This window comes from Lactuca saligna, chromosome 8, assembly GCF_052625555.1.
Source record: "Lactuca saligna cultivar CGN05327 chromosome 8, ASM5262555v1, whole genome shotgun sequence".
NCBI classification, from domain to species: Eukaryota; Viridiplantae; Streptophyta; class Magnoliopsida; order Asterales; family Asteraceae; genus Lactuca; species Lactuca saligna.
The window spans coordinates 75,429,310-75,501,398 of NC_136424.1; the positions used below are offsets into that span (position 1 = coordinate 75,429,310).

The 72,089-nt window shown below is 36.6% G+C and overlaps 1 protein-coding gene across 1 annotated transcript; it reads left to right on the top strand.

Moving 5' to 3' along the window:
* The first annotated feature begins 25,699 nt into the window (after positions 1–25,699).
* On the top strand, positions 25,700–27,828 carry LOC145008100 (protein IQ-domain 26-like). Its single transcript, XM_078966722.1, has 3 exons — positions 25,700–26,143; positions 26,246–26,422; positions 27,035–27,828. Exons 1-3 carry the CDS (start codon positions 25,802–25,804, stop codon positions 27,632–27,634), a joined length of 1,119 nt encoding a protein of 372 aa, XP_078822848.1. The 5' UTR covers positions 25,700–25,801; the 3' UTR covers positions 27,635–27,828.
* Positions 27,829–72,089: the final 44,261 nt, after the last annotated feature.

Below are 72,089 nucleotides of genomic sequence, written 5' to 3' on the forward strand. Positions count from 1 at the left end.
TTAACCTTTCAAAATTTCAGTCCAAAGCTGACGAGGGGATATTCTTGGGATATTCACATAACTCAGTTGCATATCGGTTGTTGAATAAGCGAACAAGGAAGATTAAAGAAAGTTTCAATTTAATTTTTGACGATCATTATGTAAAACGTGTCAATAAGAATTCTGAAAAGAAGCCTATCATTACATAAACAAATGATGAGTCAACAATTACTAATTCTTTTAATTTTTATTATGACTCAATTTTTGGTGTTCCTGACAGGGCAATAGATGCAAAAGTTTATGTTGATGATAATCAAATTCCTAAAGTATCGAAACATTATGATGGTTCGACAGTAACTCGGGAAGATGATGATTTACATTCTACCTCAACCTCTCTAATACATTTCAAAAGACAACCAGAGTTGCAAGGTGATCAAACGGAGGGGGATAACTTGAATTTGATATCAACAAATCATTTTAATGATTCTAATGTTGAGGAGGAGCATAGACATTTGAATGTTGGTGTCGAGGGGGAACATGGACATTCAAAGGCTAATGTCGAGGGGGAAAATTATAATCTAAATCCAATTGTCGATGGGTAGCAAAATGGATTCATACCTAATAATTCAAATGCACAAACTGATGTTTTTCTTGATGTGTCTGATAATGTGTCCAATACAAGTGAAGGTTCTGAAACGGATGAAATGTTCAAAGATGCACCTTTGGATTTCGATCTTGCATATCCACCATTGGACAGATGGAGAACAAATCACCCTAAATAACAAGTTTTGGGTGATCCTCAAGCTGGAGTTTTGACAAGAGCTCATCTTCGTGCTAAAAATGAGGTACTAAATGTGCATGAAGAATATTGCATGTTTAACATTTTTATTTCGATAATAGAACCGAAATCAGTAAAGGATGCTTTGGAAGATCCTGATTGGATTGTTTCCATGCAATCTGAACTTGCTGACTTCGAAAGAAACAAGGTTTGGAGACTAGTTGCAAAACTTGATGATGTCTCAGTCATAGGCTTAAAATGGATTTTTAAAAATAAAACTAACAAATAAGGAAATTTGTTTTGAAACAAAGGAATGGCGGTTGTTAAGGGATATTCACAACAATAACATATTGACTATGATGAAACCTTTTCCTTTGTCACGAGACTTGAGAGTGTTCGAATATTTCTTGCTTATACAACACACAAAGACTTTGATGTTTATAAGATGGATGTCAAGTGCACTTTTCTGAATGGGGTATTAGAAGACGCTGGGTATGTTGAACAACCACCATGTTTTGGAAATGCTCAATACCCTGATTATTGCTATATTCTCGATAAAGTTGTTTATGGCTTACAACAAGCACCTCAAGCCTGATATGCAACTCTTACAATTTCTTGAAACTCTCGAAATTTAAACAATGATTTATTGATCCCAGTCTATTTCGAAAGACAGTTGGGGATCATTTGATGTTCTTTCAAATTTACGTAGATGATATTATTTTTGGTCCGACTGACCCTTCCTTGTTTAGTTAATTTGAGCAAATGATGAAAAGACAATTCGAGATGAGTATGATGGGTAAGATCAATAATTTTTGGGATTGAATATTCATCAGAGCATAAATGGGATTTTCATCAATCAAGATAAATATTCTCGTAACTTGATTGAGAAATTTTGCATGACGAATTGTTCAAAATTGAAAGTACCAATGGCTGTTGGCACACACTTCGGACCTTCGTTGGACAAGCCTGATGTCGATATTACATTGTACAAGAGTATGATCGGTTCGTTACTCTACTTAACTGCTAGTAGACCTAATATTATGTTTTTTGTTTTCAATTGTGCTAGGTATAAATTGAATCCTAGAGAACCTCATTTAACAGCTGTGAAGAATATCTTTCGATATCTCAAAGGAACTGTGTCATTGGGATTGTGGTACCGTTCAAAGATCGGTTTCTTTGTTCAGACTTTTTAAGATGCAGACCTTTGTGGGTGTCAACTTGATAGAAAAGTACTACGGGTGGATGACAACTATTGGATGGGAAACTTGTTAGATGGAAATCGAAAAAACAAACTTATGTTTCGATTTCCATACCAGTAGCAAAATTTGTTACTGCTGCAGCTTGCACTTCTCAGGTCATATGGATACAAAGTCAACTTCGTGATTATGCAATCAACATGAAAAAGATTCCCTCATATTGAAATTCACAAAGTACAATACGCATCTGCGATAGTCCGGTGCAACATTCGAAGACCAAGCATATCACACTTCGCTATCATTTCATCAAGGATCATGCAGAGGATGGAAATATAGAGGTTCACTTTATGAAGACAACATATCAACTTGCTGACATTTTTGATGGGTTTTGGTCATAAGAACATCCTATGTGCTCATACAAACCCTAATGCTTGGATCTAGGTTTCTCTATTATACATGCAATTTATCCAAGACTATAAACCCTAATTCTAGCAAATGGTAATCGATATTAACATAATAATGGGTTTAAGATATTACCTTGATTGTTATGTAGCAATAACAATCACAATTCCTCCTTGTAATGACTTTAGAAAGCTTAGAGTCACAAATGTCACTCCTCTAATGGTTCACAAACACCAAGGCCAAGAGGATGAAGAGGAGAAGAGAAGGAGGCTGCCCAAAATCGTCCAAAACCCTAGAGAACCAGTTCACCACGTTTTTGGGGCTTAATGGTGCTATTTATACATGTAGGCTATTAGGGATTTAAACTAAGAAACCCTAATCTGACTGCTTAAGCCCTAAGCAGCCCATGGATTCCTTTCTTAAAGGCCTTGGACGATTTCCAATGGGTTTCCCCATGGAATTCGTCCAACCTTATAATATAAGGCAATCCATAGCCCAATTGCAATTATCTTATAATTACAATTCCAGTCCCTTGAGTTTAATTAATCTCTTTTAGCCACAAAATTAATTATATATTAATTCTTGACTAATATTAATTAAACAATATGATTTCTCCTTTAATATATTATTCCCATAATATATTAATAAATCATATTTAATCATTTCTCTCCATAATTCATCCTATCAAGTTGCTTTGGTGAAGGCAACCCAAAAGGACCATGCACCATCGGGTCAAGTTCATACCAAAATAGTTATGGACTTAAACACTAATCCAACAGTCTCCCACTTGGATAAGTCTAATAACTATTCTGCGTATGACTTCAGATCCTGATCTGCAATCGTAGCTTTCTAAAGCCGCTGTCAACTCTGATCCTATCAGATACGCGTGTCCTTTAGATAAGGGATCATATATTCCTCCATTCTAGATATCGTATAAGACATGATTTCTAGTCATTCTCTCTGTACCATTTCTCGACTTGCGATTTATAACGACTGACTAATTGAACAAATCAAATTAGCCCTAGCCCGGCCGAGCATTTACGTTTGTCATCACTAAATCATCGAGGCGCCCAAAGATATCGCTTTTATCCTTCTTTGGATAAATTAACGGATAAACTTTGATTCAATGCTCACTTGCACTCACTTATCGAATAACACACAACAATATGTTTTATGATACCAAGTTAGTGGTGCGTTTACATATTATCAATGTGCAACCGATTTGCAAGATATAACTCACACATCTTGGTTTCAAGAATATGAACGACTGTGGCCCGTTCGAATAATTTTACTGTTCTAAACCAATAAAATTGTTCGGGAAGTCAAAACATGCAAAGTGAAACACAAGAATAATACTAATCTTATATGGCCTCAATCCTTTGAGTGTAAGTAAGACACCTTTTATTTATCACCATATCGATTACTCATTATTTGTTGTTTCGGGTAATCAACTTCCTACTTGAATTACAACACTTGTCCCATGCTCTCAGCATGCACACAATGTTTACCTATGGTTCTTACTTTTGTGAAATAGATCAAATGAACACATTTCCAATCATACTCATTTCACAAGTCCTAATCCTTTCCACAAGTGATAGAATATCAAATTCTTGCCACTTATAGAATATGTTAGATACTAACATTTTATGCAATGATCCTTTCGTAATGTCATTGCACTAAAGTCACAATGACTATTGCCAATGAAATTACATATTCCTCTATCAGGGATTGTTTCAAGACAATTCCATATATGTGATTTCTCTCACTCAAAGTACTTTTCTTTGAACTTCCTTTTGCATAAAGTTTCTAATCTAGACATAGATTCTCAATATCTAACTCCTAATATGGAAACCTTTCCATACTTACCATATGACAACTTATTCTTAATAGAATCTTATCTATTCATAATAATGTCGATATACTCCATCCAATACTAGACTTCCAACTAGTCACAAGCGACCAACCCTCGTCGAACTTTGGATTGTCCTTTGATAGTTGTTTAATTATCTTAGTCAAAACCGATTCTTGTCCTTTTTCCCTCAAAATGCGCTAGACATTTGAAAAATTTTAGAATGGTCAAATATTATAGTATTTGCAATCAATCCTATACCTGAAGTGTATGGGACACGATTCATAATGTCTTACAAAAAGATTTGATACTTTATCAATCTTCTGCCATAATATTCTATGTACCATGTTCTCACAATTCGAATTATGAAGAGGAATCCCGTAATCATAATCGAAATTTAAGAACACACTATGTATCCTTGACTAAATTTATTAACATTCCACAACCGAAGCCTTTAGTTTTGAAATGAAGCATAATATTCTCTCCCTTAATTATAGCAAAACAACTATTCAACCCTTACAACTTTGCAAGGTATGACTCTTGTTTTCTATAATTAACATCGCTAACTTGCAATACTTGCCTTAATAATCATACAATCATAACATTTATGCTCCCACTAGCTTTGACATGTATTCAGAAACAGCTTAACTTTCAGAAAAACAATACCTATTGAATTTCTTAAGCTCATGTTTCTAATACTTAATGCTTTGATTATCTTTTATCTAAGCTTCTTAATCTCATACACCTTTATCCAAGACAACTCATATGTGTGTCTTAAACAGTTCAGACTAATTGCTAAATTTCACAATTCGAACCATGGAAAGGGATACCGTAACCATAATCGAATTCGAGAATACAATTTTACAATTGCTGTCTTCTTAAAATCTCTCTTAGTGAAAGCATTTCCTCACAGTCATTTTCATGAAGGAGGGAATCTTATGACACTTAGATTTAATGGTGTATGTGTGTGTTCCTATCCATGTGAATTTGTCAAAACCAAAGTTTGCGACAAATCCAAACTCATATGGACCGAACATTCTCAATCTTGATTTCTTACCTTATGGTAACACGGCTGCCCACCATGTCTTCCAAGCAGTTAAGCAGCTCACCCTTTCATGTCAATGTACTTTTCATTGATCAAGGTCCTTGCCTTTTATGCATTTAAATGAGAATTCGTATGGCTCATATGCATAGTTAACTCAACTGGAACGACACAGAAACAAGATAGTGTCAACACGATAGGTTTGTAAATCTCAAGTCGTGTGCTAGTGATGATCGATAAGGTTTATTTTGATTTGTTCTTGAAATATTTCAAGACCATTGAGACTCCCACTGACTCCTTGACATATAAGACTCTCTTGTCAATAAATCATTTCTTGACAAATATTCAAGAGTTAGTGTAGTTTTTATCAAAACACTTGATAAATAGGTCTTAGTTGGTCTTTGTCTTATCCAAGACGTCACAACTTGCCTCATTTGATGAATGTTATAAACCTTCTTTTTACTCAATGTCACAATCTTAACTCTAAGACTTGTTTTGGAAACGAAGTATGATTGACTTCTTGATTTAACCATTTCTTCAATTCTTGATACCTCTTCTTAGACATACAATTGTACTAAGACTTACTTAGAGGATCAATTGAGATATGGTTCTTAATCATTAATACTTATCATAAAACATAATAAAAAGTACTCTCCCTTCTTCTTAGAATAGAGAAACTTTTATCTTTCTGCCTACTTGATTCTTCTTATTCGTTCTACTCATTGATTTAAACTTTTACAATCAATTCAGAATTACACTTAATCTTATAAGTGTAATCATATTTGCTACACTTTTAGTAAATCATGACGAATATCTTTGTTACTCTTGTGGTGGACTTGATCAACACATAACCTTGTGTACTCGATCTCCTAGTCCTTCACTTGACACTTTGTCAACGAATTAGTCTAATTTCCAAATGTGAAAGTTTATTCATTCATCATACAATTCTTGTTGTACAATTCCATATCTCTATCCAATAGAAACTTGGGCGATGAGAAACTTTCCCTATTTGGTAAATTCTCGATATTTCCACAAACAACATAATCAAGAATCACATCCATTTGTTGTAAATATACGAACATCAATTGTTCATACCGATTTCATTGCAAGGAAATAAATAAATAAACACGTTAAACAAAATTTATTTTATTTATAAAAGCAGCGGAAAACATTTGTCCTTACAATGCAAAATCAACTGAAAAACTATGTAATAAATATTTCTAACAACTCTATCTAAGCTCAAAATCTAATCTTCGAATCCATGTCTTCGTGATTAGATTCATCTTTCTATTTCATCAAGCTTCCTCTCTTTTCATCGTTCCTGAAAAACATTCAAATGCAATCTTATCACATTATGTATTAAGAATCAACGAATAGGAACATAATCGAGTTAGATATTGGATTTTGCCTGAAGTACAACCATACTCTTTGACTCTCCCATCTTCTAGACTCTTCAGGCTCTTAGGGCAGAATTGTATCCAACGCCCTTTCTCTTGGCAGAAAACGCAGGTCGGTTCTCCTAGAACGTCCTCAGAAGCATGGTTGGTTGACTTTCCCAACAAATACGCTACATTGCTTTGCCAAATCATTTCTGATTCCGCAGCAATGAGCATGTAAGTTAGGTCAATGAGGCTTTCGTCATGATCCATCATATAATATTTTCTTTTGAACTCATTATATGATTCGAGAAGTGACTGCAGAACCCAGTTCACAACCAACTTATCCGGGAATGACACACCCAACATTCTCAACCTATCAATGTGTGATTTCATTCCTAGAACGTGGGCACACACGGGTTTACCATCTTCATGTTTCATTTCCAATAGGGCTTTAGTGACATTTAACCTTTCAATTCTTCGATCTTGTGGGTTAGGGAGAACAATGGGAGGAGGAGGAGGAAGTGAAGCATGATTTCTTGTTCCTCGATCGAATCGTGGAATATCATCTTCATGTGGAAAGCTTGTTCCACGGGATTTGGGAAGACCATAGTTGTCGAACTTTGACATCTACAAAACGGGAGAAAACATAAATTCAACTTAGTTGATAGATTGAGTCCTTTATAAATCACCCAAATGAGATATTAAGGTTAGGACCCAACACAATACGCTACAACCTAGAAAAGGGATGCCGTAATCTAGTTGCAGAATATTTGAAGGTAAGTGAATGACGATTCACTAATTTTCCACCATGAAAAACGAAAAAGAAATTGAAGTTTTAAATCTATGAAAAGTCCTAGATCCTTTGAGATTCATTGAACATTTCAATGGCATGTTTAAATCTCGATGTGCCCCTCTTGTTTGTGACTGGGATGCCGAGGATCACAAAGCGGGTGTGAATAACCATGCAAACTTACATGGTGCCCTCACATGTTACAGTTACCTATTCGATGTGCCGGTAAACCACACACGCTCCAACAAACTATGACAAACATTGAGTCACCCTTTTCTACCTTTGCTTAGAACCATTTAGTGTGCCGGTAAACCACACACGCTCCACTAACATCTTCGCAAGGGCAGAAAGTGTAATTTCATGGAATTTCATCAATTCACTTTTGCCTAAGTAACTAAGATTGGGAATTTGTAAAACATTTAGTTACTTTTGTACTTCATTATACTTATAATGGAAGGTTTTGTCCTATCCTACCCGTTCGACTAACGACCCTCCACTATTCAAGAGTGCGGTGGGTAATAGTAGATACCCATTCAATCGCCATTTTATAGGCAATTTCCTTAAACACCCCTTATAGACCAGCTTCGTGAATGAGGGTTACTAACGGTAAGACTGACTTTTACTCATACACACACACACACACACACACACACACACATATATATATATATATATATATATATATATATATATATATATATATATAAAATGTTAGACTTTTAATGTTATATATAGTATAGGGTGTATTTTACACTTTTAAAATACTAGGTGGTCAAATTTAACGATTATACTTTTAATTCAATTAAATGTAAACCAAAACTTTTATGGATTTATTAAACCTCTTTTAATTATACGCCTTAGTTAATTAATAAAACCATAAGGGTGTGATTTGAACTTTTCAAAACAATACTAGGGTTTTAGAATTTAACATTTCTAAATTAAACTTTTAATCAACTTTTAAATTCCAAAAACTTGAGGGCAAGTTTTGAAACATTTCAAAACATTAGGGTTTTAACTATTTAAATTTTAGAACCAAAACTTTTGAGTTCAAATTCAAATTATAAAACCTAAAGGGGAAAAATTGAAACTTTTGATTACACAAGGATCAAATAACAAATAATATAAATTAAACAATTATTTCATCATTATCTATATTTGATCTAATTTAAATTTCTTGCAAAATAAGTTACCCAATTAATACAAATAATCCAACCTTTATCATACAAGGAAGTTATTATCTAATCAATTGGTAATTATCTTGTGTTTTGGCAAGGATATTCTTTAGGAAACAATAAAATTCGTATTTTATAGGTTTAGAACGAATATGGTAATTATCCTTAAGCAAAACAACAACAAAATCTGAAATTTCCTCTGTCTGACGCTCCGACTCACCGAGTCACACTCTGGAACTCGCCGAGTAGGGCTGACTCGCCGAGTCTAAGTAGTGACTTGCCGAGTCAGGTGGAACAGTAAGCCAGATTTCGATTTTCAGCTACATAATGCATCAATACAATAGAAACCAATCAAGGCTCTGATATCACTGATGGGTTTTGGTCATAAGAACATCCTATGTGCTCATACAAACCCTAATGCTTGGATATAGGTTTCTGTATTATACATGCAATTTATCCAAGACTATAAACCCTAATTCTAGCATATGGTAATCGATATTAACATAATAATGGGTTTAAGATATTACCTTGATTGTTATGTAGCAATAACAATCACAATTTGTAACAGCCCGGAATTTCAGGTATTGCTTTAAAACTATTTTTGGGGCATTTTAGGAGGGGACTCGGCGAGTTGGTGCCTGACTCGCCGAGTAGGACCACAGGCTTGGTCGCGGGTTCGCGACTGGACTCGACGAGTCCAGATATGGACTCGGCGAGTCGACGCTGTTCAGCAGAAACCCTAGCCGTCTGGTTTGGATCGTATATAACGCCTCTTAGGCCGTCATTGTTCGTTTTTGCTTATTGAGAAGAACCCTAGAACGATTGTGTGCATCTGGAGCAAGGATTGAAGACCATTGTTGGGTTTGGAAGAGTTGTGTGCAAGGAAGAGGAAGGTTTAGCTAAAGGAACAGCAAGAGAATCACGTTCTGAGGATTTGGGGACACAGAAAGTGCATCAATCAGGTAATATCTCGGATTTCGTTCTTCTGTGATTGATGTGTATATGAAGTTAGGGTTTATAGAACCCATTTGATGATTAGATGGATTATTATGTTGTTACCCAAGTGTTTATACCCCAGTAATAGGATGTTTAGAGGTCCAGATAGTCCCATGAGTGTGTATTTCGGGACCATACATGTTTCAGGAAGCAGTTGATCGACTGCATGGCATGGACTCGCCGAGTCGGATGAGCAGACTCGGCGAGTAGCTTGAAGATTAACTGGGACTCGCCGAGTTGTTCTTCAGACTCGGCGAGTGGAGTTGGGGTGGCCCCGTGATTCTTCCACGAGGACCTCGTCGAGTCAAGAGGGATACTCGACGAGTAGAAAGGGGAACAACAGGGAAAATTGGGGAGGACGTCTAGACTCGCCGAGTCGCCTTTGCACTTGACGAGTCCGGTCAAGTTGACCGTTAACCAGAGTTGACCTGCATGTAAATTCTTAGGGTCAGTTGTCTTGAATGATAAGAGTATTAATAAGGGTATATGGTATTATAGAAAGTCTGCAGATCGGCGGATCGAGTGCGAGTAGTTTCAAGAGTTGATAGCTTACATTACCACGAGGTGAGTCTTCTCACTATACTGTACCCGGAAGGGTATCTATGTGTGACCGGAAGGTCGAATATGTTATGTGTTATATATATGCTATAATTGAAAAGGTAGTTGCTATGCATGCTATGTATGTTCTATGGGCCGGAAGGCAAAGTATTATGTGACAGAAAGGTCAGGTATGATATATGATATATGTGCTATATGTGTTTAAGTAATTGTACTATGTGTTGCATATGTTCATGGGCCGGAAGGCAATATGTTACGGGCCGGAAGGCAAAATATTATGGGCCGGAAGGCGATTATCTCATTGGCCGGAAGGCGTTGTACCGTGGACCGTAAGGTTCGGGCCTGGAAAGGCGTATATGTGTAGTGGTATACTGGGGAACTCACTAAGCATTTATGCTTACAAGTTGTTATGTATGTGTTTCAGGTACTAGCGAGGACCGTGGGAAGGCGCCGGCATGATGCATACACACTGCTGCTAATTGAGATCTTGGGGATTTTATATATGTATTTGATATGAAACATGAAATAAATACTATTGGTTGAATGAAATCACTTTGTTTTAAATGAAAATTTTATTTGAAAATTTGCGTTGTTACACAATTCCTCTTTGTAATGACTTTAAAAAGCTTAGAGTCACAAATGTCACTCCTCTAATGGTTCACAAACACCAAGAGCAAGAGGATGAAGAGGAGAAGAGAAGGAGGCTGCCCAAAATCATCCGAAACCCTAGAGAACCAGTTCAACACGTTTTTGGGGCTTAAGGGTGCTATTTATACATGTAGGCTATTAGGGATTTAAACTAGGAAACCCTAATCTGATTGCTTAAGCCCTAAGCAACCCATGAATTCCTTTCTTAAAGGCCTTGGACGATTTCCAATGGGTTTCCCCATGGAATTCGTCCAACCTTATAATATAAGGCAATCCATAGCTCAATTGCAATTATCTTATAATTACAATTCCAGTCCCTTGAGTTTAATTAATCTCTTTTAGCCACAAAATTAATTATCTATTAATTCTTGACTAATATTAATTAAACAATATGATTTCTGCTTTAATATATTATTCCCATAATATATTAATAAATCATATTTAATCCTTTCTCTCCATAATTCATCCTATCAAGTTGCTTTGGTGAAGGCAACCCAAAAGGACCATACACAATCGAGTCAAGTTCATACCAAAATAGTTATGGACTTAGACACTAATCCAACAATTTTTACAAAGCCTTTGGATGAGAAATCTTTTTTAAGGATCTTGTCTGGATTGGGAATGACCGATGCAAATGTTGTTCCAAGCTTGTGCTCATCGTGAACTTCGAAGAGTCGAAATATCGTTGAACGATTTCGAAGTTACTATTCACTATTCAGTGTTCAACCCCCTTCGCTTTCGAAATCTTTCGGAATGGTCCAGATCCTACTTTATTGTCTGAGAAGACTTGTTGTTTCAAAGTACCGTGTATGGACGTTGATACTTTTCACTTCGCATATCTGGTAACATTTTTTTTATAAACCAAAAATACCAAAAAGATTTTCTGATTTTTTGTCTTTTCCATTTCAAAAAAAAAAATCCATATATATATATATATATATATATATATATATATATATATATATATGTATATATAGTGTTGTTTTGTGTGTTTAATGATTTTCTTGTAGTTTTTAATCGACATATTATGGTGGATATTGCTTTGTGAATGGGTGCATGTATAATTTTGAATCTTTGCACTAGTTAGGTGTCCCTAAAAGCATGTTGTTGTATGTTAACCTAAGCCTCATATATTTAATGTGTTTCGAATCCTTAATGGATCACTCACTACGAGGGTTCCTTCCCAATAAGGATATATTCACATTAGTCAACAAGCTACCTTTCTTTTCTCATTTGGAGTTAAGAGATTTCTACTATGTCCATATCATTCGCAGAGGTACACTATGTTTCTTAACCAATATTTTTCACCAATGTAGTCCTTCACGATTCACAAACTTCACTTGCGTATCCTCGACATTTATGATACAAACCAATCAGAATGTAGATACTGCACAAGGCTGTGTTTATGATCTTGATTCATGAGTCTGTGATGAGGGTGAAACCTAACATTCCCAACTTATCAAGGGATTGACGGTGAATTTTATTTCATTATTTTCTCAAAACATTTGTTTCAGTACCTTCTTCGATATTCAAAATCGTATTCCTTTTGCTATGCATGGTCTTGATAAAATGTTCTTTACCTAAGACATTTTTGCCCAACAAGATCTAGTACTTATTTTTTTGGAATATGATTTCCATCTAAATATCAATTCGTATCTTTGTCACATTACAACTTTATCTCACCTTCACTTGTCCCTTATTAGCTATACAGGTCATTTTGATCATTTAACTCACACTTATGTTAAGTTGTGGTTATGACCAAAATTTAGCCTACCTTCGAAGCCTAAGTAAAAGAATCCATTCGATACTCATTTACAAGTAGTTGACTGTAATTCACAGGATACCACACAAGCAATTCAATATCTCTCTTGATATTGAATGAAGTGATCTTTGCATAGGATCCATCTGCTTTTACATTGAATGCTTATTTGATGTCACTATTCGCACATTTTTTTTTAATCTTGGTTCCCGATATATATTTGGCACACATTTGCACATAAATCCTTGAGTTCTTGGGTAATACCAACTTAAACCTAGATTTCACAAGTCTGGCTATTATTTTGCTTCTCATCCCAAAAGCGAATGAGCCCTACCTTGAAACGAAAGTCAAGTGTCGGTTCATATCCTCTTAGGGCAAACAAATAGTTTGATGGATGTGATGGTTTTTTGCTTCATGGTTTTCCAGGAAAAAGTGCTCATTACTTTTCAGACATGGCGACTTTTATGGCGACGGGTCCACTATCCAAGACTCTACGTGACATATTCTCATTGGTGACCGTTTCAAATTCAAAAAGCTACATTGAGTATAAAAGGCATTTGGTGAACTGAAATTCAACCTTTAACCAATTTGGTTTAATTTTTCCCCGTATCTTCTTTTCATCTACTTATTACTTCAAAGCAGTTCTCCCAAACCCTAACAATGGTGGCACAACTTGGTCATGTTGATCAATCTAACACAATAGAAGACGTAACATCGCAATCGATTTTGAAGATTTCAAATTCAAATTATCAGGTTCAGCTAATGTTTTGAGATACCCAGAAGAATTGAAGATGTTGATTGTTGCCCTCAATCATTCCATTCTCTTAACTGTTATGTCTACTTCTTTCTCCGTGCCCATGACATGGTTGTCCTTGGCAGGTTCTACAGTGGTGTTCAACAAGTCATCCAAAGTGGTAACGTTTCAACTTACCAATGACAAGAAGTATAAACTCATGAAGAAGCAGTTTTCTCAAATCCTAAAGGTTCCCAATACTAGTCCATTTTACAAGATTACAAATGAACAGGTGGTTCATATGTTCAATGAGATGGGTCATCAACCCCCACTCACCGACATCATTCAGTTCAAGAAGTCTTCATTACCGTATATATGGAACTTCATGTTTGGGATATTTTTTCGCTGTTTAACAGGTCGCGGTGTTGGTCTTGATAAATAAAAATTAGATATATATGCCATGATTACTGGGCGATATTATGATCTGAATGTTGATTATGCTACTCAATTATAGGAGGAGTTCGGAGAAAGTATCTCACACACCAACGTTGAGAATGGTGTTTCTTATGCCAGATATTGGAGTTTAATTCTCCAAGATGTATATGAGAAGGAAGGTATCATGGTACCAACAGATGATGCGAAAGCGGAGTTCTCTGTCTATCAATATCCTAAAACTATTGAAGATGATCCTAAGTTGTCTCCAATGGTGGCACGAATTCCTGATGCCATGCTTTGGAAGGTGGATCCAATTAATCTTGTTCTTGTTGCTTATATATCTTCAATCACACCTGATGCATAAATAGGGGTTTTGTTGCCCAAAGGAATCAAAGGTACTTTGAAACGTGGTAAAGGTTCCAAGAAATCTGCGAAGGCTGCATACCCTAAGTTTGTTCCTATGATAGTTGAAAAAGAGGTTTTGAAGTAAGTTCAAGATCCTGTTTCTAAAGATGTTCAAAAAGAAGTGGATCCTTCGAAAACAAGTGTTCTTAAATGAACAAATAAGCCTGCACACAGACCTCGTCATTCCCCTGAGCATTCCCTAGGAGCCTCTATCTTCACCAAATGAGGGTTCTGTTTCCAAAATTAAGAAGATTCGCAAATCACGATTCAATGGAAGGGGTGTGAACATTCGCGAAATTCCTGCTCATGTTTCTCCTACTTTAAAGAAATGAAGAGCACATGCCATGGTAAAGAAGATTACGAAGAAGAAGCAATTAGAAGATACTCTTAAAGAAGTTGTTTAGGAAATTGATTTCGAAGAAGGTAGTAATCAATATCCTATTCGAACTACAAATATTGGCTTCGAATCACCTCAAAGGGACTCTCCAGTCAAGTTGACTGGCAGTCTTGGTGGCTCTATGAAAGTATCTAATACACACACAACCACTAATTTGGGTAATTTAGGTTAATTGTTTGGTATGGAATATACATTTAAAGAATTTAAATTATAATATTGTGGGTTGAAAACCCTATGTACTCACCTGGTTTCCCATCCTGACACACTTAGTTTCATTGTATCACATGTAGCGATACAAATGCACTTAGATATTAGTGTAATGATTTGTTGAGGGATTAAAGGAGTATGCATGCCACTAGTGTAATTACTGTAAGGCCTGTCAATGCTTATGCTTATGTTTCTTTAACAATTATGCATCCCAAGTTTTATTAATCAATGAACAACATTTCTTCAGAAATACTTTTATGGTACAAATTTCGCACTAATATGTTTTTAAAATAAGCATAAATACAAGGTCTTTTCTGGCCATGAAAAATTAGGGATGTCACATGCATGCATGTAACAAGTAGGATGCCAAAATCTATTTTCGCAAAATTAGTGTTTTTAGATTTATACCAACCAAAATCATTTTTGAAGATATTATTTCATGAATGTTCTAATAATCCGCATATGGACAACAAGCAATCTAGTGTATGTTAGATAGTTTCAAAACACAAAACCAATAATAAGGGATGTCAATTCCTGGTAACTTGTAGTTAAAACCATTAGGGCATTTGTACCCATAATACCGAATAGTAAGTTTAGCCCCTATAATCGAAATTCATTTTCAAATGCATGTCCTGAGCTAAAAAGGATGTCCTTGAATAATAAATGATAACATCAACAAAAATAACATATTTTACACATTTCTTAATCTAGATAAATATACTTACTTATAATATCGCACAAAAAGGGAAACACATATAAGATACGTACTCATATTATAGGGCCAAGTGTTCCAAGGTAAGTGTACTCACCTTAAGTCATAAACTTGCAATACCAAACACATTATTCACTTAAACTATCTCACTTCAAGCTCCAAACTTCCCAAATCAATCATCAAATATCATTACAAGGTGTCAAATGACTAAAATACCCTTCTACGGGCCAACTTAACATTTTAAGCTCAAACTACTCAAGAAACAATCTAAGGTGAATTTATGATGCCAAAGGAGACCAAATGAGTCATCTAGGCTCAACACAAAATTTAAAAATATAAAAATGAACAAAGATGGAACGTGTCGTGGCCTCTCCTAGGCCGCATCGTTGCTACCGAACATGAAAAACATCATTTTGGATTTATTTCACATTTAGCCAACCAACTTTCAATAAAACTTCAAAACAACTACAATAATATAAAAACTTAAAATACATGTTTAAATACTTCCAATGGCAAAATAAAGGAACCCCAAGTGGTTCATATCCTTGAACTAACTTTGAAACGCATAGACTTTTTTATAAATATCATTTTAAAGGCCAAAGAACATCAAAACTTTAAAATTGAAGGAATCGCAAAAAAAGACAATTTATTTGATTTCACCCTTACAATAAACACTCCAAAACCATTTCATAAAAGAATAAGGATGTTATGAAAATTTAAAGCTTGAAACATTATCCAACACCAAATTCCAATATTCTTATAAATTTTAAAACCATTAATTCTCTATTATGACTTTAGATCTATACATTGTTATACAAATCATCAAGGTTGATAGAATGTAATATGGATACAAACTGAGATCAATGAATGAATAAAAACATGGACCATAGTTCCATAAGCACCAAGATTGATAATTCCAATTTCAACTAAGGCGTCGCATAAATATCATAATCTTACCATGAAACAAGGATTGTCGAATGGATTATAGATTAGAATGGAATTATATAATCAAAACATAAACTCAACCTCATGTCATTGCGTGGAACCATTAATGAAATCTATAAGCCTCAAGAGTTCAATTTCCCAAAAGATCACCATGGAAATCTAGATCCGAACCACACATCTAGTAATCTCACCATAAGTCACAAATTGACAAATAAATAATAGATTGAAGTTAAATACAATTATTAAGCATAAAACATGTTCATAAATAGACAAGGAACACCAAGTTTAGATTTCATCCTCTAGGGTTAAGAAAATCAACCAATTTAATTCCAATCTAAAAAAATCTCACAATTATTAACAAATTGGATCTTGTAGATGGATTAAGGAATGAAACTACAACATAAATCTCATATAAACAACACAAATGCAGTATAATTTTCGGATTTGGAGGTTTAGGGTTTGAAAAACCATCAAGCATCCCCAAATCCTACCAATCTCACATCTATTTACTAATTAGAACACATATAAGGATCAAGGGATGAAACCTTAACAATAATCTCATAAGAATGACACAATTGAAGTATGGGTTTTAGATATGAAGTTAAAAAAAAAAACCATAATGAATTTGGGAGAAAAGAAAGAAACATACCTCTAGTTGCAAGATGTTGAATGGATTTCTCTAAGGCTTCCATCTAGCATTCTAAACATCAAACACCATGGATTTTGTGGAGAAAGTTCGTTCTTGAGTAGGGAAGAAAGGAGAAATCCCTTGGAGAAGAAAAGGGGTGAAGAATGGGTAGAAAACAGAAAAATAAGCATTGATATAATATGTTCAGCGTCGTGAGTACAAAATGTCGGCCAAATGTGCTTAACGTGTCCTATAGGTTTGGTCAAATTGTCAATTTTGGTCCCTCGCTCTAAATTCCTTTCAGTTATGGTTCCTAACTTGGCCCACAAACTTATAATGATTTTTCTTTAATGTAAAATTCGTCCTTCTCTACCATAACTTAATAAAAACTAGTCCGAGATGCTTATTTAGTCAAATTCTTGTATCAACCACACGTTACTCTAAGTTGACACTATTGGTCCCCTTTTTTCAAAAGCCTTATTTAACAACAAATTCTTTATCCTATATTTATTTAAATTAATGAAACAGTTATTATTTTTATTGTTCTGAAATATCCATTTCCTTTATTGATTTACTTCACTTCGATTTATTTTATTTTATTTTAAAATAATTAGTTTACCAAAAATCCCAAAACTTATATCCCTAAAACAAGATGTTACAAAAAGCACCAATAAAAATATTAGGAGAAACTCTATAGATAAAATTGCCAACAAATCCCATAGCAAGGAAGTAAACACCAGCAAACAATATAAACAAGTACACTAGGGTTAAGTAAAAAAGCCAACAACAACAATGAATCCAACCATCATCACAGGCAGAACAACAACCCAACTTAGAGTAAACCCATAAATGAAGACAACCAACACCGCAGGGGTAAAACATTCCATCTAAAAGAAGTACCATTAGAAGGTTACAAGACAACCAGAAACACTCATACCATAAAGGGAACAAACCAAAAAAGGAAAAAAAAAGCTAAAACAACATAAAGCAATCTAAATCACCACAAGAGCAAAACAATCCATTATAAAGAAGCATCATTAAAAGCTCATAAGACAACCAATGACACCCCGACTACAAAGGCAACATACCAATAGAGGGGGAAAATGGACAAAACAACATAAATCAATCTAAACCAACCACATCTCTAACAAAGTTACCTAACTACAGAAACATCACGAGGAAACCCCATAAAGCCTATAAATCCACCAGCAACTAATGAATAAGTCATCTAATAGAATTTAGGTGACAACCACACACTATTATAGACAAATTGGGCAAACATGGGCTTGCTTGCAATCCTATAGATTTTTTTAAGTCGTAAACATATAGTTTACAACCTGTAGGTGTTAAAGAAACTTACATGGGCAGGTCTATGACCTGCAGGTGTTAACAACACATATATGGAAAGGTCTCTAACCTGTAGATGTTGAAAGACCACATACGGACATGACTACGGCCTGTAGGTATAAATGAACTATACATGGGGGTATTTCATTCACTTTCATGGGTGCCTTTTTAACATATATTGCCAAGGAATCCGCAAGGCAGTATTGTTTACTCAGGGAATCTATCCTAAAGGGTCACTGAGTAAGGGAATCTATCCTAAAGGAATTTTGCACTAATCTATTTTTAAAATAAGAATAAATAAAAGGGTTTTTTCTGGCCATGAAAAATTAGGGATGTCACATGCATGCATGTAACAAGTAGGATGCCAGGATCTATTTTCTCAAAATAAGCGTTTTAAGCTTTATATCAACCAAAATCATTTATGAAAATATTATTTCATGAATGCTAAAATAATCCCATCCTGGCAACTAGCAATAAAGTGTATGTTAGATAGTTTCAAAACACAAAATCAATAATAAGGGATGTGCATTCCTGATAACTTACAGTTAAACCCATAAGGGCAATTGTACCCATAATACGAAATAATGGAAATTAATTTTCAAAAGCATGTCCTTAGCTAAAAATGATGTCCCGAATAATAAACCATAATATCAAGAAGATAACACATTTTATACATTTCTTAATCCAGATAAACATACATACTTATAATATAGCACAAAAAGGGAAACACATATAAGATACGTACTCATATTATGGGGACATGTGTTCCAAGGTAAGTGTAATCAACTTAAGTCATAAGCTTGCAACACCAAACACATTATTCACTTAAACTATCTCACTTCAAGCTCCAAACTTGCTAAATCAATCACCTAATATCATTACAAGGTGTCAAATGACTAAAATACCCTTCTACGAGCCAACTTAAAATTTTAAGCTCAAAATACTCTAAAAACAATCTAAGGTGACCTTATGATGCCAAAGGAAACCAAATGAAAATATCACAGAGATAAAAATGGAAAAAATTGGGAATGTGTGGTGGCCTCCCCTAGGCCACGTTGTGGCTACTAAACATGAAAAACAGGATTTTGGATTTATTTCTCATTTAGCCAACTAACTATCAATAAAACTTCAAAACAACTTCCATCATTCCAAAGACTTAAAATACATGTTTAAATACTTATAATGACATAATAAAGGATCCTAAGTGGTTTATATCCTCGAAATAACTTTGAAACGCATAAACTTTTTATGAAAGTCATTTTAAAGGCCAAAGAACATTACAACTTTAAAGTAGAAGGAATTGCAACAAAAGACAATTTATTTGATTTCACCCTTACAATAAACACTCCAAAACCATTTCATAAAGGAATAAGGATGTTATGAAAATTTAAATCTTGAAACATCATCCCACACCAAATTCCAATATTCTTATAAATTTTAAAGCCATTAATTCTCTATTATGACACTACATCTATAAATTGCTATACAAATCATCAAGAATGATAGAATGAAATCCGGATACGAAATAAGATCAATAAATGAATCAAATATGGACCATAGTTCCATAAACATCAAGATTGAAAATCCCAATTTCAAGTGAGGTGTCATATAAATATTATAATCTTACCATGATACAAGAATTTTCGAATGGATTATAGATAAATGGAATTATATAATAAAAACATAAACTCAACCTCATATCATCGCTTGAAACAAATTAATGAAATCTATAAATCTCAAGAGTTAAATTTCCCAAAAGATCACCATGAAAATTTTGATTCGAACCAAATATCAAGTAATCTCACCATAAGTCATAAATTGACAAATAGATCATAGATTGAAGTTAAATACAATTACTAAGAATAAAAACAAGTTCATAAGTAAACAAGGAACACCAAGTTCAGATTTCATCCTCCAGAGTTAATAAAATCCACCAAAATAATTCCAATCTCAAAAATCTCACAAATATTAACAAATTGGATCTTGGAGATAGCTTTAGGAATGAAACTACAACATGAATCTCATATAAACAACACAAATGGAGTATAATTTTCGGATTTGGGGGTTTAGGGTTTGAAAAACCATCAAACATCATAAAATCCTACCAATTTCACGTTTATTTACTAGTTGGAACATAGATAAGGATCAAGGGATGAAACCTTAACAATAATCACATAAGAATGACATAATTGAAGCATGAGTTTCATATTTGAAGTTAAACAAAACCCATAATGAATTTGGGAGAAAAGAAAGAAATATACCTCTAATTGCAAGATGTTGAATGGATTTCAGTAAGGCTTCACTCTAGCATTTTAAACATCAAACACCATGGATTTTGTGGAGAATTTTTATTCTTGAATGGGGAGGAAAAGAGAAATCACTTAGAGAAAAAAGGGTGAAGAGTGGGGAGAAAACAGAAAAAGAAGTGTTGTGTAACATCCATAAAAATCACATGAAATTTAAACTTTTTAAAACAACCCCAAATCATAGAATGTTTACAAAGTATTGTTCCATATAAGAGTATCCCATAGATCAAAAGTACATAAAATAGAGGATGTGTACGGCCACGCCTTCGCCTTCCCGATATCATCCGAAGTATCTGAAACCACAACTAAAAGTCGTAAGCCAAAGATCAGTGAGTTCCCCCAAAGTACCAACATATAAACAAATCACATATATAGTAAGAATATGTAGTGGGTCCATAGTAAAAGAATGGATTACCTGTGAGCCCACAACATAAGTCTGGCTTGCCCTTGGGGACCACCGGTTATGGCTGGCTTGCTCCTTGACCAAATTAGTCATCAGACTGAAATAACCTCAAGCCCTCATTACGAGTCTGACATACCACCCAGTCTTCAGCTCATATCTGGAATGCTCCTGAGCCCACAGTATGAGTCTAACATACCCTACTCGGCCCTCAGCTCATATATGGAATGATCCAGGATGTGTTGCCTAAAACACGAAGCAGTACAACCTCAACCCAAACAATATGTTGACATATAATATATAACAAACATATACAAATAATCATGCAGACATAATCAAAATATAATAAAATTATAGGGTCAAAATTAGAAGTAACTTATCATCGGGATGTTACACGTTGATATAATCTATTCAGCATTGTGAGTATGACATGTCAACCAAATGGTTGCAACGCTTCCTACAAGTTTGGTCAAATTGTTAATTTTGGCCCCTCGCTCTAAATTCCTTTCAATTATGGTTGCTAACTTGACCCATAAACTTATAATGATTTTTCTTTGATGTAAAATTTGTCCTTCTCTACCACAACTTAATCTAAACTAGTCCAAGATGCTTATTTAGTAAAATTCTTGGGTCAACCACAAGTTTCTCTAAGTTGACACTAATTGTCCTCTTTTTACAAAAGTCTTATTTAACATTGAATTCATTATCATATATTTATCTAAATTAATGAAAAAGTTATTATTGTTATTGCTCTGAAATATTCATTTCATTTATTCATTTACTTCACTTCACTTCAATTTAATTTATTTTAAAAACAATTAGTTTTACCAAAAAGGCAAAAACTTCTATCCCCAAAACAATATGTTACAAAACCACAAAAAAACATATCAGAGCAACTCCAAGGGTAAAATTATGAACAGATCCTATAGCAACAAAGTAAACACCAGCAGACAATATAAACCAAGTACACTAGGGTCAAAGTAAAACAGCCATCTAACAACTTGGAGATAACAACAACAATGAATCCAACCATCATTACATGGGAACAACAACCAAACTTAGAGGAAACCCATAAATGAAGACAACCAACACCATAGGGGTAAAACATTCCATCTTAAAGAAGTAGCATTAGAAGCTTACAAGACAACCAGAGAAACCCCTACCGTAAAGGAAACAAACCAACAAATGGGAAAAAAAGCCTAAACAATATAAAACAATCTAAATCACCACAAGAGCAAAACAATCCATCATAAAGAAGCATCATTATAAGCTCATGAGACAACCAAAGGCACCCAACTACAAAGTAAACAAACCAACATAGGGGTAAAATGGCTAAAACAACATAGACCAACCTAAACCAACCACATCTCTAACAAAGCTACCTGATATTGCCATATTTATTCATATTTCTAGGCATTATTTTAATACATTTATGTTGCGTTTTAGTTAATAATGAAGATATTTGATACTTATAATGTTTAAATTCTATTTTGTAGCTAAATTGGACACTCTCACGGAAAAGGAACTGAAATGAACAAAAGATGGATACTTGGAGGACTGGATAACCAAAAGATACAAAAAGGTTGTTGTTAGACAGCTTGACCCTTCGACAATATTTTGGCCATATCTCATTACTCGTAACTCCGATTGACAAGGATCAAATTCTTCTAGAAACTAGACATAATTTCAGACGACTTTTGTGTTTGTTCCAAAATGTGAATTATAGTTATTACGTTATGACAAAGGAATTACCATGATGCGGTGGGTCAAAAGTCCCCGTGTCGGTCTATGAGTTCATGTGCGACAAGAAATCCCCCCACCACGACATGACAATCTTAAGGCGGCGACGTTGTAACATTAATTATTCAGGTAATTTTCAATCTTGACCCAAAGTGGAATTTTATTGAAATTCGGTCCCTTGGCTCATTAAATGAGAAGGTGAGTTTGAGTGAATACGTTGGGCATACTTCAGCATACACCGGGCGTACTTCAGCATACGCCGACCGTACGTGACGAATGTACAAACCCTACTTTTAGGGTTTGAGCACTATTCAAACCTCATTAACTTTTCAAGACCCTTTCCCTCGTCAACCTCCATCTCCCAAATTGTCCCTTGCTAACCCTCAACAAGGATGTCTTTTATTAAATTAATCTTCATTTAGCAATGATGTATTTTTATCTAATTAAAAACTTATATTATATTCATTTAAACAAGGGATAACGACTTGAGAGGATAATGAATTTTAACTTTTGATCACTAAACTTTTTTTCATGATGTATTAACCCTTGAACTCATTGAAACGTGTAAGTGTTACACTTTTGACCGCTTTTAGCTGGTCTTAAGGGTAAAACGTGAACAATTTCAAATAATTCAAGGGTAAATCAAGCACGAAAAAAGCTCAATGACTAAATGTGAACAAAGTTGAAAGTTTGTTACTCTTTCAAGTCATTATCCCCAAAAATGGTTCTAAAGGTTATTAAGGATGAGCACAAGCGGGATATAGAGGTCACAAAAGTGAGGATGTTGTAGTAATCGTGTGATATACCTTTATTGTATAAGGTACCAGAAACAACACTTAGAAATACAGTAGGAGCGACTTCAATCACAAAGAAACTGAAGAAAAAAATATATGGTGATTTCAGACATATATTTAGGACATAGGCGACAATTTTCAGTCAAGAAGGTAGAGACGGTTATTATAGATCATGTGAGGAAGAGAGAACATATATTCAGGATATAGGCAATGGTTTTCACTCCAGAAGATGGAGACGATCGTTGTGAAGATAATATGATGTTAGATTTAAATGAGGTTTTTCTCTTTACAAGGACATGATGTTTGATTAGAGAAAAACCTCATTTAAATCTAACATCGTATTATCTTCACAACGACCGTCTCCATCTTCTGGAGTGAAAACTGTCTCCTATGTCCTAAGTATATGTTCTCTCTTCCTCACACAATCTATAACGTCCGTCTCCACATTCTGGAGTGAAAACTATCGCATATGTCCTAAATACATGTATAAAGCCACCATATTTTTTTCCCCTTCAATTTCTTTGTGATTGAAGCCGCTCCTATTGTATTTCTAACTATTGTTTCTAGTACCTTATACATTAAAGGTATATCACACAACTACTACAACATCCTCACTTTTGGGACCTCTATATCCTACTTGTGCTCATCCTTAATAACATTTAGAATTATTTGAAATTGTTCACATTTTTAACCATATGATCGGCTAAAAGCGATCATAAGGGTAACATTTACACATTTTAACAAGTTCAAGGGTTAATACATCAAAAAAAAAGTTTAATGACAAAATGTGATCGACATCAAAAAAAAAAAGTTTAATGACCAAATGTAATCGAAAGCTAAAATACGTTACCCTTTCAATTCATTATCCCTTTAAACAATGGTTTGAAAGTTATGATATATGAAATACAAATTTATTAAAGTTATAATTACCTACAATATGTTTTTTCTATTTTTGAAAATACGTTATTTAAAAACTTAGAATACATTTAAATTATTGATGAAGAAAACTAAATTCTTTAAAAAAAATATTTAATACGCAAAGTGTTGTATTTTCCTAATAAGTAATGATATTCAATATATCTTTTAAAAGTTTTTATTTTTCTTTAAGTCTTAAATAAATATTTTTACTATTTAATTATATTCTTATAATCATAACAAATGCATGCTCTTAATTAAATGTTAATGTACATCTAAAATAAACGTTGCATTTTTTCTCAAAAAATATAAATAAGTTTTTCTAAAACAAAATATTATATTTAAGTTCCATAAGAAAAATTTACATATACGTAGCGGTTAAATTGACAATAAGTTGTACCGCAACGTATTTTTGGATAACAAAATTAATTTTTTTTAAAAACATCTGTAGATTTTAAAGTGATAACATTACTATGCATGACTCGTTGAATTCTATTGAGTAGCTCCACAATTTCTGGTGCAAGAAAACCAAAAATATCAAATTCAAAGGATATAAACTTGTGGGGTAAACTATTTTAAAAATTATATAAAGCAAAATGACAAAATATAAGAAAAACGTACATAGAAAATTTAACAAAATAAATAATATAATATATTTATTTTAAAATTTTATTTTTGTGTAGTTAGTAGAAATAAACATCAATTATTTGATTAAACTGAATGCATTATCAGTGGACTGTTCAAACTTTTGAGCCACTCTACATCACCCTTTAACTTTCTCTCCTTTTTCCTGCTTTTCCCCCAAGCAAAAACCACTTTTAGAATCTGATTCTGCTACCATTTTATATTACAATTTTTATTTTTCTAATATATATATATATATATATATATATATATATATATATATATATATATCAGATTTTTGAGAAAAAATTCAAAAGAAACATATTTTGTGATATAAAAAAAAATATATTCATACACATTTGAAAACTTGACGTTTTTTAAAAAGAAAATTCAATGAATGCACATGCACACGTTCATTTTAGCACCTTTTTGGCTTGTTGATTTTATTATGAAAATTAAAGAAAAAAAAAAGCAAGAGAGGAAAATCGACCAATAGATGTGACATATTTATGCAACAAATGAAGCCTAAATTTTCTCTCTCCCTTGAATATCTTTTAAATATTTTAAGTTGGTGCGTTTTAAATTGCATACTCCAACTGGTCCTCACTCCTCTCACCCTTTTTTATAGATCTCTCTACTGTACATTCTCAGATTCTGGAAGAACAATGGGCAGAGTAACACGGTGGTTGAAGGGGCTGTTTGGAACCAGAAAACAAAAAGACTCCGGTGACCGGAAAGACACCAATAGTTCATGCGTCGGCCGCTCACGTAGAGACCCCACCATTTCTCCGCCGGATAAACCAATTTACAACACCCAGTCGGAGGAAGATCAGAATAAGCATGCAATTGCAGTTGCTGCTGCCACTGCCGCCGCCGCTGACGCTGCCGTTGCTGCCGCCCAAGCTGCCGTGGCAGTCGTTAAGCTCACCAGCCAGGGTTTTTTGGCAGGCGGTGGACGGGAAGCTTCAGCTGCCATCAAAATTCAATCGTTGTTTCGTGGATACTTGGTAAACAAATCTTTCATTTATTTATATTGGAGTTTGTTTCCAGTCATCTTTTTATGTTAAATTACGAAATTGGGTCTTCTCTAAGAATTGAAATTGAAACAGTCAAGAAAAGCATTGAGGGCATTAAAGGGATTAGTGAAGCTTCAAGCATTAGTGAGAGGATATATGGTGAGGAAGCAAGCAGCTGCTACACTGCGCAGCATGGAGGCTTTGGTGAGAGCGCAATCTAGCGTTTGTGCGCAGAAATTTCATGCCATGAACAGACTTCAAGATTCAAAAGTAAGCAAACAAACAGCATTTTTCTTGATTTTCAATTCTTTTACAATTATAAGTTTTTCATGTTATAATGATTCATTTCTGAGATTACTTGTTTCTTGGCAATCGTTACAAAATATAAATGAGTTCAATTTGACGGATTTAATTTTGTTTTTTAACTGATATTTTAGGCATTAAATTATGAATAGGTAAAGATGAACATTGTATATTTGAATTAATGGACGTTTTTAATCGATTCCAATATTGTTTTTAGCTTTAAACTGACAATCATGTTCATTAGAATATGTGAAAGACAGAACTTTGGTTCATAAGAAGTAGAATATTCATTTTAATTGTATATTTTCATAAAAACAGAATGTTTTTTCATGTTTTTTTTGCTATTTCCGTAAAAACATTGATTTAATTGCGATTATAATTTATAAGTCAAGCATGCTAGTCAACTCGTTTTGTATCTTATTTAGTCAAATGTGAAGAAATTATTTTATTTGGTCTAAAACCCAAAGTAGATTATTGTACGAATTATTAGTAATAATGAACACACGCCAACTTTTTCTAAATTTCTAATTTATGAGATATAATTCAATATTTATTTTATCATTATTTGTTTCATAATAGGAGAGGTTTGATGAGACGAGAAGTGACCACACATCTACTCATAGCAGAAGATTTTCAGCTTCATTTGAATCTTCTTTAAACGATGAAAGCCCAAAAATTGTTGAAATGGACCCTGGGTATGGGAGGCCCAAATCAAGATCTAGAAGGGCTAACACATGGGTTTGGACACCGGGTTATTCAGATAACCTCTACGCCCAAACCGCCTCATCCCCACATCGGCATCAATCCCCAGTCCGTTTACCCATACCTAGTTCACAGACCCATGAGTTCGAGTGGGCCCCAAATTTGGTGCCCACTCGGTACAGACCAGTCTCTCCATCTAAGAGTGTATGCACAGATGGGTCATCGAGTAACCGGAGTTACATGGCTAACACCAAGTCATTCAATGCTAAGTTAAGGTCTCATAGTGCACCCAAACAAAGACCCGAGTTTGGATTTGGGGTCAAGAAGAAGGTACCACTTAATGAAATGATGGAGTCAAGAAATAGTGTAAGTTTTGGGGTGAAAATGCAAAGATCAAGCTCACAAGCACAAGAGGCCACTAGTTTCAAGAATGCTATTATGGGTGGGCTTGGTGGGTCCTCGGACATTCAATGGTGAGCATTAAGCATTTATGTTGATGATATTTGAGTTTTTTCGATTGAGAAATTGTGCATAAGATTCAAAAGCTAAGATCACATTGTGATTTCAAAATATGGGTTTTAGAAATTTATGATACTAGTAGTAGTTTATTATTGACCAACACGAGATCAAGATTAATCTAATCACATAATTAAGTTGTTTTATTGTGCTTATTATCTTATGGATAATTTTATATATTAATTATTATTAGTAGATTATTTTGTTAATTAGATATGTCACATTATAGTATAAGTAGGCCTATCTCAATCGTCAAAACAAATAATACATTTTTTTAAAAATTGTTTGGAATGGTAGAAAAATGTATATTAAAAACATTTTTGTTTACATTAGTCTCATATATATATATATATATATATATATATATATATATATATATATATATATATATATATATATATATATATATATATATATATATATATATATATATATATATATATATATATGAGAAAAGTGAATATACCCTTAAGCTTAGGTACCTAAACTCATCATGCTATGTTGTTTTGTATCATATGTGTACATTGTAATTGTCTAATGTTTTTATAATTCAACTTCTAACTTGATTTACTTATAAGATTTTTATAAATTTCACATCTATCTTTCTTTTACATAATTTTCATTTTCAACTCTAATATATATAGTCTAGTAGGTGTTCGGCAACAAGAAGTGATATGAGAGGAAAACAATAGTGAAATTTTGAAAATCTCCAAAGTAAATCAAGTTAAGGTTGAAGTTTAATAACATTATAATGAATATATCAAACAAAACAACTAATTATAGTGAGTTTGGGTACTTAAGTTTATATACCCTTAAGGGTATATTCACTTTTCCCTATATATATATATATATATATATATATATATATATATATATATATATATATATATATATATATATATATATATATATATATATATATATATATATATATTAGTTGTTTGTCCGCGCAAAGCGGCGACGGTGAATACTTTCTTTCAAGCAATTAGTTCCATTCGGAGACATGTTATATTTCTAAGAACACTTGCACCATTATCGATTAGTTTCACAAAAATAAAAAGTGTAATGCCAAAACCAAAAAATATTGTGGTGGTGGATTCCATGGAGGAAAAAAGAGATGAAGATTTGAATTAGTTTCCAGTCAACTATATTTTATGCAAAAAAATTAGGGAACTTCAAGTTGAATAAGCTTTTAAATTTCAAACGATTTGTCGAAAAGAAGTATTTCAGATTTCGAATGCATCCGATACCAGAGAACAGATATTTTAGAAGTACAAGTTGGATCAAAATTGATGAAAATACTAATTCAATCCCTAAAAATAAGAAAATACTAATTTAAATGTGTTTTTAATACTTGTATCTCTAGCATTATCATTTGTAAAATATATATTATAATATTATTATATTAATAGTTGGTTGTCCTTTAAGCATAAAAACTTGAGCATCTTAAAAAATATTATTATTATATTGATTTTATTTATAGAAATAGTAAGATTTCTTTTATAAGGTAGTATATATATATATATATATATATATATATATATATGTATATATATATATATATATATATAACTTTTATTTTTAAATTTTAAAAATATTTTCTTTAACTTTTTGTTTAATATTTACAGCTTCATATTAAACTTTTATTTTTAATAAACTCATATAATACACGAATCTTACAGCTAATCTATATATATATATATATATATAATATGAGTTTATTAAAAATAAAAGTTTAATATGAAACTATAAATATTAAACAATTTTTTAAAGAAAATATTTTTACATAAATATAAATGATATAATGAATAAGTAAGTAATTCAATTTATACTAATAAAAAGATTATTTACATATTTTAAATAATTATGCTGAAAATTAAGTTGTAAATATTAAACATTTTTTAAAATAACTTTCAAAATAAATACAAACAAAATGATGAATAAATAAGTAATTGAGTTTGTATTAATAAAAAAACTATTGATATATTGTAAATAGTTGTTATGAATCAAAATTTTTAAATAATTTTTTGAATCACTAATTAAAATAATGCGGTTATAATTGAAAACACGTATATTAATATTCACATGACATATTTTAATTGACATTCAGATTGTTATCGACAACATATATACACTTGTTTAATAACAATGTTTGATTGTTGCTATTAAAATTAAAAAGCATTGATAAAAACATAAATGATGTAAGTTATACTATTCATATAAATATTTGCAACTTAACGTAATATGCCTAGTGACATCATTAGAAATGATATATATCACAGATTTATTGAATTAAAATTTAAAATATATTCAAAGAAATGATGATCATTACAACCATTAGGTATGTAATAATAATAATAGTTAATATAAATATGCATTGATTATGTCCCAAAAAGTCTATACAGAAGTAATTAATCAATAAACTAGACATCATTTTGTAACATAAAAAATATGGAAGAAAAGTCATAAATTGCATGATAGAAAAAGAAATACCGTTTGGCGTAGTGGACATATGTAACATCCCAAAAACCAGGACATAAATTTTTCTATTTTTAGATAACAAATTGTTTTCATAAAATTAGAGTAACTAATATTTAGCAAAACATCATCAAACCAGAGTAATTCACAGAATGCGGAAACATGTGGTACGTGCTCTGCAATCATCTCAATCTCTTCCATTTAAAAACCGGAGTACCAGAAAGATAAACTGAAAACTGTAAGCCCAAAGCTTAGTAAATTCCTCCAAAATACCATATCACAGACAACCAAATATTATCATGCACATATATATAGTTGCCATGGGCTCCCCCATGATCTTTATATTTGGATTCCCCTCATTAGGGATGAGCATCGGAACTGGGTACCCGTTTTTGGAATCGGAACCGCCTCGGAACTGTCGGTTATGGAATTGGAACTACCTTAAGCGGTTCCGGTTCTGGTTCCTAAAATTATGGAACCACCTTAAGCGGTTCCGATTCCAATTCTCATTTTTTCGAAACCGTTACCCGCTGGGTACCTGCCGAAACCGGTTTAGATATATATATATATATATATATATATATATATATATATATATATATATATATATATATATATATATATATATATATATTAGTATTTCATATAAATATGTGTGTATTACTTAAACCGGTTTAGAATATATTGGTCCGATTCTGTCTCTCTTTGATCCGAATTGATTCGATTTGGATCGAACTAAGTAGCGATTTTATCGAAAAAAGTTAACAATGTTGATCTAACCGGGTTACCCGCTCCTGGAACGGGAACTGCCGGTTCATGGATTGGTTCCAAAAACTTAAGAACCGCCTAGAGCGGTTCCGGTTCTGGTTCTAACTTTCTAGGAACTGCCGGTTTCGATTCTCTCCAAATGAGGCGAGTACCCGCCTATGCTCATCCCTACCCCTCATGGTCTTTATCTGGAATGCAATGGGCTCCCCCCCCCAATGGTCTGACAGCCAATTGCCACGGGCTTCCCCCGGGGTCTTTAGTGCAAGCATCACATAAAAAAAACTAGCATACCACATAACATGTAATGGGTCAGCATTGGTGCCTTCGACCCATGGATATAGTGGGAAGACTCACCTCGAATGCAGAAGCTTAATGAAGGAAATCACTAGCTGCTGCCTTAATGGCTTTCCGAGCTATCAATACCAATAATACACCCAATTAGCAATTGGGTTCCAAGCTATAATCCATAATCCTTACTTGGGGTAAAATGACCATTTTACCCCTGGCCCAATATGAACCAAGACAGAGGCCCAAATCCAAAAGATCCACAATGGGCAACTAATGGCCCAATTGTAACAACGTAAATTTCCAAAACATAATTTCATTTTTAGAACATACATTTACTTATTAAATAATGTCAAAACATAATGTATCAAATGTTATCATCACAAACATATCCCAAAATCTGAAAAAATAAACTCCACGAGTGTGTACGGATCACACCGACGCCTTCCTGCGATCATCACTAGGACCTGAAACACATAACACAACAACTGTAAGCATAAATGCTTAGTGCGTTCCCCAAATATCATATACAACACATACGCCTTTCCAGGCCATAAATCTGTGAGATCTTTCGATCCAGGTGTCTTAGGGGACTTTCGTCCTGAATCCCGGTGGACCTTCTGGTCCTACCTGTATCGACCTTCCGGTCCGTAACCTCCTGACCTTCCGGTCCACGTCGTCTTGACCTTCCAGTCCTTATCATACATAACATACATAACACATACATATCACATAACATCATATAGCACGTACATCTCATAGTATACAAGACCTTCCGGTCACACATAGGTACCCTTCCAGGTACAGTATAGTGAGAAGACTCACCTCGGATATCTCAGATAATCTCGCACACGTATACACTGATCTAGCCTCCACCTAAACACATAAACAATTATCTCAAATCAATAACAGTTCTCTAGGCTAGACTAGACTCTTTTATGTCCTTTAAGAAGGCTAAAAGACCATTTTACCCTTCAAATGGTCCACAAGTCCAATTGTTGACCAAACCCTAAATGTCAACAAAAGTCAACGGTCAACTTTGACCAGACTCACCGAGTGCACTCGTGTGACTCGGCGAGTCCATGCATGTCCTCTTCGCCCCTGGTCCTCACTCGACTCGCTGAGTCAACCCTACACTCAACGGGTTATCACAGGTCGGAATCACGGGGTAACCCGACTCGACTCGTCGAGTCCACTTATGAACTCAGTGATTTGCTTCCATAATCACGCTCAAATTACCTTCTGAGGTCAGATCCGCTTCTCTAATCTATAGATCTAACTTCCCCACGACCAATAACCACGTAAAGGTCACAACTTGACTCACATGCAATGCACCCAAGGCTTCTTTTGGTGAAATAACCACTAAAATGGCTACCTAGGTTCACAACTCAAAAGGGATGGCATAAAGCATGGCTATAGGGACTCTCTGGACCTCTTGAGGTCCAGATCTAAGAATCATTTCACCTTGGGACCTCATCCATTCCAGATTCAAGCCAAAATAATGCATATAGAAACCCTAGATTCGACTAAACATTATAATCATGAGAGTAAGCACAGATTGATACCTCCAACAGCTTCCTCTGACCAAATGGAAGTATATCCAATCTCCCCAACTTGCCTAGCTTGTCCTTCCTCCTTTCTTTTTGCTAAAGCACACAAGAAATGGTGAATTAGCCTTCCTCTTGCACCACAAACGATCTCTCTGCTCTGCTCTATAGGGTTTCTTAGGGTGTAGTGGCCGCAAATGAAGGCCATAAAGGCCTTTAAATAGGGCTCATGCCATGAGATTTAGGGTTTCACTTTACAGCGCGGACTCGCCGAGTCCACGCATTGACTCGTCGAGTTCGATCATTAATCCAGACAAGAATTCGCTATCCTACTCGACGAGTCTGAGCGTCTACTCGCTGAGTCCCTCCATTAAACTCAAAATAAATAATTAAAATAAGATACTTGGGAATCCGAATGTTACACCAAATTTCCAAATTAGGCCTAACCCCATATGGGTCTTATCCTAAGCCCATAATTTTCTTAATTACAATTCTGATTACCTCAAATACCCCCCCCCCCCCCTTAGAGCAACTTAGTCAAACACTAAAGTCTAAGGTTAAAGTCAACGGTCCAAGTTGACCCAACTCGTCGTGTGTCTCCATTAACTGTACAGATTGGGAAAACTCTCATAAACTCGTCGAGTTCACTAATGAACTCATCGAGTTAGCCAGAAATCCAACAACTTAATGCATTAAGCTATTTCCCTAAAATCTAGGAACTCCAAATCTCAGATCCCCTCCAACTTTACCCTTAGGAACCATCCAAACTGAGGTAAACCCATGCCCTAGACTCATTAGAGTGAGGCTTGACCCATTAAGCTCTTAAACTCTAAAAAAAATAGACCCAAAATAAAGATCTGGCATCCAAAGGCTAGAAAATCACGTAAACTTTCCAACTTTACGTCCATGCATGCTAAAAAGAAATCATAGGAATCAAGATGGGAGAAAAAGGAACTTATTGCATGAATGGGACCTAGAACTTAGTAAATCTTGCAACCTTAAGTCCAAAGGGGCCATAAAATGGTCAGATCTAACATAACAACCCCTAGAACAAATAACTTCTTAGACAATCCACCCATGAGCCCAAAATCAAGATAAAACTCCAAACAAAGAGATCTAGATGATAACAAGGCAAGGTATAAACTTGATACCTCCAAGAGACTGCAACAAGTGGGGGGATTCTGGACCTAAGTCTTCCTTCCAAGCTTTACACCTCAAACTTCAAAGTTTGTTCAAAAGAGCACAAAAGATCAACACTAAAGAACCTCTACAAGCTCTCGCATTCACAAAATAAGATGATGCATGTTATTAGGGTTTTCTGGATAGAGGAGGCTGGTAACGAGGCTAACCAAGGGACTTAAGGCCTTTAAATAGGGTCCAACACCCTAAAAATTAGGTTTTCCTTCCCAGCCATCAACTCGTCGAGTTGAAGCATCTCAACTTGCCGAGTTGGTTCTTTAACTTCTGCGGCTAACGCCCTCTCGACACGCCGAGTTGGAGCTTCCAACTCGACAAGTTCGAATGGAAAATAAAACAGTTTGAAGAATTATCTCATAACTAAACCAAGCGTTACAAATCTCCCCAACTAAGATTAGATTTCGTCCTCGAAATCCGTCATTACTTTTCTTTACACGCCAAACAACCTGAGCTGTACTACCACAACCCACGAAAACTTCGGCCTCCCTAAGGCAACTGAAACCAACCCTGTCAAAACTCACCAATTAGGAAGAAGAACAAACCTTAAACCCTCACAGACAAACCACTTCTACCTCTCCTGAAAACATAATCTCAAATTGACATGACTTCTTGACAAACCACCCACTCTAAATAACTATCAAACCAATTCCATATGAAAACCAGACTAAGAAAAATACTTTCAACCCAGGTTATCTTGATGCTCCCATAGGAACAAAGTCATTGACCACATACAGCTACAAAACAAATACACATGACAGAAAGCTTAGATAATCCTTACTGAAGAAGATTCTGTTGGGTTATGAGCATTCTAACACTCCTAAGTGTACATGCAACCCTAAATACCTTGGATCTATGTTTTCTCTATTATACATGCAAATATGAACATCCAAAGTATTATCCTAATCTAGCATACAAAACTATCAATATAATAAGATAGAATACATACCTCTTTGATGTAGAATATCTTCATGAAGCTTGAGTGCCTAGTGCCCCAAGTGTGTAACGCCTGTGTTTCTGGGCTTGCCATTTTTAGCAATGTAATGGTCTAGGTTAATCTTTGTAACCCGTTTTGAAATAATAAGATTGTATTATTTGAGTATTATGTGATTTGTGCTTAATTGCTTAATTATGTGGTTTGATTAATTAAGAATAAAAATAAGCGTCAAAATTTAAGTGTAAAATAAACTTGATATCTTTAGATAATGTTGTAGTAGTTGAAACAAGGTTTCCGAAGATATTTAAAGAATGCCGAAATCCAAGTTATAACGAGGAAGTTATGACCTGTCGAAGTTTCGCGACAGAACCGGCAACGCTGAATAACGTAAAAAGTGAAATTTACGTTAAAGCGATATTTAGCCTTAGTGATCTAAACGAGAATCAAAGATCTCGTTGTTAGTATCAAAGCGATAAAAAGTTAGGCGAGAACGGACGTCGGACGAAGAAGTTATGAATTTATAACGAAATTTTCTGTCCCGGCCTATTAAAAATAAATAATAAAAATAAATTCAAAATTAGCCGACGGAGTCTAAACGAAAGTTGTAGAGCATAGTCTCACCTTTCCGTGGATATAAAGAACGTCAAAAATGGAGTTCGTATGAAGAAGATATGAATTTCCGAAGTTTATTAATTAATTTGTATTTATTTTTAAATCAAAATTCGGAAGCATTATCCGAAGGCGAGTCACAGGTCTGATCCGACTTACGCTCCGCGTAAGTGAGTACGCCCCGCGTACTCCGAAGAGTGTCGACACTTCGGATGACGCATGCGCTTACGTTTCTGAGGCACGTACGCCCCGCGTACGAGAGGCTTCCAGCCTCCTATAAATAGGATGCGAGGGGTCCGGGTTTATTTGCTAATTTCCTCTCGTTTTTGTGCCAAAGCTCTGCGTTTTTTCCCCCGAAGCCATCCATAAGCCCCGGTAATATTCCCGAGTCCCGAAGCGAGTCCCGAGATCCCGAAGATCCCGAGAAGTGCGGTTTCCGAGCCGAAGCTCTGCCCGCGAGAAGTTCGATTTTCGTAGAGATCTTCCAGATCTGCTGAGGATTACGAATTCTACAAGTCGTAGTGCTGTCCGATCATCTTCTGATCAAGTGAGTGTATACTACCTTTCATAAACGCAATAATAATACAACTATGGTTTGAGTGTATTAAGTTTATTGTCGTTTATACATGTGAATGCGTTGTTACTTTCTCATAACGTATAACTATGAAGTATTTTATACGAGATACGTGTTATGTGTATATTTTGTTGTTATGTGTGTGAATGTATATTCACTTTCTTCTATCTTACAGATATGATTATTTCTATACGAAATACGTGTTATGTGTGTGTGCCTCATTTGTTATATGGAAAATGTATTGATCAAGCATGCTATACAGGTTTTGGAAATATGTATAAAAATGTATGTTTTTATCTACTAATATGTTGGGTAGAATATGGGTATATAGTTGGTGTGTAATAAACAGATGAGAGGCCTCGTTGTTGTTTGAACCAGTCGTCTAGCGGAATTTAGATGATGACCACGGACTTTTCTAGATAGTCATGTGGAACGCTAGCAGGCTCATAACCTGTAGGTGTTAATGAACTTGGGTGTTCATTCGCTGTATTTCATCCCCCTCATGGTTGCCTTATTTGACTTATATTGCTGAGGAAACCCCGCAGCATGTGTTGTCACCCCGATGAAAATATTCTTAGATTAGGTCCCTTGTGTTAGTTATTTTAGGGACGTAAAGTGAGAATAACGGGAATGGGTAACTGGGTTATTGTTGGTTGATAATAATTAATTTAATTATTTATTGTGGGTTGAAAACCCTATATGCTCACCAGGCTCCCAAGCCTGACCCACTCAGTTTTATTTGTATTACAGGAAGTGGCGGAAGGGCATGAGATGGACAAACCATCAAGTTGTTTTGTTTACAAGTCTGCATATGTTTATATTTGTTATATGACTTGTAATGTATTCGTTTATGCTTATTGGTCTGTATCGGAACATGACACCCCGAGTTTTGATTATAATGAAAATACATTTCTTTTATGAAATGCTTTGGTAAACATTGTTTTATCATGTTTTGTTTTTGGGAACAAATTCCGCAACTCTTTCAAATCAAAAGGATTTACTCTGAAAATATTTAAAAGCATAAATGAAAATTGGTCTTTTCTAGCCGAGATTTTGGGGATGTCACAGTTGGTATCAGAGCATTAGTTTAAGCGAACTAGGAATTTTTAGGATTTCTAGACTTAAACTTAGAATGCTAAGTGGAATTTTGAGATGTGTGTCTGTTATGTTTAGACACGAGCACCAGTTTATTTTAGGAATGTTGCCTAAAATGCTTTATGTGCTAAATGTTGTATGTTGCCATATATGATATTATTTGTTCGGATCTATGGTCTGTTGCCGACCGGATCTAGAAACTTTATGTGTGTAGGATTCTAAGCGTACGTCTACGATATTAGAACTAGCATGTAAACGTTTCGGAGTGATAAGGATGATTTGAATATCTATCGTGAATAAGGATCTAATTTCACCTTATTAGGTGTGTAGATCAAAAATGGTGAGAACAAGAAGTGGAGTTGGAAATGCTGATGAAAATAGGAATCAACCACCAGTGATTGAACAAAGACCTGTTGTAGCAGCAGCACCTGAGCCAATAACCATGGCTAGTGTGCAATTGATGATTCAGACGATGTTGGATCGTCAAATGGATGAAACTAGACGGTTGCTTCAACAAAATCGTGAAGAACTGTCAATTTGTGTGGAAGAGCCTGAATTAAATGAAGGACACTCGGAAGGTGGAAACTTCAGTGGATCAGTTGGTCAAGCCAACCCACCGATAGTTAGACAAGACAACCGTGATGGAAGGAATGATGGAATGGGATGCAAGTACAAGGACTTTATAACTTGCAAACCATCGACCTTCAATGGAAAGGAGGATCCAATTGGGGTTATAGATTGGATCTCCGAAATGGAGCTAGCCTTAATGACGTGTGGCTGCAGAGGTAAGTTGCAAACTATCTATGCCGTGCGTCAATTCCAAGGTGGAGCCGTTCGTTGGTGGAACACTCTAGGGAAAACTTTGAGCCCAAATGAGCCACTGCAATTGTCATGGGCAGAGTTCTTGGTGCAGTTTAAGCGCAAGTTCTGCTCGGCTCAAAATCTGTTGGAGTTGGAGAACAAGTTCCTGACATTGACTAAAGGCAGTATGTCAGTTGATGAATACACCAATAACTTCACCGATAAGATGGAGTTTGCCTTGCGTATCGTTCCAGATGAGCTGACGAAGGTGGATCGGTATGCGAAGGGACTTCCATGGGAGTATGAGGTGCCAGTACGTCAGGCACATACTTTAGAGGCAACTATCTGGGCTGCCAAGTCTGTTGAGAACATGATAAAGGGGAGAACCACCAACAAGGTTGAGGTTGGTGAGAAGAGGAAGTTTGAGGGAACATCTGGTTCCGGTAAGAAAAGCAAATTTTCGAAATCTGATTCGAAAAGGTTTGGTGGGGGTAAAGGAGGGGAAGCGAAGTGGTGTGAAAAGTGTAAGAAAAAGCATTTCGGGAAATGTAGCGAGGATGTAACTTGCTACAAGTGTGGAAAGGTTGGACATTTTGCTAATAAATGTCCGAACAACAAAAGGATGTGTTTTGGTTGTAATGAAGAGGGGCACATTTTGAAAGACTATTCGAAGAAGAAGGAGGCAGCTAAGCTCAACATTCCACCAAAGCCGAAGGCGAGAGCATTCCAGATGACACTGGAAGCTGCTAAGGATGAAGCTGATGTCGCTTCAGGTACCTTTCTTGTTAACAATTTGCCTGCCCAAATTTTATTTGATTCTGGAGCCAACTACTCCTTTATATCGCATGAATTTGGTAGAAAACTAGCTTTGCCTATTGATAAACTAGATAATGCTTTATTAGTCGAAGTTGCTAGTGGCAAATTTGTACCTGTTAGCCATCGTATGAAAAACATCTTAATCGAATTGAATGGGAATAAGTTCCGCGAGGAATTATTGCCTATCGAACTTAATGGTTTCGACATCGTGTTGGGAATGGATTGGCCCAGCGCCAATGATGCCGGAATTTTATGCAAGAAGAAGATAGTTAAAGTAAACCCGCCTGGAAAAGATTCATTTATGGTGTATGGGGACAAACGCCGAGTAAATTCTGGAATCATTTCCCTAATGAAAGCCAGAAAGTGTTTGACCAAGGGATGTACATCATACTTAGCATTCGTGATTGATGCTAAGAAGGAAAAGAAGGTGATGCAGAGTATTCCTGTGGTGTGTGATTATCCGGAAGTATTTCCCAAAGATCTTCCTGGATTACCACCTGATAGACAAGTAGAGTTCAGAATAGACTTGCTACCAGGAACCACGCCAATAGCAAAAGCACCTTATCGATTAGCACCAACGGAGATGAAGGAGCTGATGATGCAACTTCAAGAGTTGTTGGACAAAGGTTTCATTAGACCTAGTTCATCGCCCTGGGGAGCTCCGGTGTTATTCGTGAAGAAGAAAGATGGAAGTATGAGAATGTGCATTGATTACAGAGAGCTGAACAAGGCAACAATAAAGAATAGATATCCATTGCCAAGGATTGCTGACCTATTTGATCAATTGCAAGGTTCGAGCTATTTCTCGAAGATCGATCTTAGGTCAGGATATCATCAGCTGAAAGTAAGAGAGCAGGATATAGAGAAGATTGCGTTCAGAACTAGATATGGACACTACGAGTTCTTGGTTATGTCGTTTGGACTAACCAATGCTCCGGCAGCATTCATGGATTTAATGAATAGGGTTTGCAATCCGTTCCTTGATAAATCCGTGATAGTGTTCATAGACGACATTCTGATTTACTCAAAAAGCCAGGAGGAGCATGGCAGACACTTGCGAGAAGTGTTAGAAGTTTTGAAGAAGGAGAAGTTGTATGCTAAGTTCTCCAAATGTGATTTTTGGATTCGTGAAGTCCAATTCTTGGGTCACGTGGTCAACCAGGAAGGGATAATGGTTGATCCAGCAAAGATTGAAGCTGTAATGAAGTGAGAACAACCGAAAAGTCCCACAGAGATCCGAAGCTTTTTAGGATTAGCCGGATATTACCGAAGGTTTATCCAAGGCTTTTCTTCGATTGCTACTCCATTGACAGCTTTGACCCACAAAGGAGCTGCTTATGCTTGGGGTGAGAAGCATAAAGAAGCATTCAAGAAGCTAAAGAAGAAACTATGCGAGGCACCGATACTTTCTCTACCCGATGGAGTTGAAGACTTTGCTGTTTATAGTGATGCGTCTGGGGTTGGATTGGGTTGTGTTTTAACCCAAAGAGAAAAGGTGATAGCATATGCGTCTCGACAACTGAAAGATCATGAAAAGAACTACCGACTCATGATTTGGAGTTGGCAGCGGTAGTTTTCGCTCTGAAGATATGGAGGCATTACCTCTATGGCACTAAGTGCAAACTTTTCACTGATCATAAGAGTCTCCAATATCTCTTTAATCAGAAGGAATTGAATATGAGGCAACAACGCTGGCTGGAATTACTCAAGGACAACGACTGCGAGATACTTTACCACCCCGGTAAGGCTAATGTTGTTGCTGATGCTCTCAATTGGAAAGTCAATCTTGAAAGGAAAAGGCCAAGAGTGTTGAGAATTGAAGTTGTCTCGACCATTGTGGAAAGTATAAAGAAAGCTCAAGAGGAAGCTTCTCAGAAAAATGACCGAAAGGAGGAACGTTTGGGTAAAACGTTGGTGTTTGGTGCAAACGGTCATGGACTGAAGGTATTCGAAGATCGTATTTGGGTACCTAAGTCAGGAGGAATTAGAGATCTTTTGATGGAAGAAGCTCACAAGACCATGTATTCGATTCATCCCGGTAGCACTAAAATGTATAGGGACCTGAAACCCTACTACTGGTGGCCGACGATGAAGCTTGATGTTGCAAAGTATGTGGCCGAGTGTGTGACTTGTGCGAGAGTCAAGACACAACATCAGAAACCGTACGGGAGTTTAGAACCTTTACCTGTGCCTATGGGTAAGTGGGAAGACATTGCCATGGATTTTGTCACTAAACTGCCCAGAACAAAGAATGGTCACGACATGATTTGGGTGGTCGTTGATCGATTCACTAAGAGTGCGCATTTCATAGCAGCCAATGAGAAATGGTCTATGGAAAAGCTTGCGAATTCTTACGTAAAGGAAATTGTGAGGCTTCACGGTGTTCCGTTAACAATTGTGTCAGATCGTGATAGTCGTTTCACCTCGTGATTTTGGAAAAGTCTACAAGAGGAATTGGGTACCAAGTTGTGTTTAAGTACAGCTTACCATCCGCAGACTGATGGTCAGAGCGAACGAACGATACAAACACTTGAAGATATGCTGAGAGCATGTACCTTGGAATTCCTAGGTAATTGGGATGAACATTTACCGTTGGTAGAATTTTCCTATAACAATAGTTTTCACTCGAGCATTAAGATGGCACCTTACCAAGCCTTGTATGGACAAAAGTGTCGTACGCCGTCTTGTTGGCTTGAGGCTGGGGAAAAGCAGTTTATGGGACCGGAGATGGTTCATCAAACTGCTGAAAAGTTGAGAATAATTAGGGAAAGAATGTTAGCAGCTCAAGATCGTCAAAAGAGCTATGCCGACAAAAAGCGAAGACCGATGACTTATGAAGTTGGGGATTCGGTTTTGCTTAAAGTCTCGCCGTGGAAGGGACTTATAAGATTTGGTAAAAAGGGAAAGTTGAGTCCAAGGTTTATTGGACCGTTTAAAGTTCTTCAGAGGATTGGGAACCAAGCTTACAAGATCGAACTACCAGAAGAACTGAATGGAATTCATAACACTTTTCATGTGTGTTATTTACGGAAGTTCACGGGGGAAGTTCCCGACATGATTCCACTTTCGGAGTTGAGAATTGATGAGAAAAAAAGGTTGATTGAAGAACCAGAGGCAATCGTTGACCAAAAGACTAAGAAGTTGCGACACAAGATGGTCGAGTTAGTGCTTGTCCGATGGAAACACACGAATGGGCCGAATCTCACCTGGGAGACGGAGAGTGACATGAGGAGTCGCTATCCGCATTTGTTTGTTGATGTGTGATTCCGGGGACGGAATCATTCTAAGGTGGAGAGAATTGTAACGCCTGTGTTTCTGGGCTTGCCATTTTTAGCAATGTAATGGTCTAGGTTAATCTTTGTAACCCGTTTTGAAATAATAAGATTGTATTATTTGAGTATTATGTGATTTGTGCTTAATTGCTTAATTATGTGGTTTGATTAATTAAGAATAAAAATAAGCGTCAAAATTTAAGTGTAAAATAAACTTGATATCTTTAGATAATGTTGTAGTAGTTGAAACAAGGTTTCCGAAGATATATAAAGAATGCCGAAATCCAAGTTATAACGAGGAAGTTATGACCTGTCGAAGTTTCGCGACAGAACCGGCAACGCTGAATAACGTAAAAAGTGAAATTTATGTTAAAGCGATATTTAGCCTTAGTGATCTAAACGAGAATCGAAGATCTTCTTGTTAGTATCAAAGCGATAAAAAGTTCGGCGAGAACGGACGTCGGACGAAGAAGTTATGAATTTATAACGAAATTTTCTGTCCCGGCCTATTAAAAATAAATAATAAAAATAAATTCAAAATTAGCCGACGGAGTCTAAACGAAAGTTGTAGAGCGTAGTCTCACCTTTCCGTGGATATAAAGAACGTCAAAAATGGAGTTCGTATGAAGAAGATATGAATTTCCGAAGTTTATTAATTAATTTGTATTTATTTTTAAATCAAAATTCGGAAGCATTATCCGAAGGCGAGTCACAGGTCTGATCCGACTTACGCGCCGCGTAAGTGAGTACGCCCCACGTACTTCGAAGAGTGTCGACACTTCGGATGACGCATGCGCTTACGTTTCTGAGGCACGTACGCCCCGCGTACGCATGTACGCCCCGCATACGAGAGGCTTCCAGCCTCCTATAAATAGGATGCGAGGGGTCCGGGTTTATTTGCTAATTTCCTCTCGTTTTTGTGCCGAAGCTCTGCTTTTTTACCCCCGAAGCCATCCCGAAGCCCCGGTAATATTCCCGAGTCCCGAAGCGAGTCCCGAGATCCCGAAGATCCCGAGAAGTGCGGTTTCCGAGCCGAAGCTCTGCCCGCGAGAAGTTCGATTTTCGTAGAGATCTTCCAGATCTGCTGAGGATTACGACTTCTGCAAGTCGTAGTGCTGTCCGATCATCTTCTGATCAAGTGAGTGTATACTACCTTTCATAAACGCAATAATAATACAACTGTGGTTTGAGTGTATTAAGTTTATTGTCGTTTATACGTGTGAATGCGTTGTTACTTTCTCATAACGTATAACTATGAAGTATTTTATACGAGATACGTGTTATGTGTATATTTTGTTGTTATGTGTGTGAATGTATATTCACTTTCTTCTATCTTACAGATATGATTATTTCTATACGAAATACGTGTTATGTGTGTGTGCCTCATTTGTTATATGGAAAATGTATTGATCAAGCATGCTATACAGGTTTTGGAAATATGTATAAAAATGTATGTTTTTATCTACTAATATGTTGGGTAGAACATGGGTAGATAGTTGGTGTGTAATAAACAGATGAGAGGCCTCGTTGTTGTTTGATCCAGTCATCTAGCGGAATTTAGATGACGACCACGGACTTTTCTAGATAGTCATGTGGAACGCTAGCAGGCTCATAACCTGTAGGTGTTAATGAACTTGGGTGTTCATTCGCTGTATTCCATCCCCCTCATGGTTGCCTTATTTGACTTATATTGCTGAGGAAACCCCGCAGCATGTGTTGTCACCCCGATGAAAATATTCTTAGATTAGGTCCCTTGTGTTAGTTATTTTAGGGACGTAAAGTGAGAATAACGGGAATGGGTAACTGGGTTATTGTTGGTTGATAATAATTAATTTAATTATTTATTGTGGGTTGAAAACCCTATATGCTCACCAGGCTCCCAAGCCTGACCCACTCAGTTTTATTTGTATTACAGGAAGTGGCGGAAGGGCATGAGATGGACAAACCATCAAGTTGTTTTGTTTACAAGTCTGCATATGTTTATATTTGTTATATGACTTGTAATGTATTCGTTTATCCTTATTGGTCTGTATCGGAACATGCCACCCCGAGTTTTGATTATAATGAAAATACATTTCTTTTATGAAATGCTTTGGTAAACATTGTTTTATCATGTCTTGTTTTTGGGAACAAATTCCGCAACTCTTTCAAATCAAAAGGATTTACTCTGAAAATATTTAAAAGCATAAATGAAAATCGGTCTTTTCTAGCCGAGATTTTGGGGATGTCACAAAGTGTGACACCTCAAATGGTTCACACAACACCAAATACACTTGGAATAACTTGAGAGAATTCTACACTTCATGAAATCAGCTAGCCCTCTCTAGAATAATACTAGTGCCGATTTTGTCAAGAATAATATCTTTATATAGTGTTACAATTAGGGCAAACCCTAATTGTCATGACTTTCCATTTCCTTGGATCCATGGGTTTGAAAACACCATGGAGCATTCATGGAGCATCATATGGGTTTTGGCCCAACTAGATAATCCATGGAGCATTAGCCCACTATACAAGTATGGATGATTTACACAATCAACCCATATATTTAATTAGTCTTCTTTTGATCACTTAATTAATCCTAGATTAATTCTTGATCAATACTAATTAAATAATCTTATTATTCTTATTATTAATATACTAGAAATTATAATATATTAATAACCATAAGTGTCTTATTTCTCTCATTATCGTCTATCCAAGTGCATGATGCCATGCAACCCAAATGGACCATGCCGGGTCGGGTCAAGTCTTACCAATTATAGTTATGGACTTAGACATTAATCCAACAGTCTCCCACTTGGATAAGTCTAAAACTATTATTGCGTATGACTTCAGGAACCAACTGCCAATCGTAGCTCTCAAAAGCTTCTGTCGAACTCTAACCTTGTCAATAAACGTTGACCTTTGTCAATGACTTGTCCATTAGATAAGGGATCATATATTCCTCCATTCTAGATATCATATGGACTGATACATGGATTATAATCATTCTCTCTGTCCATTTGTTGTTTCCTGATTTCCGATTTATGACGACTGACTAATTGAACAAATCAAATCAGTCCTAGCCCGGCCGAGCACTTCCATTTGTCATCATCAAATCATCGAGGGGCCCACAGATATCGCTTTTATCCCGAAGGTAAAAGGAATGGATAAACTTCGACTCATATGGCTTGTTCTACTACTTGTTGAATCATACACAAAGACACGTTTTATAACATCGAGTTACCAAAGCGTTTTCGTGCAATGAATGTACTATCAACTCATAGTAACAACTCATATCTCTAGGTTTGAAGAATATAAGATATTATCGTCTCATGATCACTCGTGATAAAATCCATGAAGTGATTCCAATGAGCGCGGGTTCAATCCAATACTCAGAACTTATGAGCACTCATGAGTGTTGTAGCCCTTTGTCCAACACCTTAGACCTCTACAAGCCAACCCATGACAGTCTTAATTCATATCTACTTCCAACATATGACCGACTGTGGATGGTTTGAATAACTTAGTCATTCCGGAAGAATAACCTAGTTTATTCGGGAAGTCAAAACATGCAAAATGAAACACAATAATAATTGAATCCAATATGGTATCAAAACCTATGAAGATAAATAAAACACCTTTTATTTATCACCATATGATTACACATTATTCATTGTATACTATTTCAGCTATCAACTTTATTCTTGAATTTAAAACAATAGTTGTCCCATGCTCCAAGCATGTACACTATGTTTTCTAAACACTAGTCATGCCATACACCAAGTATGCATACTATGTTTGTCTATGATCTTTACTTTGTGAACTAGATCAATTGAACATAACTTCAATGACTCTCTTTTCACACTTCCAAATCCTTACTGTAAATACAAGAATTCCAAATTCATGTCATTTACTGAAATCTGTTAGATTCTAAACTTATATGCATTGATCCTCTTGTAATGATTATGCACAAATTCAGAGACTTGACAACAACCATTACAGAGCATTCCAAAGGAGATCAGCTCCTTAGAAACATCCTTCTTGCATTAAGTTTCCTAATCTTAAACATATTGAAAATTCTAACTTTGAAACATTTCCAGATTCCATTTTGACTATCACTTCTGAACAAGAGTTGCCTCCTTACAGATTGTGTCAATATGGTCCTTCCAGAATTATCACTATACTTCCAACTGTCCTTGAGCAACCAATCTTTGGTAAACCTTAGATTGTCCTCGACAATTGTTTAATCCTTTTAGTCATATCCAGTTCTAAACCTTTTCCCTTCTTAATGCCCCATGCATTTGGAAACTTTTAGAAAGGATGAATATAGCACATGTAATCGATCCTATATCCGAAGCATGTGGGACACGATTCATGATGTCTCACATAAAGACTAAACCAGTCTTTTGCTATAACATTTCCATTTCTATTTGCCAAGTTCTCATAATTCAGATTATGAAAAGGGATGTTGTAATCATAATCGAATTTAAGAACGCAAATAATGAACCCATATACAGAATTTCCTTATGTTGAGCTATTCCAACATGAAATTCATATATATTTCCTTGACTAAATGATTAAAGCCTCACGATCTAAGCTTATAGATTTGAGATGAAGTATAATTTCCTCTCCCTTAATTATAGCAAAACAACTTTTCCCAATTGAAACCTTTTGTTTTCTATAATTAACATTGCTAACTTGCAATACATATCATAATTATCATGCTCCCACTAACATGATGATTATTAGCATAACACTTATGCTCCCACTAACTTTGACATGTACTCAGAAATCAGCTGACTTTCTTACCAAAGTTCAGATTAATACTAGATTGTTTTGATAAAAGGGTGACTTTATCAAAAACGTACACCTTCCCTTAGATAGCATACTTGTGTGTCTAAACAATTATGAAGAGGGATACCGTAATCATAATGGTTAGACCTTTTTGCCACTTCTCACAAGTCCAGGTTAGTGTGCCGGTAAACCACACACGCTCCACTAATGAATTTGAGAATGCAAATATCACAATTGCTATCTAGCTAAAATCTACTTAGTGAAAGTGTTTCCTCACCATCATTTTCATGAATCGGAGAGAAACCTTATGACACTTAGATTTAATGGTGTATGTGTTCTTATCCATGTGAATTGTCAAAACCATAGTCACAAGACAAGGATAATGACAAATCCAAACTCATATAGACTGAACTTAATCTTAACTTCTTGCCACCTGGCAGCTCAAGGGCCTGCCATTGCTTCCAAGTTGTTGTGCAACCAATTGAGAACTCTAAGAACTCAACTTTAACTAGAATGGGCACAGACTATGTCAACACGATAGGTTATAAACCTCAAGTCGTGTGCTAGTGAAGAACTTTAGGTTTTATTCTTGATTAGTTCTTGAGACTTTTAGGAACTTTAAGGCTCCTACTGTCCTCTTGACCTATAAGACTCCCTTTTCAAACATCCAAGAGATAGTGTGGATTCTAACCAAGACAAACACTTCACATAGTTGGCCTAAGTTGGTCTTTGTTTTATCCAAAACATCACAACTTACCAACTTCAAATGAACAAGAGTATGATACTTTTACTCTTACATTTGACACGTGTTTTAAACCTTCTTAAAGACATGTCACTCAAATTACAATCTTGGAGTATGACTCTAAGACTTGTATTGGAACGAAGTATGACTCATCTTCTTGATTTAACTATTTCAACAATTCAAGATCCCTTCTTCTTAGTCATAAGAATGCACTAAGACTTCCTTAGAGAACTAATTTTGATATGTTTTTTTAATCATTAAGATGATCACAAAACTGATACTAAAGTACTCTCCCATCTTTTCAGATTTGAGAAACTTTTATCCTTCTGCCTAATTTGATTCTTCTTATTCGCTCTACCTTACATTGGAACCTTTTCCAATGTCTCAGAGTTACACTTAAGCTTGTAAGTATAACCATATTTACTAAGCGTTAGTAAACTATGACGAATAGTCTTATCGATCTTTTGTGGTGGACTTGACCAGTGCACAAGAATGTGTACTCAATCCCTTAGTCCTTCACATTACTCATACATCCATGTGAACAAGTAATTAGTCTTAATTTTCCAATACTTGAAAGTTCTCATTCATCATGCTATACACCTTGCATGATTCCAAGTTCCGGTCCAATTGAGACTTGGGTGATGAGAATCTTTCCTTTATTTGGTAAATTTAGACATTACCAGAAATGAAAGAATCAATTTCATATTTCCACTCTTGCTATTAATGGAATCATATAAGCAACAATTTTTCCTCAAATGCCATTGTAAGGATATTTTAAAATAACTAAAATCAAATTTTTTTTTGTTATTTTAAAAATATGCGGAAAACTTATCCTTACAATCCATATGAAAACTTGTTGTTATCTATTCCTAAGCAATATCTCATAACTCCTAAGAAGTAGCTCAAGAATCTGATCTTCAAACTACGCGATAGAAATCCATCTATGCGATCAAATTCAGCATATTCTTTCTTTAAGTTCCTTCACTTTTCTTTGATTCTTAAAACATCAAAATGTGACCCAGTCACATCATGTAATAAGAATCTCAGAATAGAAACTTAGCAGAGTTAGATAGTAGACTTTACCTGAAGTAGAGTCAAACTTATTAACTTTAACATCCTTAGGTTAATTTGGCAGCTTCGCAACTAATGACCCTTTCTTTGGCAATATAAACATATGGACCCTTTGATAATGGTACACGGGACTATCACAGACTTAGCTTTTCTCTTTACCATTTGTTCAACCGAGTTGACTATGGCCGATCCCTTTCCATTGGGAAGAGAATGCTTTTCTGGATTTCCTGTGTCACTATTGTCAATGTCCATCAAGTTTTGAGGAAGTTGATCTTAACAAATAGATAAGATCATTAAGGGTCTTGTCATAGTCTGTTTCATAGGTGTTCCAAAAGAATTCACTATGTGACTTAGAAAGTGATTGAACCACCAACTTTCTCAAGACTTTGACACCCAATTCTCCTGGCTTGTCAATATGTGACTACATCTCCAAGATATGACCACACCTAGACCTTCACTTGCCAATAGGGTTCGAGTGACCTTAAACTTTTTAAGAACTTGTGGGGTAGGGAGAATAATTGGAGGAGGTGAAAGAAGTATGATTTCCATGGAACATCATCTTCATTTAGGAAAGCTTGTTTCAAGAGATTTGGGAAGATCATAAATGTCTAAACCAGACATGTTTTGGGAGATATTCAAGATAGTTGATCTTAAAGTCCTTAATATGACACCCAATATGAAAAATTAAGGCTAGGACCCAACAAACTATTTTATAACTTAGAAGAGGTATGCCGTAATCCAAGCTATAAAACAATTTGAAGGTAGGTGAATGATGATTCACCAATTTCCACCAAGATAAACGAAATGTATTATTAGGTTTTAATTGTTTTTGAAACTCCTAGATCTTTTGAGATTCATTGAACTGTTCAATGACATGTTTCAATCTCGAGTGTGCCCTTCAGGTTTTGTGACTGGGATGCCGAGGATCACAAAACAAGGTGTGAAGTAACCATGCAAATTACTTGGTACCCTTAAGTGTTTACCCCTCAATCGATGTGCCGGTTAACCACACATGCTCCATCGATACTATGATAAACATTAAGTTACCCTTTGTCTACCTTGTTAAATACGAGTTAGTGTGCCGGTTAACCACAGACGCTCCACTAACCGACTTAAACAAAGTGCAAAGTGTAATTTCATGGATTAGCACCTTATTCACATTTTCCTAAGTAACTAAGATTGGGTATTATTAAGAGTTTAGTTACTTAGTATTTATCATTAATACTTTTAATGAAGGGAGAATTATAGTCTTGTCAAACCCGTTCGGCTAACGACCCTCCACCAGTCAAGCAAGCGGTGGGTGAGAGTGAACACCCATTAAGTTGCCATTTTATAGGCAACAACCTTATACCCACCTTATAGACCGGCTTCGTGAATGAGGCGTACTAGTGGTAAGACTGACTTTACTCTTATATATATATATATATATATATATATATATATATATATATATATATATATATATATATATATATTATTAACTTATAATATTATAAAGTATAAGGGTTGGATTTTAACTTTTAAAATTCTAAGGGCTAACTTGGAATTAAAGTATTCATAAGAGAAAACTTTACAAATTCCAAAACTTGAGGGCAAGTTTTGAAACTATTCAAAACTAATTAATTCCATAACTAATGTGTTTAAAGTAGTTTTAATCCAAAAACTCTTCAAGTTCCATAACTTGAGGACAAGTTATGGAAGACTTTATACTAATAAACGAATTAACTTTTCTTTATTTTATAACTTATGGAATTACTTAAGGTTACACTTTTTTTATTTTTTTATTTTATTTAATGAAGAGACTCTTGGTCCTCCATAACTTGAGGACAAATTATGGAGTCATAATTCCAATTAATTTCATTTTGTAACCTTTGCCAACTTTTATGAGTTTTATGAAACTTAAATATGACTTTTCATATAACTTAAGGACAAGTTACAAAAACACATTTTAGAATCAACTCTTAGATTAATTTGGAATGAAAACAACTATTTCACTCAACTTTTCTATTAATCTAAGCAACTCATAAGAACAAGATAATTCAAATCAAACTTTTTCATGTAATTAGTCTAACCTTTAAACTAATACAAAACATGAATCTATTGACAATTATCTTTGAAATTGGATTAGCATGAACATTACCACATCAAAAACATGTTTATAAGTTCAAAAACATCTTAGGGTAATGTTCCTAGTCCAATTCCAGCCAAAAAAGTCGAATTTATGCTGTCTGGGGGTCCAACTCGTCGAGTGCACTAACCAACTCGGCGAGTTGGATCGTTTTGATCATTTTTTAGGCATGGACTTGCCGAGTCCCTTGATGGACTCGCCGAGTCTGATGATCAGACAGCAACAATTTCGATTTTTTAAGCAGTTTTGCAAGTATAACAAGAAAACAAGCCTAGGCTCTGATACCACTGTTGGGTTATGAGCATTCTAACACTCCTAAGTGTACATGCAACCCTAAATACCTTGGATCTATGTTTTCTCTATTATACATGCAAATATGAACATCTAAGGTATTATCCTAATCTAGCATACAAAACTATCAATATAACAAGATAGAATACATACCTCTTTGATGTAGAATGTCTTCATGAAGCTTGAGTGCCTAGTGCCCCAAGTGTGACACCTCAAATGGTTCACACAACACCAAATAAACTTGGAATAACTTGAGAGAATTCTACACTTCATGAAATCATCTAGCCCTCTCTAGAATAATACTAGTGCCGATTTTGTCAAGAATAATATCTTTATATAGTGTTACAATTAGGGCAAACCCTAATTGTCATGACTTTCCATTTCCTTGGATCCATGGGTTCAAATACACCATGGAGCATTCATGGAGCATCATATGGGTTTTGGCCCAACTAGATAATCCATGGAGCATTAGCCCACTATACAAGTATGGATGATTTACACAATCAACCCATATATTTAATTAGTCTTCTTTTGATCACTTAATTAATCCTAGATTAATTCTTGATCAATACTAATTAAATAATCTTATTATTCTTATTATTAATATACTAGAAATTATAATATATTAATAACCATAAGTGTCTTATTTCTCTCATTATAGTCTATCCAAGTGCATGATGCCATGCAACCCAAATGGACCATACCGGGTCGGGTCAAGTCTTACCAATTATAGTTATGGACTTAGACATTAATCCAACAGATTCCTCCCTACAACAGTTATACACAAACAAGAGCTGCACAACATGGTCCAATCAACCATTCTGAGATTATTTAATCCAATTGCGAGCGTCTTAAAATATACCTCGAAATACAAGCGACTCCTCACACGAAGCTCAAATCCCTGAAACCACTCCGATTTGTCTTGCTTCCACCTATCTACTTCCCAAAGACATCCGAGACCTCCCTGGTCCCAACTTGTCTGCCAACTAACTGAAACCACTGAACTCTTACCCGATTGTTGAGCCAAAGGACATACAAACACACAGTAGCCCAACACGACTTCCAAGAGCAACCATATCTAGCGATAATACCCCAAACCATATTAACACCAAAGCTATTGCTAAAAGAATGCCACTAGACCAACTGCAGTCTCATAACATACCTGGTCTCCAACGACCTACCTTCCCCTGATTCCAAACACACTGAGGCCCTCTCGTAGGCAGAACCAACCCAAGACACAACACAACGGCTCAGTTTCTATCAAAACTAAACCCATTCATTACCCTTGCACCCTGAAATCGATGCCCTTGGCATATAAATACCCCAATTCTTATTCCACTGAAATGAAATCCTACAAAACACACGTGCGATACATGACTCAAGATGTTACCCAAAATAAATTCAATATTCCATTCACAACCTAAGATTCACGATTCTGCACTTGCTTCTCACACCACAACCTTCCGGTTCCTAACACCCCTCACCTCACCTCTAAATAATTACTCCCAACCCATCTTTGAGACTACTAGTCTCGCACCTGGTCCTACCACCAGGTTCCCATGAGTCTAAACAGCAAGGCTTCCCAGCCTCAAATCCTCTGCGCCACACACTGATCCGCCACATGATCCTGCAACTCAAGATCTAATACATTGACCCAACGGTCTCTACCAGGACCCACCTGATCTACCATATTCACATGGGCCTCGCCCACATGTCCTACTAATATAAAGTTATATAGGCCCGACTCCGACCCGGACCCCAACAGTCCTCAACCCAAAGCATAGAATACTCCTCGACAACCTTGACCAACGTGCCCAAGGCACAAACTGATTCCCCATCACACTCGACCATTTTTGATAATGATTTACCTCGAACTTGTGATTGATAGGATCCCATCATAATCTTACAACACCTCCAACTGATCATGGTTACCACTCATATCCTTACCATACTCAAACCAACACAATACAATGCATCCTGAGCTAAATCCTGCAACCAATCAGGAATTCGGGTCAAGCATTCGAATCCCACAACCTAATATGAATAACAATGGATATGCCGACATGTGCTCGGGAGTTTCCTGAACCCCCTACAAACACAACCTCAATTTAAATTGCCGCTAACTCTCCCCCACTTGGACTCGATGAAGGTCTCTCACCTTTTAACCCTTATAGATTTCCGATCCATCTCCCTCAAATAACATGAACTGCCCATACCCTACGCCGAACAATACTAACGTTCCATTGTTAGCCAAACTCATTGATCACCCGATTCCTGAAACCTTGCTGGATACCCTTGAAATCTCAACCCACAAGATAATCCAGATCACCTCCCATGATACTATACTAATTTCTACGATCTATTACGCTCACAACTGAAAACAATAACCCTTTCACTGAACCGACAAATCCTTTTCCCAACTTCCATTCTCAAAGAATTCTTGAATTTTAACTGACTACTACCCATGCAAATATATAAATCCTCTAACACTTTCGGTAATTAGAAAACCCATGTAGAAGACATTACCACCTTCATGCCACCGCTCCACTTCTAGCAACAACAATACTTGAACCCAAAATTTCTTGCATAGACAACCGCCACTCTCACCGAAATAAATACTATAACTACTGAACCATGATGGTTACTAGAGAGCTAACTTTTTGAATCCTGACCATATACCTTCCACACAATCCCCCTAAACCGATCTCGACCAAACCCAAAATATCAACCAAACACATTGGAGCTCGCTACACAAGATACAACCCCTCAATAACCCACTAATGATTCATGGCATGCAAAATATATAAATCTATTCTTTAAAATATACCCCAACAACAACGGAGCAATAAACCGAAGAGAACGCTTACCCAAACTAATATAAAATTCCAAGAAACAAGAAAACTGATACACCCGAAAGGGCCGTAAAAGATAACATACTCGCCAAATCATCTGCTAGAGCATGGGCCTAGTCTGGCAGACACTGCAATGACTGACTCCTCTCTACTAGGCTCTTGCCTTACCCTCACAACTACCATAGATCCGTAAAATAGCTGTAGCAGGTGCACTCACTGCTCCCCCATTCTCATCAAACCGATGTCCCACTTTTGGCTCATTGGTTAAAGAGAAACATAACAGACTTGACCCTTGAGGACAATCCCTATTGTCACGATCAATCTTGATACACTCGTAGCAACCCGAATCTCGTGGAATGATAAACTCCATCGTGCGGTTTCCCGCACACGTTGTACTGACCCTGACCCTGTTGATCTTTTAACCCATTCAGAAGTCTTGGGTCTTTTCCTGCGACCCCCTCTCCCCAAGGTGCTCTAAATCATTCTCCCATTCCCAGCTCTAGGAATCCTATCATTCAGGGTCTCACACCCTAAAGTACTTATAAACTCCCTGATATCATCCCACAACATATCATGATACCTCAACTTCTTCATTTACTTATTTGCTACATACTGCGGTACCAAAACCCTCTCGTGGAACTTGGTAGTGATCTCTGCCACAGTCTTAGTAGTCTGGTGGAGGTCCAGAAACTTTTACGCAAACTGCTACACCTCAATCGCAAGAGCAACTTAGTTCGAAACTGGATCGAGAAGTCTTCCCCTTACCTAGCATCAACAACATCATCACTCAACTCTTTTCCAACCTCTTCCCACCAATCTTGTTCCCTATCCTTCCATAGGCAGGAAGCATATCTGACCTTCCCCTCCTCGGGGTAGAAACTTATTCTGAACTCGTTAGCCATATCCGCTAACCACCTCCTTTTGACAATAGGGTCCCACTCCTTATGGAACACATGAGCTCCACAAGCACGAAATCCCAGAAAGAAAGAGTGAAAACTCCAATGATAGCCATAATCTCCACACGGAATGCACCTCAACGCTCCTCCAAGATCTCTGAAATACTGCGAGAAATCTCCAATGAGACGAACTCCCGCATCTGCTTGGTAATTGGCTCAACACATTCACTTGAGCAGGAACCAAAACGGAACCAGAACCACCACCTTGAGTGTTCATCTCCAAACCGAAATACAACCTGCCAAAGATCAAAACATTCCCAAGGATCCTTCTCCCATAAGCTTCTTAGATTCTCTAAGACTCTCCCTGATTTAAGTATGGATCCTATGCTTTCGGTAGTACAGGCCCAATACTACCTTCCACACCTATCCATACTTTCCTCAAGAATCATCCCAAATCCTCTAAGTCACCTTCTCAAACTGATGTACCAAAACTCACTAAACAACGTGACTACAACCACTCAACACTCCCTAGGGTCACCTAGTTTCCCGACCCCTCTCTACCAGCAGCTGCTGAAGAACTCCTCATAATGCCAGCCATCTACCTCATGAATACCATCATACTCACTTAGTATCTTACTCCTATCAACAAGAGTTTCACAAAGCACAAAGCAAGCAACATTCATGCAGTAACACTCCAATCCATAGAACTATCATATAACATTCAACCCACGTACCACCACTTATGCTAGGAATTCCACCCTTATTGGCGGTCGCCATATGCATGCAAATTATACACATAATAGGATCAAATAGACTTCCAAGTAACAAACTCTACCCTAAAACCACAACCAGACAAAGAACAGGAAATAAGGCCAAATGAATTATTCTTGGGCTATAAGATCTTAATCGTATACAAATTTTTAAAGCATACACTTAGCAATTACTAATTCTAATAGATATTCTCATCATAATATAGCATAAAATACACCTAACACAATAATGTATCACATATCAGATCAAACTACCACTAATTAGTCAGCACTAGCATGCAAGTCATGGATTCATAAATCAAATCATAACAAATAACATGTATGGCTATTCTGGGAAAAACTTACTTGACCTTTGCTGATTGCATAAATCACACCCTTATATTAACTAAAAAAACTCTTTTCTTTAATTTTGTTCTTTTGAAAAATTTACCCATCCTCAGTTTGAGTTCGGACACACCCGAGAGTTTGTTTGAATCCCTCAAACCAAGGCTCTGATACCAAGTTGTAACATCCTGAAAATAGGACATAATAATTTTTGTTTTTAGATTAATAAATTGTTAATACAAATTGTTTTCATAAAACCATAGTAACCAATATTTAGCATAACATCATTAAACTAGAGTTATTCACAAAATGCGGAAACATGTGGTGTGTGCTCTGCAATCATCCCTAGCTCTTCCATTTGAAAACCAGAGTACTTTAAACATAAATTGAAAACAGTAAGCACAATGCTTAGCGAGTTCCCCCAAAATACCATACCAAAGACAACCATAAATTATCATGCACATACATATAGTTTCCATGGGCTCCCCCAAGGTCTTTATCTAATATGGCATGGGCTCCCCCCTATGGTCTTTTTCTGGAATGCCATGGGCTTTCCCCCAATGGTCTGACATCGAATTGCTACGGGCTCCTCCAGGGGTCTTTCTTGCAAGTATCACATAGAAAACTAGCATACCACATCACCCGTAATGGTCCGACATTGGTGCCTTCGACACATGGATATAGTGAGAAGACTCACCTCGAATGTAGAAGCTCACTGAAAGAAATCCCTACCTGTTGCCCTAACGACTTCCCGAGCTATCAATACCAATAATACACCCAATTAGCAATTAGGTTCATGCTATAATATCAATCCTTACTTGGGGTGAAATGACCATTTTACCCCTAACCCAACATGAAACAAGACAAAGGCTTAGATCCAAAAGATCCACAAAGGCCCTTTAATGGATTAATTTTCCAAATAAGGCCCAACCCCATATGGGTCTTATCCTAAGCCCATAATTTTCTTAATTACAATTCTGATTACCTCAAGTATCCCCCCTTAGAACAACTTGGTCAAAGATTAAAGTCTAAGTTCAAAGTCAACAGTTTGATTTGACCCAACTCGTCGAGTTGTCCTTCAACTTGTTGACTTTCTCCATTAACTGCACAGATCGGGAAAACTCTCATAAACTCGTCGAGTTAGGCAGAAATCCAACAGATTAATGCATTTAGCTGTTTCCCTCGAATCTAAATACTCCAAATCTTATATCCCCTCCAAAATGATGTCTATAAGGGTAAAGTTTACAAATTTATCCTTAGGAACCATCCAAAGTGAGTCAAAACCAAACCCTAGAGTCATTAGAGTGAGGCTTGACCCATTAAGTCCTTAAACTCTCAAAACATAGATCCAGAATACAGATCTGGCATCCAAAGGCTGGAAAATCACGTAAAGTTTCCAACTTTACATCCATGCACTCTAAAAACAAGCCCTAGGGTTCAAGATGGGCTAAAAAGGAACTTATTTCATGAATGGGACCTAGAACTTAGTAAATCTTGCAACTTGAAGTCCAAAGGGGCCATAAAATGGTCAGATCTAACATAACAACCCCTGGAACACATAACTTCTTGGATAATCCACCCATGAGTCCAAAATCAAGACAAAAATCCAATCAAGATAAATAATTTTCGGTTGATATGAAACATAACATTTTATTTTCTTTTATTGATATATAATTTTCTATATGTGCGCTTGTTTTTAGGACTGTTTAAATTCATGTCGTATTTATATTTTTAAATAGTAATTCATGTAATGAAACAATTATGAAAAGTTTTTATAAAATTTTAAAAGTTCCATTAGTAAAATGAAGATATTAAAAATTTCTACGTGTAGATATGTAACATCTATAAAAAATTTTGAAAATTTTAGAACTTTTAAATAAATCTAAAACTGCCATTTGTTACAAATTGTTTCCAAAAATAAGTTCAACATCAGAGAAATCTCAGAAATCATGAAAACAAATGTGAGGAGGTGCACGATCATGCCTTCGCCTTCCTGGGATCCTCAAAAGTACCTGAAACATAATACAAAACTGTAAGTCTAAAGCTTAGTGAGTTCCCGCAAAATATCAATCACAATACAAAATGAAAATAATATCCCAAACAACATGAATTCAGAGCCTTCAGTTTTACTGGAACGCCCCACCGGCCTACAGTCTATCTGATACGCTCACAGAACCTACAACATGACCATTACGCCACCTGGGGCCTACAACCAGTCTGTAACGCTCTCTGGGCCTTTAGTCTGACTGGTAACCCCCACTCGCAACGAACACTCCAACTCCCCCATGGGAAAAACAAACTCCGTACTGAAGGACCAAGAAATAAAAGACTAACTCACACCTGAGAAACAACACTAAAGCAGATAAGGAGTTCACTAGGAATGTACCTGACATAGGTACAAACATATGAGCGTAAAACAGACATAATAAATAAGATAAGGAATAGAAACATACCAGTCACAACATGTGGTGCTATCATGGCCTCCTCGGCAGTGAGCTGAAAAGCCTGACATCGAGCCCTCGGGGGCTCTGCCCTGCCCTGCCTCCCATCAGTGATCCTCAAAGTAGCTGGGGTGGGAGCCTGCAACGTCTTGGCAACGAGAAACATACAGTTGACCTTCACATGGACAACCTGATAACAATGATAGCAAATCCTCATACCCTGAATCCATACTGGCGGCAGTCACTCGCATAATGCCTCTCCTTTCCACGTTTGTGGCACACTCAACAAGATCGACAAGTGTAACGCCCGGGATTCGGGAATAAGCAATTTTAGACGATGTAATAGCCTAGGTAAACTATTGTAACCCTTTTTTGAAGTAATAAAGGCGAATTATTGGAGTATTATGTGAATTATGTGCATTTATGTGCTTATTACTTATTTATAAATATATAATAAATAAAGAATAAAAATAAGCGTCAAAATTAAAGTGTGATATAAGCCCGATATCTTTATATAAAGTGTTAGTGGTCGAAACAAGGATTCCGGGGATATAAAGAATGCCGAAATCCAAGTTATAACGAAGAAGTTATCACCCATAGAAGTTTCGCGACGGAATCGGCATGGCACCGGGAAGATGTAAATAGTGAATTTATGATAGAGCGACTTTTAGCTTTAACAATCTAAACTAAAGTCGTAGAATACGTTAAACCAAGAGCGTCTATAAAAAGAACTCCAAAATCTGACTTCGAGCGAGGAAGTTAAGATTTTTTGAAGTTTCGGCTTAACAGTGTACAACCTGGAGTTCGAATATTAGATCGAGCAGTATTTAGCCAAAACAACCTAAACGAGAATCGAAGATCTCGTTAATAGTAGTGTAACGATAAAAAGACAGACGAAAACTGACGTCGTATGAAGAAGTTATGGATTTTTAACGGACCAACCCTATCCTGGCCTGTTAATAATATTCCTTTAAAAAAATTCAAAATTAGCCGACGGAGTCTAAACTAAAGTTGTAGAGTACGTTCCCACCTACACGTGGATATAAAGAATAACGGAGCTCGTATGCGAAAGATACAAATTTTAGAAGTTGAGTGTGCAAATTGCAAAACTGATGCGAGAGTTGATGACGTGGCAGCATCTATGCCGTCCGATGATGATCAAGCCTCGCATCAGATGAGTGACACGTCGCCTCGCCTACGCCCCATGTCTGAGGTCGAGTACGCCCCGTGTACTCTGGTCTTATCCGGTTCCGATATGAGCCACGTGCGAGACAACTGGATGCAAGCTGGCGCCCTTATCCGAAGTTACGCCCAGTGTAACCGAAGGCTACGCCCAACGTAGCCCGAAGCTGAGGACTATATAAAGAGGCGAAGCTTCTAGGATTTGTCACACCTTTCTTCATTCTCTCTCTAGTTTTTTCTCTCTTTAGGGTTTCTAACCCCCGTTAAAGCCTAAGTGGACCCCTAGCACCCGAAGGAAGCCCCGAGGCTCCTAGAGTCCCGAGAAAAAGGGTCTTTAGGTTTATAAACACTGCTTAGAGCAAAGTCCGGTTTTCTATAAAACCCACTGTAAGTGAGCTACGCCTACGTTATTTTTAATATAGATTTTATTTAATCATAGTAGCGTTATTAGGAACTTATAATAAGTACTTGGGCTATTATAATGGGTTATATAAGTATTGTTTAACACTTGTATAATAGTAATAATAGCTAGACTATTAATTAGTCATGATTAACGTTAGACTAAATCCTAGTGGTATTGATACTCGGTTTTGTCAAGGGAAAATTGTTTTGAGATAACGAAGTGCTTTCCGAATACCGAGTCACCACCTACTCAAGTGAGGGCATAGTTACTTTCAGCTTACACATAGATATGAAATATTTTATATAACTTACGTGCTGTGTGTGCATATTATCTGTTGCTTTCTATGCTGGATGAACGAATTTATACGCGTTCTAAATGATTTAAATTGTATATGTATTTTATATCTACAAAAGGTGTTGGGTAAAACATGGGTAGATGTAATAGTTGCTGTGTGACAAAATAAAATAATGAGAGGCCTCGGTATAGATGTTATTGATGATCCAGTCATCTAGCGGAGTATAGATGATGACCACAGACTATTCTAGACAGTCCAGTGGAAAGCTAGCAGGCTTGCAACCTGTAGGTGTTTATTTGAACTGTGTGTTTACCACTAGTCCTCCATCCCCTACATGGTTGCCTTATTTGACATGAATTGTTGAGGAATCCCCGAAGCATGTGTTGTCACCCCGATTAAAGTTCTTAGATTAGGTCCCTTGTGTTAGATGTTTTAGCGACGTAAATTCAGGATAACGGGAATGGGTAATCGGGTTTGTTTGGTTTGATAAAGTTTATAAACTTATTTATTGTGGGTTGAAAACCCTATGTGCTCACCAGGCTCCCAAGCCTGACCCACTCAGTTTCTTGTATTACAGGTAGTGGCGCATGAGCAGAGATGTTTGGATGAGAGATAAGGGATTATAGGCATGTACATACGAAATAATGTATTAAGGCTTATGTTGTACTATTTATGCTTTTAATCTGTATCGAACATGACATCCCGAGTCTTTTAATGAAATACCTTTATTTGTAAATGCTTTTGATATATCTTTATCATATTTTGTTTTGGGACAAATTCCGCAAGACTTTTACTTAAAATGTTACTTTGATTTTCAAACAAGCATAAACAAAATCGGTCTTTTCTGGCTGTGAAAATGAGGATGTCACAGTTGGTATCAGAGCATTAGTTTAAACGAACTAGGAATTTGTAGGATTTCTAGACTTAAACTTAGAATGCTAAGCGATGATTGTGAGATGTAAGCACTAGCTTATTTTAGGAATTATGCCTAAAATGCTTTTAATGTTTTATGCCTGATATGCTATTATTTGTTCGGATCTATGGTCTGTTGCCAATCGGATCTGGAAACCTTATGTGTTTAGGATTATAAACGTACGACTAAGATATTAGACCTAGCATATAAATGTTTCAGGGAGATAAGGATGATTTAAACATCTATCCTAAATAAAGATCTAAATTCACCTTATTCGGTGTATAGATCAAAATGGAGAGAACCCGTAGTGGAGCCGGGAATGCAAATTGAAACAAAAACCAAACTCCAGTGATTGAACAAATACCGATTGTGGTAGCCGCTCCTAAGCCAAATAGAATTGCCGAAGTGCCAACAATAATCCAGATGATGTTGGATCGTCAGATGGAGGAAACCAGACATTTTCTCCAACAGAATCGGGAGGAGGCTACCATACCGATCAAACAACCTAAGTTGAATGAAGGGTAGTCTGAGGAGGGAAACTACAGCAGGACCGTTGGTCAAGTTGATCCGCTGTTGATTAGGAGGAACAATCAAGATGACAGAGTCGAGAGGAATGGATGCAAGTACAAAGTTTTTCTTACTTGCAAGTCATCAAACTTCACTGGGAAGAAAGATCCGATCGGAGTTATGGATTGGATCTCAGAGATGGAGCTAGCTTTCATGACATGTGGTTGCAGATGCAAACAATAGATCACGTTCGCGGTGCATCAGTTACAAGGAGGTGCAGTTCGTTGGTGGAACACCCTGGGGATGACTTTAAGCCCCAACGAGCCCCTACAACTGACATGGGCAAAGTTCTTACTGCAGTTCAAGCGAAAGTACTGTTCAGCTCAAAACTTGCTCGAGCTAGAGAACTAGTTCTTGACCATGAAGAAGGGAAACATGTCAATCGATGAATACACAAACAACTTCACATAGAAGATGGAGTTTGCCTTGCGTCTTGTGCCGGATGAGTTGACGAAGATCAACAAGTGCGCAAAGGGACTTCCATGGGAGTATGCAGTGCGAGTACATCAGGCACACACTCTAGAGACAGCTATCTGGGCTGCCAAGTGTGTGGAGGATATGATTAAGGGAAGAGTTTCCAACAAGGTTGAGGTTGGAGAGAAGAGGAAATTTGAAGGGTCGGCTAAACCCAACAATAAGAAGAGCAAGTTCGGTTCAAAGAAGTTCAGGGAGGAGGAAATGAATGGAAATGGTGCGAGAAGTTCAAGAAGAAGCACTCGGGAAAATGTAGCGAGGAAGTAACTTGCTACAATTGTGGGAAAACGGGGCACTATGCCAATGAGTGCACCATCAACAAGAGGGTGTGATACGAGTGCTGTGAAGAAGGGCACATCGCCAAGGGTTGCCCGAAGAAGAAAGACGCGATAAGGCCCAACATTCCACCAAAGCCGAAGGTGAGAGCCTTCCAGATGATGCTCGAGGCTGCAAAGGAGGCAACAGACGTTGCTTTAGGTACATTTCTTGTAAATGGTTTTCCTGCCAATATACTATTTGATTCTGGATCAAACCACTCCTTTGTTTCGCATAAATTTGGTGGGAAACTAGCATTACCTATAGAAAAAATTGATAATGCCCTGATTGTAGAAGTTGCCAGTGGCAAGTTTGTACCTGTTAGTAATCGTATTAAGAACATATTCATTAACCTGAATGGAAACGAATTCCATGAAGAGCTATTTCCCATAGAGTTGAACGGTTTCAACATCGTTCTAGGAATGGATTGGCTTAGTGCCAATGATGCTGAGATTCTTTGCAGAAAGAAGATAGTTAGGGTAAATCCCCTTACAAAGGAGTCATTTATGGTGTACGGGGACAAACACAGAGTGACTTCTTGAATCATCTCCCTGATGAAAGCCAGAAAATGTTTATCTAAAGGATGTGCATCATATTTGGCATTTGTGATTGATGCTAAGAAGGAAAAGTAGGAGGTGCAGAATATACCAGTCATATGTGATTATCCGGAAGTCTTTCCTGAAGATCTTCCCAGATTACCACCTGATAGACAAGCAGAGTTTGATATAGACTTTTTACTAGCAAGGACACCGATAGCAAAGGCACCATACCGATTAGCACCGACGGAGATGAAGGAGCTTATGATGCAACTTCAGGAGTTGTTGGACAACAACTTTATTCGACCTAGTTCATCACCCTGGGGAGCTCCGATGCTATTCGTAAAGAAGAAAGACGGGAGCATGAGAATGTGCATAGACTACTGAGAGCTGAACAAGGCAACAATGAAGAACAAGTATCCATTGCCGAGGATTGATGACCTATTCAATCAGCTGCAAGGTTCGAGCTATTTCTCAAAGATCGATAACAGGTCAAGATATCATCAGCTAAATGTAAGAGAGTAGGATATTGAGAAGACTGCATTCAGAATAAGATATGGACACTACAAGTTATTGGTTATGTCATTCGGACTAACCAATGCTCTAGCAGCATTCGTGGATTTGATGAACAAGGTTTGTAAACCATTCCTTGATAAATCCATGATAGTGTTCATCGACGACATTCTGATCTACTCGAAAATCCAAGAGGAGCATGGCAAGCATCTACGGGAAGTGTTAGAAGTGTTGAAGAAGGAGAAGCTGTATGCAAAGTTCTCCAAGTGTGATTTTTGGATCCGACAAGTCCAATTCTTGGGCCATGTGGTTAACAAAGAAGGGATAATGGTTGACCCAGCAAAAATCGAAGCAGTGATGTAGTGGGAACGATCAAAAAGTCCCACAGAGATTCGAAGCTTTTTGGGATTAGCTGGATATTACCGACGATTTATCCAAGGCTTTTCTTCGATAGCTGCTCCATTAACAACTTTGACCCACAAAGGAGCTACTTATACGTGGAGTGAGAAGCATGAAAAAGCATTCGAGAAGCTAAAGAAGAAGTTATGTGAAGCACATATACTTTCTCTACTCGATGGAGTTGAAGACTTCGCGGTCTATAGTGATGCATCTGGAGTCGGGTTGGGTTGTGTTCTGACTCAAAGAGAAAAGGTGATAGCATACGCATCTCGAAAATTGAAGGAGCATGAAAAGAACTACCCCACTCATGATCTGGAGTTGGCAGCAGTAGTTTTCACTCTAAAGATATGGAGGCATTACCTCTATGGCACAAAGTGCAAGCTTTTTACTGATCATAAGAGTCTCCAGTATCTTTTTAATCAGAAAGAATTAAATATGAGACAACGAAGTTGGCTGGAAGTACTCAAAGACTACGACTGTGAGATACTTTACCACCCTGGTAAAGCCAATGTTATCGCTGATGCTCTCAGTTGGAATGTTAACCTTGAAAGAAAAAGGCCAAGAGCATTGAGAATAAAAGTTGGTTCAACAATCGTGGAAAGCAACAAGAAAGCTCAAGAAGAAGCTATAGAGAAGAATGACCGAAAGGAAGAACGTTTGGGCAAAACGTTAGTTTTCAGTACAAACTGTCAAGGACTGAAGGTATTCCAAGATCGAATTTTGGTACCTAAGATGGGAGGAATAAGAGATCTTCTGATGGAAGAAGCGCACAAGACCATGTACTCAATTCATCCTGGTAGCACTAAAATGTATAGGGATCTAAAAGCCTACTATTGGTGGCTGATGATGAAGCCCGATGTTGCGAAGTATGTGGCCGAGTGTGTAACATGTGTGAGAGTTAAGGAACAACATCAGAAACCGTATGGGAGTTTAGAACTTTTACCTGTACCCATGGGTAAATGGGAAGAGATCACCATGGATTTTGTGACTAAACTACCCAGGACGAAGAACAGTCACGACATGATTCGGGTGGTTGTGAATCGTTTCACAAAGAATGCACACTTCATAGCAGCCAACGAAAGGTGGTCTATGGATAAGCTCGCAAATGCTTACGTGAAGGAGATAGTAAGACTTCACGTTGTTCCTCTAACAATTGTATCCAATCGTGATAGTCGTTTCACGTCAAGGTGTTGGAGAAGTCTACAAGAGGAATTAGGTACGAAGTTGTGTTTAAGTACAACTTACCATCCGCAGACTGATGGTCATAGCGATAGAACAATTCAAACACTGGAAGATATGATTAGAGCATATACCCTGGAGTTCTAAGGGAACTGGGACGAGCACTTACCTCTGGTAGAATTTTCCTACAACAATAGTTTCCACTCGAGCATCAAGATGGCGCTTTATCAAGCTTTGTACGGTCATAAGTGTCGTACACCATCTTGTTGGCTTGAGGGTGTAGAAAAGCAGTTTATGGACCCCGAGATAGTCCATGATACTGTTGAAAAGTTGAAGGCGATTAGAGAAAGAATATTAGCAGCTCAGGATCGTCAAAAGAGCTATGCTGACAAGAAAAGACGACCGATAACCTTTGAAGTTGGAGATTCAATTTTGCTTAAAGTATCACAGTGGAAGGGACTTATAAGATTTGGGAAATGAGGGAAGTTGAGTCAAAGGTTTATTAGACCGTTCAAAGTTCTTCAAAGGATTGGAAACCAAGCTTACAAGCTCGAATTACCTGAAGAACTAGATGGTATTCATAACACTTTCCATGTGTGCTATTTGAGGAAGTTCACGATAGAAGTTCCCAACGTAATTCCAATCTCAGAGTTAAGACTGGATGAGAATAATAGGCTGATTGAAGAGCTTGAGGCAATTGTTGACCGTAAGACTAAGAAATTACGATGCAAGATGGTCGACATAGTGCTAGTCCGATGGAAACATTCGAATAGGCCGAATTTCACTTGGGAAATAGAAAGTGACATGATGGGTTGCTATCCACATCTGTTTGCTGATGCATGACTCGGGGACAGAATCATCCTAAGTGGGAGAGAATTGTAACGTCCGGGTTTCGGGACTAAGCATTTTTAGATGATGTAATAGCCTATGTCAACTATTGTAACTCTTTTTGAAGTAATAAAGATGAATTATTGGAGTATTATGTGAGTTATGTTCATTTATGTGCTTATTACTTATTTATAAATATATAATAAATAAAGAATAAAAATAAGTGTCAAAATTAAAGTGTGGGATAAGCCTAATATTTTTACATAAAGTTGTAGTGGTTGAAACAAGGATTCCGAGGATATAAAGAACTCCAAAGTCCGAGTTATAACGAAGAAGTTATGACCCGTCGAAGTTTCACGATGGAACCGACATGACACCGGGAAGATGTAAATAGTGAATTTATGATAGAGTGACTTTTAGCTTTAGCGATCTAAATGAAAGTTCTTTCAATCCGGATTTGATATCCCTATCTAACCTCTTCAAGGCATGGGAAACCTAAAAAAGCAAAGGAGAGGCTAGCGGAGAAAGCATATTGATAGGGGGTTACCCGGCTCTTTCTATACGTCAAACCAAGAGCATCCATAAAAATAACATCCAAATATGACTTCGGATGAGGAAGTTATGATTTTTCGAAGTTTCAGCTTAGTAGTGTACAGCCCGGAGTTCGAATATTAGATTGAGCAGTATTTAGCCGACACAACCTAAATGAGAATCAAAGATATCGTTATTAGTACTATAATGGTAAAAAGACAAACGGAAACGAACATCGTATGAAGAAGTTATGGATTTTTAACGGACCAACCCTGTCCCAGCCTATTAATAATATAGCTTTTAAAATAACGTTAAAATTAGGCGACAGAGTCTAAACGAAAGTTGTAGAGTACATTCATGCCTACGCGTGGATATAAATAACATCAAAAACAGAGCTCGTATGAGAAAGATACGAATTTTAGAAGTTCAGTGTGCAAATTGCGAAACTGATGCGAGAGTTGATGACGTGGCAGCATCCGGGTCATCCGATGATGATCAAGCCTCGCATCGGATGAGTGACACGTCGCCTCGCCTACGCCCGACGTCCGAGGTCGAGTACGCCCCACGTACTCCGGTCTTATCTGGTTCCGATACGAGCCACATGCGAGATAGCTAGATGCGAGCTGGCGCCCTTATCTGAAGTTACGACCAGCGTAACCGAAGGCTACGCCGGATTTCTCACAACTTTCTTTATTCTCTCTCTAGTTTCTTTCTCTCTCTAGGGTTTCTAACCCCCCCGCCCCATAAAGACTAGGTGAAGACCTAGCACCCGAACGAAGCCCCGAGGCTCCCGGACTCCCTAGAAAAAGGGCTTTCGGTTTATAAACGCTGCTCCGAGCAAAGTATGGTTTTCTATAAAATCCGTTGTAAGTGAGCTACGCCTATGTTATTTTTAATATAGCTTTTAGTTAATTATAGTAACATTATTAGGAACTTATAATAAGTACTTGGGATATTATTATGGGTTATATAAGTAATGTTTAACACTTATATAATAATAATAATAGCTGGACTATTAATTAGTCACGATTAACATTAGACTAAACCCTAGTGGTATTGATACTAGGTTTTGTCAAGGGAAAATTGTTTTGAGATAACGAAGTGTTGTCCGAATACTGAGTCACCACCTTCTCAAGTGAGTGCATAGTTACTTTCAGTTTACACATAGATATGAAATATTTTATATAAATTATTTGTTGTGTGTGCATATTATCTGTATACTTGCTGGATGAACGAATTTATACGCGTTTTAAATGATTTAAATTGTGTATGTATTTTATATCTACAAAATGTGTTGGGTAAAACATGGGTAGATGTAATAGTTGCTGTGTGACAAAATAAAATAATTAGAGGCCTCACTATAGATGTTATTGATGATCCAGTCATCTAGTGGAGTATAGATGACGACCACAGACTATTCTAGATAGTCCAGTGGAGCGCTAGCAGGCTCGCAACCTGTAGGTGTTTATTTGAATTGTGTATTTACCAGTAGTACTCCATCCCCACATGGTTGCCTTATTTGACATGAATTGCTGAGGAATCCCCATAATATGTGTTGTCACCCCGATGAAAGTCCTTAGATTAGGTCCCTTGTGTTAGATGTTTTACAAAAGTAAAGTGAGGATAATGGGAACGGGAACAGGTAATCGGGTTTGTTTGGTTTGATAAAGTTAATAAACTTATTTATTGTGGGTTGAAAACCCTATGTGCTCCCAAGCCTAACCCACTCAATTTCTTGTATTATAGGTAGTGGTGCATGAGCATAGATGTTTGGATGAGAGATAAGGGATTATAGGCCTGTAAATACGAAATAATGTAGTGGTGCATGAGCATAGATGTGCATGAGCATACTGTTTATGCTTTTGATCTGTATCGAACACGACATCCGGAGTCTTATAATGAAATACATTTATTTGGAAATACTTTTGATAAATCTTTATCATATTTTGTTTTGGGAAAAATTCCGTAACACTTTTACTTAAAATGCTACTATGATTTTCAAACATGCATAAACAAAAGCGGTCTTTTTCTGGCCGTGAAAATGGAGATGTCACAGTTGGTATCAGAGCATTAGTTTAAGTGAACTAGAAATTTGTAGGATTTCTAGACTTAAACTTAAAATGCGAAGCGATGATTGTGAGATGTGAGCACTAGCTTATATTAGGAATTATGCCTAAAATGTTTTTATTGTGTGCAAGGTCGCTAACTTGTGTTGAAGTGTGGAAATGGAATTGTTAATTAAAATGGCAGCCTCGTTACGTGATGCTAAACTCCCCTACGACAAAGTAACATACTCTCCTGGGATAGAAGATGCAACTTGAATCGTGTGTAAGGTCGCTAACTTGTGCTGAAGTGTGGAAATGGAATTGCTGATTAAATGACATCCTTGTTACTTGATGCTAAACTCCCCCACGACATAGGAATGTGTCAACCATGTCGTGGTAGCCGGGACAATATTTCATCCATGGAGTGGGAACAGCTCAATTTCATCCACACCATGAGAATGAATATGAAACTAGAAATATCACTCTTGAATGCCTAGACTGCTAAAAGTACCGGATCGGACTCGGAAAACATATTTGAGAAGTACCACCCTGTGGTGGATGTCATCACGTCGCGGTGTACCAATAGATTAATATCGAGGTATTTTAACTGCAACAACACGGCGTGGTGGGGATTACTACGTCGGGTTGGCCGTGTAAGTGCAATACCCTTACTTGACGCAAATAAACACCCGAAAAATGTGTACAAATGTCGCTTCTCTCGTCGTGTACTAAGCGTGCTCTTATAAAGAACCTTCTTTTGCCCTAATACCCTTACTTGGACTCTAAAATTATACCCTGAAACTAAAGCAAGGAAAATTAGTAAAAAAAGAAAACATTTGTCCAACAGCCAAACCAAAAGAAAATAGTGTTCAAATAACCACACTAAATAAAACAAACATAAAAGGAAAATGAAATAAAGAAACAAGTTTTGAAGCCACTAAATGAAAAGGATAAAAATCTCATTCTTAATCTTCTTCATCATCACCTCCTCCACCACCACCGCCTGCCCCATCTTGTTGCTCCCTCCATAGATCCTCCTAATTTGGTATATATGGATAAATTGGACGAAAATGAGCAGGATGGGTCACATGCATTTGATGCATAAGGTGGTCCAATCTCATGTTAGTGTAATTAACACCCCATGCCAAGTTATCATCAAACCTCCTCATAATAATGTTATAAGGATCCATGGGCATCTCGTCATTAGTTGGGACAACTGGTGGCTCCTCTTCTTCAGGTTCATTTCCCCTTGGTCGTACCTGCCTTGGAACTCGGCCTCGCGGAGTGTCATCGGGAATACCAAAATTACCATATCCATGGTCAACAACAATATTTGCCCTCTTATAAAGAAGTGTAGAGAAGGGATTTTGTGGTTCTACAGTAAACATCATGGCTTTGCGTTATTCAAGTACACCATATGAACTTGCTAGCCGGGTAATCAACATCCCACCATATAATGGAGACCCTCGCCTATCTTTTGCTGTCTGTACCGCAAGAAAATCCGCCAACAGAAATGATATGTCCACATGAGTATTGTTGGAGGTAAGAGCCGACAAGAAGAATATGTCTATAGTTGGGCACTTATCCCCTTCTTGTCGTTGATTAATAGTGTTGGTGATTAGGCGGTGCAACAATCGATGAATAGGCGAGCGGATATCACTCTCTTGTGCAATACCATTTTCATAAACTCCATTTGCAATTGCATTCCAATGCAAATCTGCTTTAAACGCCTCTGTATTTCTCAAACAACCTGTAATATATTATTGTAAGGTTCGAACGAACTTCGGACGGAAGGTAAATTCTAGTCCTTAGTGCAAAATGTGCAAGGCTAAGAGTGCGCCTCTCGCCACTGAGGCAAAAAATGAGGTTGTTGTCAGCATAAATGCAATCCTTCCTTGCAAAATACATCGTGGCTAGAAATTCGATGACTAGTTCCTTGCATATGATCTCTTGAATTTGGAATTTCTGCCTCCACCCCAGACAAAGAAATTGCCCAATGAATACTAATAAACGTTTTATTAAGATATGGTTTAATTGCTTCCATCAATCCGATTTCGCTCATCCACTGCTAATCTACCACTGCAGGCACATGAACTTTTCGTTGCTTTAGCCAATCAAACTTTGCATTCCATCTAGTATAAACCTCGAGCCCAAAATTTCGCAGAAAAGTGTACCACGGAAAGTTGGGATGAATTATGGGTTGGTTGCGTCTTGGTCAGCTGGCCATGTCTTCAAAATAACCACAAAGAACACATAAAGAACCATGTGAATTATTACAATCAAATTATAACAGAAAAGCCTCAAAATAGCCCACCACGACGAGTCGTCGTGGTCAACATAATGTCGACATTTCTGGTTAAATCGGACCTTAATTCATACCATTTCACCTCAATACAACTTCGGGGTTTGTTATAGGCATAATATAGAGTAGAATGGTAACAAAATCAAAGGGAAAAACAGCCAAAATCGGGACCGATTTTTGCAAAAATCAGAATCCTAAGTTCCTAATATTGGCCCTAAATGTGTTCTAATAAGCAAATATGTACCTTATACCATCATAAATAGTGATTGAGAGCAAAGAAATCACATAAAAATCATACCGTTTGGTTGAAAATGCTAGAAATCGAGTAGAATGCAAGGATGTTCTTCGTGGAGATGGAACACGGCGGGAGAGAGGCTGAGTGAAAAGTAAGAATTGTTTTGACTGGGGTTTAAAAACCCTAAATTAACTGCAGTTATTTCGAAATTCACCACGTTGTGGTGGTACCTTGAAAAGTTTTTTACGGGTTATGTAAAATTACCACCTCGTGATGTCTTTCACCATGTCGTGGTGATAAATCGTTAGAAAATGTCCAATTCAGTCAAAATTATATATAAATCCTCCACCTCAAACTACTTTTATTCCATTCACATGTTGAATTCCATAAAGAATCAGAAGAATGGGAGAATAAAACATAAATAAAACAAAAGCAAACAAAAGAATAATAAAGAAAAATAAAGGGAAAGGAAAGAAAAATGCAAAATCAAAATCACATGTTGCCTCCTGCAAGCGCTTCTTTTTGGGGAGTCATAAGCTGGACTCTTTCCCACTTCATGTTGTTTCAGCTCACGTGAATTTGACGATTTCCCCCTTGTTTTCTTCAATTGGTCAACCTTTTTCATAATGCTTCACTCAATGCCCATTAACCTTGAAAGGGGTTCCGTCTCTCGATATAAGCTTGACAGCTCCATGTGGGAAAACGTTTTTAACTACGAAAGGCCCATCCCACCTTGTTTGTAGATTGCCCAGGAAAAGCATTAACCTTAAATTGAAGAGTAGCACCTTTTGTCCTTCATGAAATTCCTTATTACCCTTTAGTCCTATATCATCCCATTTGTTAGTCTTGTCCTTATATATTAATGAATTTGGTATGCTTTGTTTCTAAGTTCTTCAAGGATATTCATTTGCATTAACCGGTTGGTGCGAAGTTCAACTAACTCAAAATTACACATCTTTAAAGCCCAAAATGCTTTATTGTAACGCCTGTGTTTCTGGGCTTGCCATTTTTAGCAATGTGATAGTCTAG

Bases quoted from the DNA above. Each gene is read 5' to 3' on its own strand.
- LOC145008100 (XM_078966722.1), top strand. From the start codon at position 25,802: ATGGGCAGAGTAACACGGTGGTTGAAGGGGCTGTTTGGAACCAGAAAA. The intron at 26,144-26,245 runs GTAAACAAATCT...AAATTGAAACAG, and splicing joins CGTTGTTTCGTGGATACTTG to TCAAGAAAAGCATTGAGGGC. The intron at 26,423-27,034 runs GTAAGCAAACAA...GTTTCATAATAG, and splicing joins ACAGACTTCAAGATTCAAAA to GAGAGGTTTGATGAGACGAG.